The sequence below is a fragment of the Culex pipiens genome, chromosome 3, assembly GCF_016801865.2.
Source record: "Culex pipiens pallens isolate TS chromosome 3, TS_CPP_V2, whole genome shotgun sequence".
In the NCBI taxonomy this organism is placed as follows: domain Eukaryota; kingdom Metazoa; phylum Arthropoda; class Insecta; order Diptera; family Culicidae; genus Culex; species Culex pipiens.
The window spans coordinates 163,204,063-163,276,151 of record NC_068939.1 but is presented as its reverse complement, the minus strand read 5'-3'; the positions used below and the strand labels follow the sequence as shown (position 1 = coordinate 163,276,151).

General features: G+C 34.9%; 3 protein-coding genes across 4 annotated transcripts in view; 1 reads left to right on the top strand and 2 right to left on the bottom strand.

The window, feature by feature from the left end:
• Window positions 1–15,673: 15,673 nt before the first annotated feature.
• LOC120425919 (proton-coupled folate transporter) lies at window positions 15,674–22,331 on the top strand. Its single transcript, XM_039590539.2, has 5 exons — window positions 15,674–15,885; window positions 20,326–20,569; window positions 20,643–21,650; window positions 21,714–22,039; window positions 22,106–22,331. Exons 2-5 carry the CDS (start codon window positions 20,534–20,536, stop codon window positions 22,257–22,259), a joined length of 1,524 nt encoding a protein of 507 aa, XP_039446473.1. The 5' UTR covers window positions 15,674–15,885; window positions 20,326–20,533; the 3' UTR covers window positions 22,260–22,331.
• LOC120425918 (SET and MYND domain-containing protein 4) lies at window positions 22,308–54,367 on the bottom strand. The gene is made up of 4 exons (XM_039590538.2): window positions 53,689–54,367; window positions 27,109–27,475; window positions 26,124–27,042; window positions 22,308–22,563 (listed from the first exon to the last, which is right to left on the bottom strand). Exons 1-4 carry the CDS (start codon window positions 54,254–54,256, stop codon window positions 22,414–22,416), a joined length of 2,004 nt encoding a protein of 667 aa, XP_039446472.1. The 5' UTR covers window positions 54,257–54,367; the 3' UTR covers window positions 22,308–22,413.
• A 5,673-nt stretch (window positions 54,368–60,040) lies between these two features.
• LOC120425210 (adenylate cyclase type 6) overlaps window positions 60,041–72,089 on the bottom strand; it is a 283,171-nt gene continuing 271,122 nt past the window's right edge. For both annotated transcript variants that reach the window (XM_052711139.1, XM_052711138.1), the window contains 3 exons: window positions 64,926–65,166; window positions 64,511–64,862; window positions 60,041–61,568 (listed from right to left, as the gene is read on the bottom strand). In XM_052711139.1, coding sequence (XP_052567099.1) covers window positions 61,312–61,568; window positions 64,511–64,862; window positions 64,926–65,166 — 850 coding nt within the window. In that variant the 3' untranslated portion in view covers window positions 60,041–61,311. The remainder of the gene's footprint in view (window positions 61,569–64,510; window positions 64,863–64,925; window positions 65,167–72,089) is intronic.

Here is a 72,089-nt window from a genome sequence, read left to right as displayed (position 1 = left end):
AAACGTTTGTTATGATAGTGTGCGTGAGCGCCGTGTAAAAATTGACAGTTCGTCACTTTTTAGTTTGACTTTGATCAACCAACGAACGGGGTACAAACTAAAAAAGTGTTTGCTTGTATCTTCATGTGGAAGCTTTTCTTGGAATCTTTTTGGGATCTTGGGATTGTGGTACACAGAAAAAGATGATAGTAATATTCATCAGGCAATGGTGACAGATTTTGTGTCAAAAAAAAATGATTAATTTTACCTCAGAAAATGATGAATTTGAATATTCCCTTCTTTTTTTTGTGTATAAACTGACTATAATTTTTTACGTTTTATTTATTTTTTTAAAGAAAAACATTGACCCATAAAAACCACAAATTCGGAAAACTTTTTTCTTACGGATGTAAACAACTTTGGTTCTCTCCAGGAGCAAGGCTGTATAAGCTTTCTAGTCAGAAATTTACCAACGCATTCAAAGTATGTTTACATGACAGCTGGACGTTTGTTTGCATCAGGTTTCCTATCTCTTTCTAGCAATTTTTTTTTGTCAGGCGACTTCTAGCTGGTTTATTTGATTGACTGCCCGATATGTCAGCCAACATACTTCGCAGGGCTGTGACAGCTACAGCTCGATCATTGTTTGCATCAGGACACTGTGACGAGGAGTTCGTCATTTTTGAGTTAAAATATATTTTTTTCACTGGGACAAGAAAGCCTTATAAGGCTTTCTAGGCCCACTGTAAAAAATATGTCGAGATAGTAAAATGAGTATTATTTCGGCAACGTGTACTGATGCAAACAAGCTGATGGGAGCAGCTGAGCAACTCTCTACGAAATCGGCCGATTTCGACCATTTTTATTTTTTGTATTTTTTTATTTGACTCAAACTTTGTGGGGGCCTTCCCTATGACCAAATAAGCTATTTTGCGTCATTGGTTCACCCATACAAGTCTCCATACAATTTTGGCTGCTGTCCATACAAAAATGGTATGTAAATATTCAAACAGCTGTAACTTTTGAGTGAATTTTCTGATCAATTTGGTGTCTTCGGCAAAGTTGTAGGTATTGTTGAGGAATTTTGAGAAAAAAATAGGTACACGGAAAAACAAATTTGGAGATTTTTTTATCAACTTTTTTTTCACTAAAACTCAATTTCCCAAAATACGTATTTTTTGATTTTCGAGATTTTTTGATATGTTTTAGGGGACAAAAATCCGCAACTTTTGAGCCATAGAGAAACATGGTCAAAAAATCTGCCGCCGAGTTATGAATTTTTGAAAAAATAGTGATTTTTGGAAAAAACGAAGTTTTATGCAAAAACAAGTTTGACATTGAGCATGAGCATGAGCATGAGAGACCACCCATGGTTGTCCTTCTCCGTTGCTGAACAGGACCATAATATCCCATCAGCACAACCGGTCACACGCTTCAACGATCAAATGATGTTTCCCTTATCAACAGCATGCATGAATGCGCTGAAAAGATAAAACATCACGATCATCAAAACTAGAGCCGGTGCGAATAGGAAACAGTCGTTGGCCACCAACGGCGCCCGCCATGTCAGTTTGTAGATCTCGAGGGAATAGGACGGGAATGTTAGTTAGCACAGGCTGCTACCAAGGGTGGGTTCTATACGATATCCACACCCCCGCGTGTGCCGGAAAACTACTTCTACTTGGGATTTTGTTAGTGGGTAAGGGTAATGGCCAGGATTCAACATAGAGGATGATGATGCGACCCAATAATCAATAAATTTTGTTTAATGGTGTGATGTATTATGCATTCTCAAGGCAAACAGTCGGAGTATGCGGATGAGACTATTCCCGGTTATTTGGTGTTGAGTTTAGCATAAATGATTTAATCTTAGACAGCCGGCTGTGGAAAGATAAAACCAACTAAAATGCGAAAACGCGAAACCGCCCGGATCGAAATACACGCACAATCGGGGGGACAACAAAGACGGAAACGGCAACGAAAATCCTGCGCGAGGACCGCGACGCACACCGTTCAAAATCTCCAACGCAACTGTCAAACATCCCGAAACCGCCCGGATCGAAATACACACACAATCGTGGGGACAACAAAGACGGAAACGGCAACGAAAATCCTGCGCGAGGACCGCGACGCACACCGTTCAAATTCTCCAACGCAACTGTCAAACATCCCGAAACCGCCCGGATCGAAATACACACACAATCGGGGGGACAACAAAAACGGAAACGGCAACGAAAATCCTGCGCGAGGACCGCGACGCACACCGTTCAAATTCCCAACGCAACTCAACGCTGAAAAGATAAAACATCATGATTGCTAAAGCTAGATCAGTTGCGTATAGGTAACAGTCATTGGCCACCAACGGCGCCCGCCATGTCAGTTTGTAGATTTCGATTTTAAGGGACGGGAATGTTAGTTAGCGCAGGTTGCTACTAGGGCAGCTGATTTACTCTGTGCTTACACCCCACGAGCGCCAGGAACCTGAAAATTTGTTAGTAAGGTAGGGTATTTGGTCAGGATTCACCATAGAAGATGATGATGCGACCCAAAATCAAAGTGTTTGTTCAATGCGTTTATGTATTAATCTCAAGGCAAGCAATCGGATGCTGCGGATGAGACATTTCCCGTTTATCGGTTGTTAAATTTTAAATGATATGGTTTAATCTTAGACAGCCGGCTGTGGAAAGATAGAACCAAAATCATTTGTAATTAAAAATTGAAGGATTAAACAGTGTAATTTTAACTTCAGATGATTGCACGAGTTTTAAATGATTGATGTTTAGTGAGGTACTTATCAACTTTGCGAACGACGATTTGTTTATCGATGTTTATCGATATGAAATGGAATGATAGAGTTTTGTTGTTGTTGCACACCGCGACGGACGCGAAAAATCGACGGAAAGGCATCGCAAATCGGACTGGCTAGCTGTCATCGGGACAACCAGAGCCAGCCGCACCTTCAAACACACTCACGCACGCGGAAAAAAACGAAAAACACACTGCGACGGACGCGAAAAATCTTGCGACTCGGCGGAAAGGCATCGCAAATAGGTCTCAATCCTTTTTTTCACTTTGCAAACCATCACAACCATCTGCTCGCACTGATGGAACATAATTGAATGATTTTCCCCCGTCCGGCGCGTTGAAAAAGATTTCATAATAATAATTTAAACTCAGGATAACTACCCAAATTCTTTTTCTGAGGTGTTTCCCGTTTAGATGCATTTCACTTTTAGCTTTCTTAAATAATGCAAAACGCGGTTCAAAAACTAATAAACACAAAATTACCCGTTCGAATCAGAGAAATCTACAATAAGTATTACTATTTCCGAAGGCAACCAGCAGAACACGACACGATCTTATGATTATTATTTAAATTAAAATATTGAAATTAAACATGTGTAATGTGGTGCAATACTATGAATAGGAATTACAATCGCGTTGAATTTAAATTGTTTACCGCGCCTTAAATGCTAAGCTTAATATTACCGCCAACGCGCTTCTAATCAGCAAAGATTTAGGGAGATTTCTCCGAAAACGCGATTTCCTAAATTTGTTTGCATCGACGAAATCCACGACGACCGGAGAACGCACAAACGACTTTAATTTTTACACTCGACTGGCAACTCATGAGCCACCCTATTCAGCCATCAGGAGCTTTTTGGAAGCTCACCAACACCAGCCTACGTCGCGCTTAATCAGTCACTCCCACACACTCGCTCCACACATCCTCATAATATAACACACCTCGACATACTTCCGTAGCAAGGAACAAACTCACCAAATTGAAGATTTCCATCGCCGTCATCACGACCGCCGCTAGAGGTTGATGCAGAAGGCACTTGCAATCCTCCGGCAACTTTACCAGAAGACTTCTTACAATGAAAAACTGCTATATTCGCTAGATTTCTTTTCCACTTCTATTTTCCTCAGTAAAATCAGATCAAAAAAAAAAGGTAACTTTTTCACAAATTATGCGATTTGCTATCTCGCTCCCCCATCACAACAAAAACGGAAACGTCACTTGCGGCCAACCCTGCAGGAAAGCGAGCTTGCATTTAAAAGCTGGCACTTGCATGCAAGATTGATGCTTGCAACGCACCGACCGCGGCAACATAAAAAGAAAACACCGATTTTCTTGAAGCATATTTTGAAGAAAAATCGATTTAAAACTTGTTTTTTGAAAAACTTTCACTTTCTCAGGCAGCCCCGGCAGACTATCCTTGACTTAAACGCACAACCGTCCCCTGAAACTCCCGAAAACAAGACAAATTTATTCGAAACCCGGAGCACCACGAAACCACCAACCGCACGGGGGCAATGTTGCCAGACCAATCCGAAGTTTTATGCAAAAACAAGTTTGACATTACTTTTTAATGCAAAATTGAATTTGCAATCGAAAAGTACTTTACAGATTTTTTGATAAAGGGCTCCGTTTTCAAGATATAGCCACCGAAAGTTTGAATTTAGCAAAATATTTGCAGTTTTTCAATTTTTAAAAATAGTGACCATGAGTGACCATTTCTAAAAATATTTTTTTTTCAAAGTTCAGAAAATTTGCTATAAAATTGTCTAAGAGACATTGAAGATTGGACCTCGGGTTGCTGAGATAGAGCCGCTTTAAGAAAAAGAAACATGAAAATTGAAGTTTTCTAAATCTCACCAAAACAACCCAACTTTTTCTAATGACGATATCTCAGCAATTAATGGTCCGATTTTCAATGTTAATACATGAAACATTCGTGAAATTTTCCGATCTTTTCGAAAAAAATATTTTGAAAATTTTTAAATCAAGACTAACATTTTAAAAGGACCAAATATTGAATATTACGCCCATGGTCACTATTTTTAAAAATTGAAAAACTGCAAATATTTCGCTAAAATCAAACTTTCGGTGGCTATATCTAGAAAACAGAGCCCTTTATCAAAAAATATGGAAAGTACTTTTCGATTGCAAATTCAATTTTGCATTAAAAAATAATGTCAAACTTGTTTTTGCATGAAACTTCGATTTTTTCCAAAAATCACTATTTTTTCAAAAAATCATAACTCGGCGGCAGATTTTTTGACCATGTTTCTCTATGGCTCAAAAGTTGCGGATTTTTGTCCCCTAAAACATATAAAAAAATCTCGAAAATAAAAAAATACGTATTTTGGGAAATTGAGTTTTAGTGAAAAAAAAGTTGATAAAAAAATCTCCAAATTTTTTTTTCCGTGTACCTATTTTTTTCTCAAAAGTCCTCAACAATACCTACAACTTTGCCGAAGACACTAAATTGATCCGAAAATTCACTGAAAAGTTACAGCTGTTTGAATATTTACATACCATTTTTGTATGGACAGCTGCCAAAATTGTATGGAGACTTGTATGGGTGAACCAATGACACAAAATAGCATATTTGGTCATAGGGAAGGCCCCCACAAAGTTTGAGCCAAATCAAAAAATACAAATAAAATCCATTTCCGGTTTTGGTAGAGAATTTGCTCAGCTGTCAGTTTCGTGTTTGTTTGTTTTTGTGTTTAATTTTCGAAATCTTTTTCAATTTCCGGGTTTTTTTTCTTTCCTGTTCTCCGAATCGCAGGGTAACTAAAGAAAATAATTTCACTAGTTGCGTTTTTACTTTTCAACCTTGTACAACACAAGTTATCGCAATTTTGGACCGCATCACATTTCTTGGTTATGTTTTTTCTGATGCAAACAAACCAGCAGCAGCCATGTAAGCATACTTTGAATGTGTTGGTAAATTTCTGACTAGAAAGCCTTATAGCATAGGTACTCGCGATCTTGCTTTGCATAAGTATGAGTGCATGACTCCATACCACTAAAACCAAAACAATAACAAACGAACAATGGAACGTGTCAGGAAAACCAAAACATAAACAATGTCAGTGTCGGTGGAGTGAGAGAGTCAGAGATAACGATTTTGATAACCGCATTACTACATACTCAATCGCGATTACCCCTTAGGTATAAAGCCATGCTCCAGGAGTACATATTTTAACAAAATAATGACTTTACACACTGAAATCAAGCTTAGTGATGTTTAAAATAGTCTTGAAATGCAGTTTAAAGGTATTACTTTTATTAGTAAAATTGCAAGAAAATGTACAAATAATAGGTCTTAAAAATAGTAGGATTCGACAGAAAAGATTAATTTAGCATGCTATTGATAAATTATCACAAAAGTGTTCCGAATTTGTGGGTGTTTTGAATATGTGGGATGACTGTACTAGCAAAAAAATGCAGCGATAATAAGGTACGTCTTTGGCATGTTATAGATGTCATCAAATGTGTATCTTAGAAAATTTAATGCACATTTATAAAACATAGTAGAGCAGTTCTGTACAGAATCGGTCTTTTTTCTTTAATTTTAATTATTGTATTTTTTAATTCGGCTGAAACTTTTTTGGTGCCTTCGGTATACCCAAAGAAGCCATTTTGCATCATTAGTTTGTCCATATAATTTTCCATACAAATTTGGCAGCTGTCCATACAAAAATGATATGTGAAAATTCAAAAATCTCTATCTTTTGAAGGTTTTTGCCTTTCTTACTAAAGAAAGGTATAGGGTTTGCTTTTGGCTCCGACGCCAATTCAAGCTTCGTTCCCAAATCATTTCTCGAGAAATATTCATTCGAAAAATCTGCAAAAAATCATGGACGATCGATTTTCGACGCCCGATCGATTGACAATGACAGAATTGGTCTACCTCCAATATCCGAATTTTGGCGCTTGATTTGCTGTAGAGCACGCGTGACGTCCGTGTGTGGTAAAAAAGTGCTCAATTTTGTGGTAGGGGGTTTCTCAGAGCCCACATTATGGATTTGAGCTCTCTTGGGCGCATTTGAAAGGGGATGTGCTGAACCTGAACCAGTTCCATACCAAATTTGAATTTATCCATTTTTTTATGGGGACTCGGAGTGTGTTTTCACCAAATCAGGCGGTTTTCAAATGAAAATTCGGTCGAAAATTGAAGTATTGAAATCGTTTATTTGTCCAAAAAATTGCATTTTCCCAGCCCTACATCCTCCCAAATTTTCATCCATGTCGGTAATGTGGTTCTTGATTTACAGCTTGTGGACTAATTCACTGTGAGGGGGAAAAACCCCTAAAAAAGGTAAAAACCAATTTTCACCAAATGCCAAAACTATTCCTTTGGCATTTTATCTAATTTTTTTTCTCCACATCATAATCTAGACCATACTCGATGTTCTGAAACAAATTTGACCTCATTCGGATTTACCGTTCAGATTTTAGAAAATTTCCATTTTTGCCTTTCTTACTAAAGAAAGGTATAGGGTTTGCTTTTGGCTCCGACGCCAATTCAAGCTTCGTTCCCAAATCATTTCTCGAGAAATATTCATTCGAAAAATCTGCAAAAAATCATGGACGATCGATTTTCGTCGCCTCGTCGACAAGTTGTCAAGTTGAGCTTCACATGCAGACGCGAGCAATGCTGGCGCGTGATGCTGGCGCGTATAGAGTTTTGATACTAGATTACCCCCTTTTAGTGCAAGTTGCTTTATCGATTGCTCGTTCATCACACATCGCCTATCATTATTTTCTATGCTTAGCTTCAGTGAACGCAAACTTGACGCAAGCAGCTATCTGTTCTGAAGCCTCATGCTCATTCTTTTGCCTTTCTTTTTTGTTTTGCTCATTCTCTGATCGAACTCTGAGCGAACGAATTTCTGGGAAACGTCTGAGCTTCCCATGTGCCAGTGACAACGCACATCGCGGGTTTGGTTTTCTAGCTTCGGTACTAGCCTTTTTGTGTATTAGTATTTTTGTTCATCGTACCAGCGCACCAAGGTGGTTTATTCGGTACGTTTGCGTTTGTCGTAGTGAAGTCCCACCGAGCGCTCAGTCGTTGTATGCTTCCCAATCCCAAAAACGCCTAAATGCTTGCTTATTGAAAGCTCACAATTTTGCCTAACGCCTAAATGACAGTTTAGTGAATTACAGTAGGCGTTTCAAAGCTTTCAAGAACATTTATGCGGCTTTACCGTTACATCGTTGTTTACAACACGGCAAATTCTCGGGTGTTGAAACACTTTCTGCCAGTCATTTTGTAACCACTTTAACGCATTGGAGCAAGACGGAATTATTTTGTTTTCTCGTTAATTTTAAATATTTTGAAAAGTGCAACAAAACACTCAGAGAATACGAACAATTTAGCGATATGCAGAAAACATTACGAACATCGCAAATTGTGAGCTAATTCTCTGCCTCAAAAATAATTTGTTCTGATTTTAAAAATCGAAAATGCTTGTGTGCGAGCACAGCTTACAACCGGCTGTGAAGTTATGTGAAAAAATAAGGTTGAGTTTAGAATTGTATTATGAATGGACCATTCATTCTTTATTTTGCTATTTCTTTGAAAAAAAAAATCAACTGCCGTTAACTTCCTTTTGTAAGAAAGGCTCTATCTCACCCAAGGTGGGATTAAATCGGGTTTTTTTTATTGATTTGGTGTTTTCGGCAAAGGGAGGGTTGTAGGTATGGATATAGACTACACTGAAAAAAAATGATACACGGTAAAAGAAATTTTGGTGATTTTTAATTTCACTTTTTGTCACTAAAACTTGATTTGCCTAAAAACACTGTTTTTAAGTATTTTATTTTCTGATATGTTTTAGAGGACATCAAATGCCAACTTTTCAGAAAATTCCAGAATAGGCAAAAAATCTTTGAAACTTGGTCAATGTTTTGAATCAATACAGATTTTTTCAAAAAATCGAAATATTGGTCGCAAACAATTTTCAACTTTATTTTTTGCCCTTGTGTGCCCACTTTTGAAAAAAAAAAATATTTTTGAATAGCTGAGAAAATTCTCTATATTTTGCTTTTTTGATTTTTGTTGAAACGACCCTAAGTTGCTTAGATATTGCCATGCAAAGGTTTTAAAACAGGAAAATTGATGTTTTCTAAGTCTCACCCAAACAACCTAAAATTATCTTATGTCGATATCTCATATCATTATAAAGCAAACAATAACTACAACTTTAACGAAGACACCAAATCAATTAGAAAATCCATTCTTAAAATTTGATCGGTAAACCATCTGTTAAGGTTGATCGCAGTAAGCCGGGCGTGCGGGCAGACGTGTTTTTTCTGCTGTCGTTTTTTTCTCTACGATCAGTTTTTAGAAAAAAAAAGTTTTCAGAAGTAATCAACGTGGATTTTTGGATTAAGCCAGTGCTTTCGGCAGTTGCGACGGTGGTTCCTGTGGATTTATAAGAAGCTCGATTTTGGATCCTGGAAGAAGCACTGGCACGATGAACGCCATGAAGGCCAAGATGGGTTATGTACCGGATTTGTCCGCACTACTAACCGGTGCTCGAGATTGCTTCAAGGGTGCGCGTTGCAAGCTGCTGCTCGTGGCCAAAGATCCAGACGGTGGACCCACGACCAGACGCTGAACAACCCGAGCAGGGGTAAATAACACGGGAATACCAAATTTTGGTATTACTTGGGCAAATAACAGGGACCAAAATGTGCCCTTGGTTGCCCAGTAATAGATGGTAAAATACCATGAAATCATACCAAAATCTTGTATGTGTAAGGGCACAACAATACCAAACCATGTTATTCCAAGGGTAAAATAATACCTCAAAATAAAACCATTTCAATACCAAGTTGAGGTCTTCTGGATTTTTGAACATTGCTTGAATACCAAAACTTGGTATTGCCATGGTTTTATTTTTAGGTATTCCCGCGCCCTTGGAAAATCATATTTTGGTATTTCTGTGGTCTTTCACATACATGATTTTGGTATGATTTCATGGTATTTTACCATCTATTACTGGACAACCAAGAGCACATTATGGTCGCTGGTATTTGAACAAGTACTACCAAAATTTGGTATTTTCATACCATTTTTAGTGCAGCAGTTGCAGTTAGTGAAAAAACGGAAATTATTCATATGCAACAGCCAAATCTACTCACCTGATGATTCCATGTTGTTATTAGTGATATTCTTCACCACACCGAATGCATTTGTCATTGATGAACGGCCTGTGCTTGAAGTCCTTGAAGCTTCTGAAAAATAACAAGATTGAAAAATAAGTATTTTTAGAATGAAACTGAATTGAAATTCACCAAAATTCATTAATCTGTCGATTGACTCGTTTTTCAAAGTATTTGGTTATCCCGACTTAGAGATATTTCAACGTTTTTGAAAAAAATATTAGTGGGTATATCACACTAATTTTTAAAATCATCTTTAACATTTTTGGGTTTCAAGTCATTTTAGCGCAAAATTAATTAACTCGTAAATTTTTTTTAACGAATTTCCCATAGTTTCAGAGAAAATTGATGAAACCTTTCAATATTCAAATAATACCAAAATGTGCCATCCTGACTTAGAAAATTTTCCACAATTTCAAGTCATTTCTGTAGGGGTATATCAAAAATGTTTAAAATCAAGTTTGAAATTTCCGGTTTCGAATGAAAGCATTCGCTTTGAGACATCATTTTAGCGCAAAATTAATTATTTTGTCAAAATTGGTCAAAATTTTCCCATAGTTGCAGAGGAATTTGATAAAATACTGAAATACCAAAAGAATACCAAAATGTGGTGTTCGATCATTGACAAATTCTGCAATTTTGCAATATCAAAACAATACCTTAAATTGGTATGATACCACATTTTGCTCTTGCATAATCCTTAAGACAAATTTTAAAGGGTCCAGGAATACCAAAATTTGGTATTGATACCAGAGAAAGGTATTATTACGCATTTCCCTTGTTATTTACCCATGTTCGGGAAGGAACAAGCCCAAGGTTGGTTTCGACGACCATCGTCATCGTGGAAGAGTTTTTCGCCCATCTGGATGTGACGGAGAATATAAAAATACGGAAACGGTTGCCAGCTGCCTGGAGTTGAAGAATCTTGAGTTGGTGAGATCTATCCATTTTATCTACACCCAAACGAAAAATATATCTCAAAATCTGCAACAGTGGATTTGCTGCAGAAAATGTTATATTTTATTACATTTTTTGCAGCATCACTTTTGCCCGCGTGTAAACACGTCAGCGATCTGCAGTTCTCACCAACACATAGAATGCTGGCGCGTCCCCGAGCAACACTCTAGAGAAAACATTATGTTCGTGCTCTGACCATTCCCATTCGTCAAGCGTCCATGGCGCGGTGGTAGCGTGTCGGATCAGCAACCAAGAAGTTGATGGTTCAATCCTCGTTCTGATAAGATTTTTTTTCTGCAATACAATTAATCAGCCGTCGGTAATGTCGATAATTGTCGGTTACGGGCAAAAATGTCATACTCCTATATCGCAAAAAATGCATGAGGACAGATTTCATGCAGATTCTGATATACTTTCATGCCGCCATGTATCACAATCATGCGACCGCCGGTTGGGTGTATCATTATTTGATAGATGATTTTTTCCCTTATTTTATATAATATCCTATTGATCAAATGATATATCCATATTATCCCTTTCCCACCTTCCCTTTCTCCTATCCTCATTTCCTCCCCCCTCCCCGTCTCTAAATATTATTATCTGCCAACTTTACACTAACACACCACACCACAACTGATTCGGAGCGTTTGGTACGGTATGTCCACGCATCCTTCCTCCCCTGTTGATTCTGTGAAATGTGCTCCGTTCACAGAATCTGTCTCTGCGGATAATGCAACGCAGTAGGCCTGGCCGCTTTAATTTTTGCAATTCATCTTCGGGGTTACTCAAGTGTACTGCAATAATTAATATTGACAAGAAAGGACTTGAGGCGTAATCTTACCACAAGTTCTTCCAGGATGCTTTCTTCGGACTGGCTGCGCTTGTGTTCGATTAGATTAGATTAGATTAGATTAGATCGGTAAACCATCTGTTAAAATTAATAAAAATTTACCGAAATCCGGTTGTATGATGAACGATAATGAACTTTATTACCAAATTTTGGTATTTTTTACCGAATTTGGTAATATTCAGTTTACCGAACTGTTCAGCAGTTGAAAATTCGGGCAACTTTACCGAATTCCGTAAAAAATCAAAGTGTGCATGTTTATCCTTTTTTTACAGTTGAGGAACAAGAAATGGCAGAGATTCAAAACTATTTCACAGAAAAAAAACAATTCCTGAAATCGTGAATTGTGTAAATGATTTTTAGAACCATGAAGGAATTTATTCATGAGTATGATGCATTTCCATTATATAAGTAAATATATCACTTTTTGGTTCTCAAAGTCATGAACACAATTGAAGATTTCGGGACGTGATTTTTTTCCGTGATGTTTAACTTTTTTCAATGTCATTGCAAATTGTATGTAGACTTGCATAGACGAACATATGACGTTAAAAAAAACAAAAAAAATAACAAATAATCATAGTCTAAGATGAAGATCATGACATTAGATTTCGATGTTGTACCCAATTATTTCTAAATATTTGAAACTAAAAAAAAAGTAGCATCACGCAAATAAAGCGTGGCGTGGTTGCCTCTCATTAGATAGTTACACTTTCTACAGCATCCCCACTGATTAAGCTCAGTTCCAGTTTTGATTAACGCGCGCCAAGTGTAAAACTGCAGCGTGCAGTAAAACAGGATCATTGCGATTATTTTGCACCTATTTTTTTCCACTCCAAACTCTCCACCAGCCGTGAAACTGATATCGTACAAAACTAGATTTGGACCCGACTTGGCGTGGCACAACTAGCTTTCGGACTCTGGGTTTCTGGAGCAGCAAATCGGTCACCGCGCAGCGGTTTGCGAAAATTGTAACCGCGAGTTGGTATTGGATTGCGTGGGTGGATGGTGGTGTTCACCCGGTTTCGAAATCGGCGACCACGGGGGCAAAATCGTTCATAATTGTGGCGTTACTTTCGATGCGCGCTTCTGATGGCATGTTGTGGCTTCATTTAGAAACGTTGCTAACTGAAGATCTCCTATAATTTTTCGTCGACTCAAATAACCTTAAAAGTGGAATGAAATATTAAAAATAATTTGAACATTTTCCTCGCGAAATACGGAAAATAAAAAAAAAGTTTAAAAATTGAACATAAACTTTGAAAAATATTTACAACGGCCTTAGTAGACAAACATACCAACTTTTGAGCTGTAGGGTATGTTGGTCGTTTTGTTTTTCTTTTTTTTTTGCAAGGAAGGCTTGTAGAAATGTTATCGAAAGTAGTGCGTCCATCCCGGGAATTCCCGGGACAAAATTCCCGGGATTTTTCCAAAATCGGGAATTCCTGAATCCCGGGATTTTTCTTAATTTGTCCCGGGAATTCCCGAAAATGAAAAAAAAACAAATTTTATTTTGCAAATTTAGATTTGGTTGTGGATATAGATGACAAGTTGAATATTTGGTAAACGATAAGAATTTTAAAACATCCAAATTTATATTCGGTACTTATGGAGCTTTTTTTTTAAAAAAAAGGTCTTATGAACAAAATTTAATTTTTTTTTAGTATTTTTTAATATTTTTGACTCAAGGTGGTTTTAAAAACACCCAAAAAGCAAACATTAAAAATTTTGTTAATAGGACTTTTAAAAGAACTCTAGATATCAATCAATTTATTTTATTTTTTTAAAAGACTGCGCATGTTTTTTTTCCGAGAACATTAAGAATAAAATCGGCAAGTCTGATATTTGATACCATGAAAGAAGGGCTCCTTCCTGACATTTTGTGGGGTCCGGCAAAATATTTCGTCATATTTCGCTCTAGACAAACTTTTTTCTGAGGATTTTTTACAATTTCATAGGATTTTTCTTCAGAAAATTCGATGGAAATTGATGGGTTAATATGTTCATATTCATCAAATTTCTTATGAATGTGCCTCAAGAGACTCTAAATTACATATTTGACCTCAAATAAAAAGTTTCCAACCCAAAATTTACCAGATTTCTAGCTTTCTTCGAAAATTTGCTGATGAAATTTATGGAAATTATTTTATAAGAATTATAAAAAAAAACTCAGTAGGCGATGTTTGAATGGGAATTTAAATCTGAAATTTTTGAGAAAGTCGCTTTTAATTTAACGAAATTGAGTACATCTCTGATATAAATATAAATATGTTTTAAATAATACATAAAATTCAAAAAATTATTTAAAATTTAACATTGACATTTTATTTTTTTCGCTTCTTGTTTTTTACATATTTTAAAGAAATTTATCAAGCTTTTCTAGTCATTTAAAAATATATACAATACATATATTTTTGAAAAACTTATTTAATTTTAATCTCATTGGATACATAATTGTAGTTCAGAACAAAAAAGTTCAATTTTAAATTTATTTTAAGCTGTCGTTCTAGTTTAGATTGAAATGTAGATTATCAACAAATAATATTGTTGAGCTTATTCTATTAGCTCCCGGGATTCCAAAAATATTTTTCCCGTTTCCCGGGAAATTCATAACCCGGGAAAATTGGACGCCCTAATTGAACGTTTTTGTCCCTCAGTTTTAGTCCAGGTCAACAGGGCAAAAAGAAATTTGTAAGTTTAAAGTATTACAAAATGCTTACAATTAGATTTCATCAAAAAATGTGAAAGCATCAATAAATTTATGAAATTTTTTTTTCTGATGATGATGGGGCATAACTAAACGTAATTCAAAAAGTTAAAAATTGCTTTTAACAAATTTTCAATATAAATTTAGTTGTTTACCAATATCTGTGTTATTGCTCTTTATTTATTTTTTTGGTTAATTTTTGAAGAAGTGGGGAGGGGGGCGGGGGGTGTAACAAAAGCTTGAAATAAAATTGGTTATTGATTATATTTTTTTAAGGTTTTGAAAATTTCACCGAATTAAATTTAAAAAGAAAACATTTTTTAATTTATAAACAAATTTGGAATTCAAAAATTTCAAAATTAACTTTTTCGAGTTTAAGACATTTTAAGGTTGTTTGTATCCCTGTCAATCTTCTATATATATTTTTTTTAGGTTTGAGAAAATTTTCCGCAATTTTCAATTTTGGACATAGTTGATCCGACCTTTGTTTGCTGAGATATTACCTTACAATGAAAAATTACGAAAAATGAATTTTACCAAGTGCTCGACCTCGACCCATTTGACCCTCAATTGTCAAACGATAAAGTATTGGAAATTTAGACTAATGTGAATTTTAAATTAGGCCGTTGCAAATATTGTTCAAAGCTTACGTTAAATTAAATAAGTTTGACAAATATTTTGATCATTAAAAATTCAATTGTAAAACTCCACCAATGCGGCAAAACATTGGCAGCATCACGTGAAATATTTCATTCAAGTTTTATAGCGACTTCTTAAGCTTTTTTATTTGTCTGCAAGTTCAAATATACAGTTTGAACTCGTTTGAGAGAGAGATTCTCAGCGCATGACTTGAAAGAGCATAAGCAAATTTAGCGCGGCATTTAGAATTAACTGAGAGAGAGAGAGAGAGTTACAAGCAGCACTGAGCACGTGTTTATTGTAAGGATATACGCTATACATGCATATCGTTGCTGTGGTTATTGTAATCCCAAATAACGGTTCTTGTGTCTTACTCAATTTTTGTAATGGTTTTATTCAAGATTATTCTGAGTTTGAAAATACAAAAAAATAACTGACTCCTTTTTGCTTCCGAAGCCATAATAAAAGGGTTAAAAAAACTGATTTAGCATCACAAGCTCAGAGAAAGAGAGAATCGCACAAAAAGCGAGAGAGTCTCCAAGTCATATAAATAACAACCAACTGTCAAACCATTGCATCAGTCTTGAGAGAACGGCGGCATGTTTCATAACCACATTTTTTCACTGCTCCTCCATTCAGTTGCCACTTTGTTTCAATGGTGTAAACAAAACTGAAACTGCTGTCCACTCAAACGAGTTGTTTGTGCGATTAATTAGTTTTGATTTGCGGCAACCGGTCAAGTGGGCAGGCCGCGCGTGTTTCCAGCGTTCTTCTCCGGCAAACAAGGTAGGCTGCGAAGATGTGGTTGTGGCATCGAAGGCATCGTAGCTTCACGTGGTGCGAGTGCAAGTGTGTTTGTGTGAGAGAAATGTTTTGTTTTGTTTGCGTTTTAAGCTGTGTTTGCAGAAATGTCGTACCGAGTGAACGACGATGTTTGCAAACAAAATGTAAGCCGTGTTTTGCGCGCTGAATGGCGATGCAAATTGTCTGTTATCAGCAGAAATGGAAACTTTTATACAAATCAATTTAAATAAACATCCCGTCTGACTGTCGAAATAATACATAGAAAGTGATTCAATATGCACTAAGAAAATGTTTTACAATCGATCGTTGAATAAATAAATAAATATGAAGGTTTTTTGATATGAGCAATTCTCTACGGAATCGATTCTATTATTTTCAATTTTAATTTTTGAATTTTTTAAACCGGCTGAAACTTTTTTGGTGTTTTTGGTATGCCCGAAGAAGCCATTTTGCATCATTTGTTTGTCCATATAATTTTCCATATTTTTTATTTTCTATTTTGAAGGAATTATTTGATTGATTTAGTATCTTCGCCAAAGTGGTAGGTATGGCACTGAAAAAATGATAAATGGTTGATCTGCAAAAAAACACTATTTTTAATTTTATTTTTATTCTTATACAGTCATTCCCCGGTTTTGTACGCCTCGGTTTTGCACTGCCCCGGTTATGATTCGATCAGTTGCCTCGGTTAAGCACAGCCCAGTGTTTAACTGAAGCACAGCGCTTGTGGGATTTTGGCTATATGGGAGACATTGACTATAATCCTATGAAAAATTAACCAAACTTCAAAAATATAGTGTTTTAGAATCAGGATGAAGTCAGCTATCCATTGCAATTATAATTACATGACAATTTTTCCTCAAAAATACGTATTTTTCCTGTATTTTGATTTTTTTTAATTATGGTTGAGGTGTTAATGAAAAATCACATACAATTACCTAAAAGGGCCCAAAAATGTACAAAATGATCTAGTGGTTGTAAAAGAAGTAACAAGTTTTAGCTGAAATATTTCAGGAATAAATTTAATTATTTTGTTGATTTCTGAAATATTTCAGCTAAAACTTGTTACTTCTTTTACAACCACTAGATCATTTTGTACATTTTTGGGCCCTTTAAGACAATTGTAGAGCTTGTCAAAATGAATATTTTTACTCTTGAAAAAATAATTTTGGTCAATTCTATCAAATGTTATGGGCAAAAAACGATTAAAAAATGCTCATTTTCAAATTGAGATTAAATGAGTTTAACAAAAAAGACCTCCGAGATATTTTCAGCAAATGTACTCTCGAATGTGTACTTTCAGATGCTTCTTAGAGCGACGTCAAACTCCACCACCTTTTCAAGTTATTCACATTTCAAATTGCGTATTTTTTGTCGTATTTTGGCTATAGCTTTCGTTTAGATGGTCCGATTTTTGCTCTCTTGGAAGATAAATGTATGTTTTGATAAGTTCTACAAATGTCTTGAGGACACCATCTCGCTACGACATAAGCCTGAGTTGATAAATAAAAAAAAACAATTTTTTTCATTAACACCTCAACCATAATTACAAAAATGGCTCTAGAAACTTCCCGTTTGAAGATAGAGCTTTGTGCTCTTCAGCAAAGTTGCTCAGAATGGTGTTTCCTACAACTTAACTGAAGACACCGAAGCGCTATCTCGTCATCCCGCCAAAATAAAAATTCTGAACCACCCTAAAATTTTGACCACCCTAATGCCCACCATGCCAAAAGATGCCCATATTGACCCTGATCATTTGTCCCGAAGACACTAAAGCTCTAAATCTTAACGTGTAGCCGCTATCAATTTTGTCACGCTAGATATCGGTTTCGGACCACTGTGCAATATGGGTATCAAATGATTGGATTTTTCAAAAATTCCGTAAGCTAAAACTCACATTTTTGAAAATACTTCAAATTTTCACCAATCTACGTATTTTCGAAAAAATACTAATATTTTCAGTCTTTTACAATATGGGTATCAAATGATCGGATTTTTTTTAAACATTTCAAAATCAATAATATTTTTGTAAAACACTCAAAATATTCACAAAAATACGTTTTTTTCGAAAAAATATTTTAAATATTTTCTGCTTTTACAATATCGGTTTAAAAAAATCACAAATTTCCCATGCATTTTGATAGCAATAAAACATTTTGTGAAATACTCAAATTTATTACAAAACTACGTATTTTCAAAAAAAAATACTTAAAATTATAAGAAAATCCAATATGTGTATCGAATGATCGGGATTTTTTCATATATTTAAAAAGTAATCAAACATGTTTTTTTAATGCGTGAAATCATCACAAATTTTTACAACTTTCAAAAAATACTTAAAATTACAGTTATTTTTAAATCCGATTATTTGAAATGTATGAAAAAATTTCGATCATTTTATGCCCGTTTAAAAAAAACACTAAATTTTAGTATTGTTTCAAAAAGACGTAGTTTTATGAAAATTTTGAAAGTTTCATAGAAAAATATTATTTCACAATTGCCGATCTTTTGATGCCTGCAAGATACTGAAATTTTGATTTTCGTGTAAATGTTGAGTATTTCACCAAAAATATTATTGCTTTCCAATTGTATGAAAAATTTCCCATCAATTGATACCCATATTGTAAAATACTGAAAATTTTAGTATTTTTTTTTCAAACTACGTAGTTCGGTGAAAATTTAGAAAATTTTCAAAAATGTGTGTTATATCTTTCGAAATGCATGAAAAATCCCGATAATTTGATAACCATATAGAAAAACCAATAGTTTTGAGTATTTTTTTTTGGAAATAATGCATGTTCAAAATACAGAAAAAATACGTATTAGAAGAAAATTTTCATTTAATTTTAATTGCAATGGATAGCTGACATCATCCCGATCCCAAAAGACTATAAGTTTTTGAAGTTTGGATGATTTATTATAGCCAATGTCTCCCATATAGCCAATATTCCATAAGCGCTGTGCACAGAATAAAAAGTTGAAGTTTGGAATTTTGAAAATTTGGGAGGTTGAATATTCCTCTTTTTTGCGTAATATTACGTAAAAAATGTGTAAAAATGTGAACCTGTTGAATTTTCATGAAAAAGTGATGAAAATTCTACATTTTCTGGGGTAAAATTAATCATTTTTTTATACAAAATCTGTCACCATTTCCTGATGAATATTACTATCATTTTTTTCTGTGTGCCACGGTTATGCACGCCTCGGTTTTGCATCCCCCTGTTTCGCGGTGCTAAACCGAGGCATGACTGTAGTTCAAGGGGACAAAAATGCCAACTTTTCAGAAATTTCCAGAACGGGCAAAAAATCTTAGAACGAGTTATGAATTGTTGAGTCAGTACTGATTTAAGAAAAAATCGAAATATTGGTCGCAAACATTTTTCAACTTTATTTTTCGATGTAAAATTAAATTTGCAATCAAAGAGTACTTTAGTGAAATTTTGACAAAGTGCACCGTTTTCAAGTTATGGCCATTTTTAGGTAACTTTTTTTGAAAATAGTCGCAGTTATTCATTTTTTAAATTAGTGCCCATGTTGCAATCTTATCAAACTTCATAAAATTAAATGATATGAGATTTTATGTTTGGCCCATGTTGGCCTCTTCAGAATCCTAACAATGTCCATGAAATTGAAAAATGATACAATTTGAATTCAATTCGTCGCTAAAGAATCGGTTTCCGGTGGCTATTATTGGAAACTTCCAGAATTAAGAGTAACAATGCTCATCGGGAACCCAACCAAAGTGTAAAATTTCATGTCATAGACCCAATTTTTTATGAAAATAAATGAACTTGTATCGTTTGGATTACTCGATGTTAAATTTGGCCACTGTAGTAGAGTTTTTAAAACAAATCAAACATCTAGGGACCTTTGAGAGACACAAAAACAAAAACTTTCAAAAAAAATTGAGTGGCTTTAAATTGTTATCATTTAAATAGCTACTCAAACCAAACCGTTCATCACAGCTTTTTGTCGCCTGGAATTATCTCTCAGTCAGATTGCTTTACAAGTAATATAATCAACCATCACCTTGCCACGCTATGACTGTCCACTTCAGCGTTATCAAATCATCTCGAGATGACGTCCAATTTAATTCCAACGTCTGATTACTACTTTGTATGAATGAGACTCACTTGCGTGGGAACCACAGACAACGGGATTCAGCATTAGCATAACCGTCACGCGAGGTTCGTTCGACCGAATTCCGGGCTGCATTCTCAACTCAATGGACTTTCGTGCGAGGGGAATTTTACCGGTGACGGTTGGTGACGCGATTTATTCTAATTCGTTAAATTAGCATCTAAATGACGCCATTATGGCACGTGCTATAAACAGCAAACGTCACCGTGCCATAATGGCGACAGCCGCGTGCGCTATCTGTGCGCGTTAAAAAAAGACCTTAAATCTTAATTGTTATTGCAGCTGATATAGAAATTACCGGCGGACCTCCTCCGAACACTCCTCTGAATGCATCGTCCGGCAGTAGTACCAGCGTACCACCGTAGACAACAGCATCCACGAAGGCTGCCCGTCCTATCGGGTCGCATCAGTATCATCAGTTGATAAGCGTAGTCTCGCTGGGGCAGTACGGCTCGCGTGAAGCTCGAGCGTAGAGTATGAGTGTGTGCTGATGGGTGACGACGACGTTCAGCATCCCGTGGACGAGGTAATGGGTCGTGATCAAGTCGTTTTGTGGAGTTGATTGGGGCTAATTTCTTGTTTTTTTTATTTGTTTGTAGCCGGTGGTGGCTCGCCGGGAACGATGGTACCAGAAGATCACGGTGGAGCCGTCCATGTTCCTGTACATGATGGCGTTCATGCTGACGTCGGTGGTCGAGCAGGTGTTCTTCCTGTACAAAGCTTGTATGGTGAATCATGGTTACTCGCACGATGTTTGTATCAATATTGAGCAGTACCAGGACATCAAGAAGGAGGTCCAGATCACGACGTCGACGTTCCACATGTGGAACAACGTTGCGATGTACGTGGTGCCGATCGTGCTTGCGCTGTTCCTGGGTGCGTGGTCCGATCGTCGTGGACGGAAGCTCCCGTTGATCCTTGGTTTGATCGGAAAGTTCATCTACTCGGTTATGATCGTGGTCAACACCCGGATGACCAACTGGCCCGTCGAGTACATCATCTACACGGCCACGATCCCGAGCGTGCTGACCGGAGCGGACATTGCCATCTTTGCGTCCTGTTTCGCGTACATCTCGGACATTACCTCCGTCCAAGATCGTACGATCCGCATCACGATCTTGGACGCGACTTATCTCAGCACGATGCCCATCGGCGTAGCCATCGGAACGCTAATCTACAACCGAACAGCAAAATCCTTCACCATTATGTTCGCCATCAACGCGTCACTCCTGCTCGCCTCGATCGTCTACTCCGCGTTCCGGCTCAAGTCCCGAACCACCAACCGGCAGGTTTCGATCCGGGAATTGCGCTGGTACCGGATGCCGGCGGACTTCTTCGACCGCAACCACGTCGTGCACTCGCTGCAAACCTTCTTCAAGAAGCGCACCATGAACCGGCGAGTCTACCTGTACATCCTGATGATCGCCATGTCCTTCTACACCTTCCAGCGGGACGAAAAACCCAAAATGTACCTCTACACGCAGCTCAAGTTCAACTGGGATGCCGACAAGTACAGCTACTTCAAGACGTACCAATCGGCGGCGTACGTCATCATGATGTTCCTCGGAGTTCCGCTGTTTACCAAGGTGCTCGGCATGCGGGACACGGTGAGCCATTCGTTACTTCCTCAAAAAAACCCGTTACACTTCAACCCACCCTCAAACTTCCAGTTCATCATCATGATCGGCGCCACCGCGCACGCCTCGGCCCGCTTCGTCTACATCTTCGCCCAGGTCGACTGGCTGCTGTACGTGGGGGCGACCATCTCCAGCCTGGGCCCGGTCGTCGCGCCCGTGCTACGCTCGATGATCTCCAAGATGGTGCCGGGCAGCGAGCGCGGAATCATCTTCTCCTTTCTGTCCGTGTTTGACAACGCCGTCCCACTGTTCAGCGGCGTTCTGTACACCCAGGTCTACAACGCGTCCATCAACAGCTACCCGCAGGCCTTCTTCTGGCTGACCATGGCCACCCAGGCCATGGTGTTTGCGCTAACGCTGTAAGTGTCTTGGCTAAACTTGATTGAAACATTTCTGAAACATTTCAACCTCATTTTTTTTGCCAGGGGCGTCCACATTTCACTCCGGGGGAGAACCTTCGAGCAGTGCACCACCGAAAATGGGAACGGCCTGATCGAGGACGAAAAATTGCCAGCAGCCGGCGACGATCGTCAGGTTGTTGCACCGGAACAGGATGAAGCAAGCACCAAATCGGACTGAAAGAACACACAAATTTTACTCAAACGTCAGATTTCAACCCCGAAAAGACTTAGCATTAGTATTAGAGTTCACCGTACGAGAAAAAAAAACTTTATTAAAAAAAATCCTCAAATCGATAAAATCTTCCCATAAATGAACAAAAAAGAAAATCCGCTCAGACACGGTTGATGCTGCCCTTGTCGGCGAAGCAAACGCGCAGCGACTCCTCGGCCACGTGCGTCGACTTGTGGGGCGGGACGGCCAGCTTGTGGAACAGGGCGATGCCCTGGGACAGCAGCTCGATGGCCTCGTCGATGCGTTGGTCCTGGAGGGAATGATGATAAGATTTGTTAGAAGTTGTTTTGAAAATTAATTTGGGTGTAAATTTTGCATAATGATTTGATACAATTAATGGTTATTTCGAAATTCATTGGATATTAAATGTTCGATGATCGAATAGAACACATCAGGATAGAATTCGAGAAGTGTTTTGATTTACTTCCCCATACACGGGAAGACATTTGATCAGAGTGTGATTCTGAGTCGATAAGTATTCATTTATTTCATTTGGGTCTAGGAGGTCAAATAAAAATGTTCATTTTTTGAGTGATTTCAATTTATAGCAGGGGTGCTCAAAGTTTTTGAAGGCCGGGCCAAATTTGAAGCTCAAATGAGCTTGCGGACCAAATTTACAAAAAAAGGTTGCTAAAAAAAATTAATTACGTAATTGTAAATGATCGGACATTTATGTTATTTAAAAAAATTCTTTTCAAAATAATAGAAACCACCAAAATAAAGAGTTTCTATTGGTATTGTTGTTTCTGGTATTTGAAAAAAAAAAGTTCTTAGCTGAATGTACTTGTGCTTTCAAAAAAAAAAAGTAATGTTTTGTTTTTTATATTTCGAAAATTGTGGTGACATTACATGTTGAACAATTCTTCTATAAGTTAAGTGTGGCTAATGAAAAATCGTTGAGATCCAGAATTTCAACATTTCAATGACAAAAAAATTGGAAAATGAAGAATAGAGCGGATTAGCTTATTTGAATTTCGCTGCCTAGTTGGAATGTCCACTAATTCGAATGCTCGCTTGAATTAAAAAGCATTCAAACGTCAAAAGTGATCTGTCAAACTAATGTTTACATTTTGACACGAATTCACTCTGTACTACGTTTTGTTAAGAAACTCGTGCCGAACATTTTGACACAAAAACCTCAAGATTATTTGATTTTTTTACAAAAAAGGTTTAAACAAAAAAAAATACATAACCGTGCAAAAAGTTCGTACACCTTTCGAAATTTCAATGAAATGAACGAAATGAGATCCAAACTCAAAATAGTTATCCTTCATCGATTTGGAAAGTATTTGGTTTGTGTATAAAATTGAATAAAAAATTGGTGGGATTTGCTTGTTCAATACAAGAGTTTTTTTAAGTTTCCATAAGTTATTGTTTTTCATATGTTTAAAAGTTGCTAATCGATAAAATTATCGTTTGACGATAACGATCTATATATTGTTATCTTTTTCGTTAAATCGATGATTCTAACGGCAATAATCTTATCGAAGAAATAATTTTTCGAAAGTCTAGTAAGTTTCAAAGTATTAATATGTTCTCAAAATACCGTATTTTTCAAAAGTACTCAAATTTTCATAATTTTCAATATGGGTATCAAACGATTTGGAATTTTGTACGCTATTTCAATTTATTAGATTATTATTTTGAAATACTAAAATTTTCACAAAATACCGTATTTTTTGGAAAATACTCAGGTTTATAATTTTGCAATATGGGTAACAAACTAATTGAAAATTTAGATGCTCTTTTTATTTTGTTAGAGTTTTTTTTGAAAAAAAAAAACTAAAATTTTCACAAAAAAACGTATTTGTTCAAAAATACTCAAATTTTCAAAATATGCGATATAAGTAATTTGCAAAAAAATAATTGTTTTCAAATGTATACAAATGTAAATATGCAATATAGATTATTTGCAAAAAAATAGGTTTTTTTTTTCAAAAAAAAACTTTAATATAGTGAAAAGCATAAAAATTTCGATTCGTTTAGTTTTGAAAAAAAAAAAATATTTTCGAAAAAATACAGTAAGGCCGTTGCAAATATTTTTTAAGTTTATGTCCCTTGCCTCTTACCAAAGTCGAGAAGGGGAGGCAAAAAAATAAAAAAAAGTAAAAAAAAATAATTTACGAGTCATGATTTCAACATTTGAATTCACAAAGTGTTTTAAAATGCATTATACACCTGTCCAGTTGTTTTGCAATCATTTGTTTCCAAAATATTTAAGTATTAAGGAAAATTTTATTTTTTCGCAAAAAAAAATTGCGGTGTTGTATATTGGAATCTCATAAAAATTCAAAACATTTTTAAACAAGCCCAAACAGTTGATTATACTTCTATTTCCATGGAAATTTTGAAGTTCTTTGAAATTTTTTTTTGCCCCCTGATTTTTCAGACCAATATTAAAGGGGGGGCGACATAAACTTTGAAAAATATTTGCAACGGTCTAATTTCTAAAAAAAAATCAAATGCAACTCATAGTGACCACTCAAATCCAATTTTCAAATTTCCGACTTTTCCATACCTCAAATAATAGGCATTTCTTATCTAAAGCTTGGTTTTGATCCTAAAACTATTAATTAAAAGTCAAATAACCATTGAACAATATTTCTAAATACAAAAAAAAACAATTGTTGATTATTTTAGTAAAAATAACATAAAAATGAAAAAAATAAAAATGGAAGCGTTCCTTATTTTGATTCGGATAGAAAACAATCAGTCTTTAAGAAATAAAAAAGCTTAATAACAAGAAAATTTCGATGTTGATTTGAAAAAATTGACAAAGATTCAGACTATCGAGGAGCGCTTCAATTTTGATATATATTTTTATAAATATAGATTTTCAAGTTGTCAGTGTTTGAAATTTAATGTTTAATTTTTTTTAATAAAATATCCACCACCTTAAGATTTATGCGAAATAATTGAAGAGACAATTCGTTCATACATAATTTAATAATTAAAACCAAAAATTCAAGAATTTTTATTAATATTTAAGTTTTCCGATAACTGACAATCAAGCTTCATACCCATACTCACATAAAAGCTTCAGGGAATTGAACATATATGAACAAATTAATTGAAACGGCTTAACGAATTTAGTTTAACTTTCAGAAATATTAAATAAAAAAAAACTATTACTAAACTCAAATTGAAATTGTTTAAGATATTCAAGCAATGTAACAAAATAAAAAAGAATCATAAATGTACGCTGGCCATAATCGTCGAAATTTATAATGGTTTCGCATAAGCTTTATTGCATATTTTTAAAATTTAAGTATTTTAAAAAAATACGGTAATTTGTGAAAATTTTAGTGTTTTCAAAAAAAAATAATACTCAAATAAAGTGAAAATGCCTGCAAAATTTTGCTTCGTTTGATACACATATTGCAAATTATGAAAATTTTAGTACGTTCGAAAAAATACGGTATTTTGCGAACAATGTTGAGTACATATTTTACTTTGAACTAATTGATTTTAGAAAGATTTAAAACATGAGTTATCGTCCATTATCGCCGATAGAATTATCGAAATAACGATAACGATATCTTAATTATTATAACAAGATTATTATTAATGATTTTTTATTATTATGAAAAGAATTATCGTTATCGAGACTCAATAAATTTATCGCTATCAACCTTGGTATTATAGGACCTTTAAAAATCTCCACAAGCAGATCTGAAATTAGCAAAAAGGGTCCCCGTGGTTTAAGGATGCCCTCAATTTAAATACAGTAATTGAATCCAATAAACCAATAAAAATATCAAAACCATATCTCTGCCTGTGAAAATAATCATTTTGATCCCCCTCACTCACCGCCATCGCTCCCGCTCCCTTCGTGTACAGATCCTCGCACTGGTCCAGCATCATCAGCGAGTTCTCCAAATTCGCGTACCGTTTGCACTTCCAGCACTTGATCTTCGGGTCCTTCTTCTGGGGGAAGTTCAACGTGTTGTCACAGTCCGGGTAGGGGCACCGCATCCGTGGCTTATCGGTCAACTTGTCCATCAGCGGCCAGTTCTCCTGACACGCCCGGCACTCACACCCGAACCAGTACCGGGAGCGGAGCGTGCGCTGTCTCACCGCTGCCGGATGCCGGATAAAGTGCATTCCGTAGTTCTCCGGAATGGTCGCGCCAGCCGGGAACGGTCGGCTCGTGTACAGACACATGGTGGTGCCGAGGAAGGTTCGCGATACGCCCGGGTAGCACTCGTGGTTGAACATCGCGCTGGTGCGGTACACGCCCACTCCCACGTACTGGACCTTGGCCGAATCGATGCGATGTTCGCCGGAAATCTTCGTCTCGTAAATCTCATGCGCGTTGAACTGCAGCGACTGTAGCAGCGCTAGGATGACTCCGCCGACCTGTGCCTCCAGCGGAGTCGGTTCCGCCGCTTCCGTTTTACGACGTCCGAAGAACTCGGCCTTTTGCAGACATCGCAGCAAAAACGCTGCCATCAGCGTCCGCTGGAAGTAATCCGACGGCTCTCGGCGATCCTCGTGGGCGCACAGAGTCCGCTTGAGTTCCGTGCCCAGCTCGATGGCTTTTTCCGGGGTTCCAGCTTGGGTAACCAGCCGCAGAGCCAGGTGACACAGCACGGACATTCCCGAACCGATCAGCAGATCCAGATAGTGACACTCAAAGCGATGATAGCCGGAACAGGCCCGGTCGCGACATTCCGGAGAGCAGAAAGCCACTCCGGCGCACTCCGGACAGGCCACTGGAGCCACCAACCTAGAAACAAAAAAGACCGCATGATCAATGTGAGAGGCGAAGCCAACCCAAAATTAGTCATCTCACTTGGCAAAGCACGCGTTACAGTGCGAACCGAAGAACTTGGTGTACAAACACGCGCCAACGGCCGGTTCGACCACGATCGGCTCGGCCGGCTTCAGGTCCTGGGCGGCCACGATGTAACGACCCTTGGTGGTGTCCTCGCGCGTTCCGCTGAGGGCCAGCTTGTCCGAAGCGTTCGGCAGATCGGCATTCGCTCCCGACAGTTCCGGCAGCTTGCGGTCCGCGTCCGCAGTGCCAGTGGCCGCTTCCGATTTGAGCACGCGCAGATCTTCGAGGTCCTCGCGGAGGCGGCCCAGCGCGTAGTCGTTGAAGCCGGATAGCTGGTGGAACAGCTTGGCGGATACTTCGGCGCGCTTGGGGTCGTTCATTACTGGTGAAATTAATGGGAAAAATATGTGTTGAAAATCTAAATTTTCTTTTTTCATTGAGAACAATTTAAACCAAATTTAAAGCAGTTTTCTATGTACAAACAACCCCTGCAAATAGGTATGCCCTGTTTGTGGACTCGCTCTTAAAATGCTAAAAAAAACAGGAAGGTGCTGTGTCCTATCCCTCGCCTAGACCAGACCAAAATCCATGATAAAACTGACAGACCAAATCTGTCAGACCAAGACTGTCAGACCAAAGAGCAAAAAGTAAACAATCTTGGTCTTCGACATAGGTGCACACAAATCAAGAAAAGAAAATTTGAAAAAGAATTTTATTTTTCCAATTCAATGACTGGGTTTGGACTTCAAAATTGAATGTACGTCAGAAAATGATTAAACAGTGCGGCGTCCTGTACACCGACAATTAAATAAGCAGTTAAAAGCCTAATTCTTCCATTTTAATTTTAGATCGCGTTTTCGGTTTACACCTGAAAAATCTTGAAATTATTTATACGGATTTGTGATTCCTCTCTTTCCATCGAAAAACGAAACTATTGGCAATACGCCCCCCGGGGCATGGCCTTCCTCTAACGTGGGATTTCTGCTCCAGCGCCTCTGACGAGACAGGAGAAACCGGGACCGACGTTTTACTTCACCATCCGATAGAAGCTCAGTGGATAAGGCGGGAATCGAACCCGCGTCTCATAGCATCATCGGGATCGGCAGCCGAAGCCGCTACCCCTGCGCCACGAGACCCACCATCATTCCCTTGAAAAAAAAGCTAAACCCGACAAACTTCGTCATGTTTTTTTTTTCGTTTCTTGACGTTTTTAGCTTGTATGCTTATTCAGCCTCCTGTGATCAAAATTTGATTTTACGCAACTTTTCCCATGCAATCGGGAGATTTTTGTTCCTGATCACGAGTCCGTTTTTCGATACCTCGTGACGGAGGGGCGGTACGACCCCTTCCATTTTTGAGCATGTGAAAGAGGTGTTTTTAAATAATTTGCAGCCCAACATTGTGGTGAGATAGACACTTTTATAAAAAAATCAAAATTCATTCGATTTCATGGCGGACTCAGAATATTGAAAAAACGTATTTTTCATCGAAAAAAAAAAACACTAAAAAAGTTTCAAAATTACAAAAATTTTAATATATAAACACAAGGGTCCTGATTGCTCAAAATCAACCACTCCATTCGCGAGCACAAATAGCGGGCGACGCGATACTGCCCTGATGAATTCCTACCGTTTGTCACTCTCACACCATTCGCTCCCGAACACTCTCTTTTCTACTCTCCTTCTCTCTCTGATCGGCTCAGTCTCCGAACGGCTCAGGCAGGCCGAACGTCGCCGATCACTCTGAGCAGAAAACATTTTTTCTCTGATGCGCTGCGTTATACTCATTGATTTGAGTTGCCTGAAATCAATGTTATCAATTAAATTGTGCATTTATTTTGATTTCATAACATTAAAGACACCATTCAAATAAACATCCACCAAGAAAAAATCAAATTGATGGCAAACTGAGGGCGGGAAAACAAAAAGACTGCCGCGCTGGCGTTTTGTGAGAATGGCTCTTCGCTGAGCATGGTAGTGTGTGAGTGTCGTCGAGCGACGGAGTAGGCTAAACATTTCGACGCCAACATTTCAAAAAGCATCATGTACAAACCATGCGTTTTGAGAAAAACGCATTTGAATGTTGAGCATCCATTTTCAATTCCCATTTTAATATAAAAGCAAACTAAGATGTTCTAATAATAACAAACGAGAAAAACGTTGCTTTTACTGATACTTGATCATCCAAATTCAATAAAACATTATTTCCGTCGTTTTATTTAAGAAAAATAAACATAACTTCTTTTGAAATCACCAACGTCTACACAGAAAAAAAAATCGTGGTAATATTACATCTGGGAAGGAGTACATCTTTTATGTTAGAAAAAAGGTGTAATTTTACTTCTGGAAATGTGTAATTTTACCACTTTTCTGGTGTAATGTTACTTTTTCAGTATAAAATGAGGTAAAATTACATCATAAAAGAGGTAATATTCAACCTTCCAAAATTACAGCTTCCAAATTTACATTATTTTTTTCTGTGTATATCACCCTGCTGTCATTGAGGGGGACGCTTTGTTATGATTCGTTTTTCTTCGCCGAATGTACATGGCGCTTTGTTCATGATGCTTTTTTTTCGTCACGCGGTTCATGTAGTCTTTTGTTTGACAGGTTGACAGGGCTATATAAACAGGGACTGCTGATGGCAGAGTTTTTGTTTATGTTACTTTATTTTAAATCATGATTAAACAGACTTTACTGAAGTAACTTTTGCTCATTTTTGGTGGAGAGGTAGCTTATTAGGAGTACTTTCAGAATATGCAATAACCCAGAAAGTGTCAAAATGTACATGATGCCTTTTGAAATGTTACCGTCGATTTCACGATGTATTTGTTCGCTGAGTGAACAGTTCGGGCCACTCGCTGGCTGCTTGCGAGTATCATTCGCTCATGAATGCTAGCGGGTTAGAATAGGCGACGAATGGATAGGCGATGAGTGAGTGGTTTCTGTTCATTGAACCGAAAATCAGGACCCTTGTATAAACATATGGGAAGGTGGGGCAAGACGACCATATGGGGCAAGAGGAACAATCGCTCGTACGGCAGTAATTTTTACAATTTTGATTATTTCCAGTATGAGGAATTGTTGCTAGCAATGCAATTAGCTGATTCTACTACCACATAACCGCCAAAACGACGTAAACGCCACTGGGCATAAGATTGAATGAAGTTTTTTTCAAAACCTTCGTTTTCTTATAATATTTGGAAAGAACAAAATAAGGCTTAGGGTTCGTTTTTAAGGCTTATTTTATCAAAATGCTATTTTTCCTAGATCAGACCTACCAATGACTATTTTAAAGTTTGATTTAACTTTTGGTTATTTTTGTTGAGAGCTTTTAAAAAAACATGTTCAGGTGGGCAAGTGTACCATACGAATTTTTAGTATGGAAAAAAATACGAATTGCTGCAACAACATATTTTTTTGTGAAATAAATACATAAAAGTACATAAAAACTGATAAAAAATTGTTTAAAAAAATGTCCTTACAAAATATAGTGATTTCATGAAAATATTTCAATATTTTAATATTTTAATATTTTCAAATTTTAATATTTTAATATTTTAATATTTTAATATTTTAATATTTTAATATTTTAATATTTCAATATTTTAATATTTTAATATTTTAATATTTTAATATTTTAATATTTTAATATTTTAATATTTTAATATTTTAATATTTTAATATTTTAATATTTTAATATTTTAATATTTAAATATTTTAATATTTTAATATTTTAATATTTTAATATTTTAATATTTTAATATTTTAATATTTTAATATTTTAATATTTTAATATTTTAATATTTTAATATTTTAATATTTTAATATTTTAATATTTTAATATTTTAATATTTTAATATTTTAATATTTTAATATTTTAATATTTTAATATTTTAATATTTTAATATTTTAATATTTTAATATTTTAATATTTTAATATTTTAATATTTTAATATTTTAATATTTTAATATTTTAATATTTTAATATTTTAATATTTTAATATTTTAATATTTTAATATTTTAATATTTTAATATTTTAATATTTTAATATTTTAATATTTTAATATTTTAATATTTTAATATTTTAATATTTTAATATTTTAATATTTTAATATTTTAATATTTTAATATTTTAATATTTTAATATTTTAATATTTTAATATTTTAATATTTTAATATTTTAATATTTTAATATTTTAATATTTTAATATTTTAATATTTTAATATTTTAATATTTTAATATTTTAAAATTTTAATATTTTAATATTTTAATATTTTAATATTTTAATATTTTAATATTTTAATATTTTAATATTTTAATATTTTAATATTTTAATATTTTAATATTTTAATATTTTAATATTTTAATATTTTAATATTTTAATATTTTAATATTTTAATATTTTAATATTTTAATATTTTAATATTTTAATATTTTAATATTTTAATATTTTAATATTTTAATATTTTAATATTTTAATATTTTAATATTTTAATATTTTAATATTTTAATATTTTAATATTTTAATATTTTAATATTTTAATATTTTAATATTTTAATATTTTAATATTTTAATATTTTAATATTTTAATATTTTAATATTTTAATATTTTAATATTTTAATATTTTAATATTTAAATATTTAAATATTTTAATATTTTAATATTTAAATATTTAAATATTTAAATATTTTAATATTTTAATATTTTAATATTTTAATATTTTAATATTTTAATATTTTAATATTTTAATATTTTAATATTTTAATATTTTAATATTTTAATATTTTAATATTTTAATATTTCAATATTTTAATATTTTAATATTTTAATATTTTAATATTTTAATATTTTAATATTTTAATATTTTAATATTTTAATATTTTAATATTTTAATATTTTAATATTTTAATATTTTAATATTTTAATAATTTAATATTTTAATATTTTAATATTTTAATATTTTAATATTTTAATATTTTAATATTTTAATATTTTAATATTTTAATATTTTAATATTTTAATATTTTAATATTTTAATATTTTAATATTTTAATATTTTAATATTTTAATTTTTTAATATTTTAATATTTTAATATTTTAATATTTTAATATTTTAATATTTTAATATTTTAATATTTTAATATTTTAATATTTTAATATTTTAATATTTTAATATTTTAATATTTTAATATTTTAATATTTTAATATTTTAATATTTTAATATTTTAATATTTTAATATTTTAATATTTTAATATTTTAATATTTTAATATTTTAATATTTTAATATTTTAATATTTTAATATTTTAATATTTTAATATTTAAATATTTTAATATTTTAATATTTTAATATTTTAATATTTTAATATTTTAATATTTTAATATTTTAATATTTTCATATTTTAATATTTTAATATTTTAATATTTTAATATTTTAATATTTTAATATTTAAATATTTTAATATTTTAATATTTTAATATTTTAATATTTTAATATTTTAATATTTTAATATTTTAATATTTTAATATTTTAATATTTTAATATTTTAATATTTTCATATTTTAATATTTTAATATTTTAATATTTTAATATTTTCATATTTTAATATTTTAATATTTTAATATTTTAATATTTTAATATTTTAATATTTTAATATTTTAATATTTTAATATTTTAATTTTTTAATTTTTTAATATTTTAATATTTTAATATTTTAATATTTTAATATTTTAATATTTTAATATTTTAATATTTTAATATTTTAATATTTTCATATTTTAATATTTTAATATTTTAATATTCTAATATTTTAATATTTTAATATTTTAATATTTTAATATTTTAATATTTTAATATTTTAATATTTTAATATTTTAATATTTTAATATTTTAATATTTTAATATTTTAATATTTTAATATTTTAATATTTTAATATTTGAATATTTGAATATTTGAATATTTGAATATTTTAATACTTTAATATTTTAATATTTTAATATTTCATATTTTAATATTTTAATATTTTAATATTTTTATATTTTAATATTTCAATATTTTAATATTGTAATATTTGAATATTTTAATATTTTATTATTTTAATATTTTAATATTTTAATATTTTAATATTTTAATATTTTAATATTTTAATATTTTAATATTTTAATATTTTAATATTTTAATATTTTAATATTTTAATATTTTAATATTTTAATATTTTAATATTTTAATATTTTAATATTTCAATATTTTAATATTTCAATATTTTAATATTTTAATATTTTAATATTTTTATATTTTTAAATTTTTATATTTTTATATTTTTATATTTTTATATTTTTATATTTTTATATTTTTATATTTTTATATTTTTATATTTTTATATTTTTATATTTTTATATTTTTATATTTTTATATTTTTATATTTTTATATTTTTATATTTTTATATTTTTATATTTTTATATTTTTATACACCCAAACAGCCCACCATTTTCTAATGTCGATATCTCAGCAACTAATGATCCTATTTTCAATGTTAAAACATGAAACATGCGTGAAATTTTCCAAACTTTTCGTAAAAAAATATTTTGAAAAAAAATCAAGACTAGCATTTTAAATGGGCGTAAAATTCAATGTTTGACCCTTTTAAAATGTTAGTCATGATTAAAAAAAATCATTTTTTTCAAAAAGATCGCAAAATTTCACGAATTTTTCATGTTTTTACATTGAAAATCAGACCATAAGTTCCTGATATATCAATATTAAAATATGGTGAGTTGTTTGGGTAAATTTAAATTTACATTAAAAAATTACGTCAAATTTGCTTTTGCGTGAAATTTTGTAATTTTCCAAAAATCACTATTTTTCAAAAATTCATTACTCGGCGGCAGATTTTCATGTTTCTCTGTGGTTAAAAAGTTGCGGGTTTTTGACCCCTAAAACATATCTAAATATCTTTAAAATCAAAAAATACGTATTTTGGGAAATTTAGTTTTTGTGAAAAAAATGTTTATTTAAAAAATGATTTTTTTCGTGTACCTACTTTTTTCTGAATAGTCCTCAACAATTCCTACAACTTTGCCGAAGACACCAAATCGATCAGAAATTTCACTCAAAAGTTACAGCTGTTTGAATATGTACGCACAGGAAAAAAATATGGTAATATTCATCAGGAAATGGTGACAGATTTTATGTCAAAAAATAATATTAATTTTACCCAAGAAAATGAAAAATTTTCATCAGTTTTTGATGAATATTCATCAGGTTTACATTTTTACACATTTTTATGTAATATTACTCATAAAAGAGGTAATATTCAAACTACCAAATTTTCAAAATTCCAAAATTCATCTTTTTTTTTCTGAGTAGAAAGCTAGGCGTAATCTACACCGCAAAAAAAGTTGAATTTTGGAGTGCTGAAAATTTGGTGGGTTAATATTACCTCTTTTTTGAGTAATAATATCTTAAAAAATGAGTAAAATTGTGAACCTGATTAATATTCACCAGAAACTGATGAAAATTTGATTTTTTAATTTGATTTTTTTTCGTACCGCCCCTCCGTCACGAGATATCAAAAAACGGACCTCGGATTCGTGATTAAGGACATAAGTTAACCCTTAGGACAAAGTTTTACGCAAATCGGAGAGGGGTCGGGGCCACTTTTCCCGATTTCGTGTGAGTTGTGATAATTTGATCGTTACGCCATTTGAACGCTGGAATGAAAACAGACAAAGAAATCAGACTTCTGGTTCTGAATGTGAGGGTTTATCCACCAAATCCCATAAGACAGATTCCCAAGCAGGGGTAAATAACACGGGAATACCAAATTTTGGTATTACTTGTGATGGTAAAATACCATAAAATCATACTAAAGTCTTGTATGTAACACGCATTCCAAGATGACATGAAAACGCTACATCCTGCTCGTTTCAAGAAAGCTCTACAGTTCCTTGAGGAACAGTTTTAGATTGTTAACACTTTAAATCTTTTTTTCGTTTCTATTTTCGTTTTGAAATTGTATAAATCAGTTGTATTTTTTTTTGCACACTCTATTTGTTACTGTAAATCTTACTGTAAGGTAAAACTAATCTGCCACTAAGAGCCAAAAGCTTACTGGCAAATAAAACGATTAAACTTATAAAAAACACACACAATGTTGGATTCGTTAGAGATTCTAATCTAATCTAATCTAATCAGACCCTAGCGCAGCCAATCTTTCGAAGGGATCCTGGAGAGTGCCTTAGGTTAGATGACGCCTAGCACTCTTCTTGTCATTTATTAACATTTGTAGTGCGCCATTGCATTGAAATGCGTTGAAACATCACAAGCGTTAAAGCGGCCAGGCCTACTGCGTAAAGCCGTATCGCAGAGATGACTCGTAATTGGGTTGAGTTTGAGCACAGAGTGTTCGAACAACAACACAATTCTGAATCGACAGGGGGGAAGAAGCGTGGGGACACACCACCATACGCTCCGAGATTTGGTTGTATTCGTTGGGAGCACCATGCTAAGAAGGTTTGGTACTCCGGGACCCTCTGGGATGGGACATTGTATTTCCACGAATGCCCTGGACTAGAGAACTCTTAAAGAGAAGTGCCGTAGCTCACTGAGAGGCTTTCATTACTTGTCAAATTTTGAGTTCCCGAGCAATCCGCTCACGCAGGCTCAGGCAAGTGCATGACTTTGTTAAACAAAATCGTATAATGCCAATTGCACGGCAAAATGTCACCAACTGTTTTTCACCGTATGAGATGATTTACGATTCAAAACAAACAAACATACCAACTTCAATAAATGTGGCTAGGGTTTTACGGAATCGACGTCAAAACATTCTGATGATAATAGGGTATCATTAGAAGGTTTTGACGTCGATTCCGTCAAAACCTTCTAATGTCGAACCTTGATGTTCCGTCAATGGTTCCACAATCTTGTATCGCTCATTTTGCGACAAGACTCCGCCTCACGCGTCTGCTAAGTATGAAGGTTTTGCACGGGCTGCTTGTAAAACTAGTGGCCACAAGTAGTTGAGAAGCAAGATAACAACCGGTACGATTGTCGTCCTTTCGTTCCCATCAGCCAGGGAAAACTTCCAAAATCTGGGCATGGTGTAAGGCCCAAGATCGCAGCTGTTTGGAACAAATCTCGAATTAGTTAACAAAAGGTCCTAACAGCCTCCTCCAGCACTAATTTACCTTTTACTTTATAGCAAATCTAATTTTCATTATTTTTTAGTTGAGGGCACTTAGTAAACACTTAATGAACAATCGCTGCACGGACTTACAGACATACACACGCACAGACATTTGTTCAGAATTTGATTCTGAGTCGATAGGTATACATGAAGGTGGGTCTACGAGTTCAAATAAAGAAGTTCATTTTTCGAGTGATTTTATAGCCTTTCCTCAATGAGGTGAGGAAGGCAAAAAGCTTTGATTAAAAAGCCGCTTAGGATCAATTGCAATCTAACCCGAGAAATGCTACGTAGGCCAAGTAACATCCGATTAATGTGCTTTCCTTTTACGCCGAACACACCACTATGACCTAAAATGCTTCTCGATCCATGCAGATGCCCAAATGACTGAATAACTGAAAATTAACTGTTCAAATGTGTGCTTATTTTAATCCTACGATTTCAATACTTCTTGCTTTTTAAGAAGAGAAAATATGCGATGCTCCCGAGTCCTTGCGTTCCTTTGAGTGATCTGAGTGCCTTGACGCTTCTCTTTAAGAGTTCTCTACCCTGGACACTATTTGCCGTGGTTAAAGCGCCACAACTCGCTCTCTGTAACAGTATTCCTAATTCCAGTCCACGCTCACCAAGTCGTCATGGCCTAGTGGTTAGCATTTTTTGCTTACCAATCCAAAGGACGGGGGATCGAACCCCGCCTCGAGCGACTTTGATTTTTCGTTCATATTTATCATTTCAAATTCATGTGTTCTTAACTTTCTCGTTGGGAGCAGATGGGCATCGAACCCAGAACCATTCGCTTAAAAAGCGAACACCGTAACCAGTCAGCCACGGCCGCTCCCAATGTTGGATTCGTTAGAGATTAGGCATAAAATTTTTTATTCATTTAAATAAGATTATTATTACATCAGCTTAATTTATTTTATTTTTGATGTATTTTTTTTTTGATAATCTGATATTACTTCGTTTTTCAAGAAGTAGTTGTAATTCTATTATTTATCGTTGAATTATTCTGTTTTACATCTGTATCTAGTGTTTGCTTGGGTGAACATAAAGATTCCCTGACAGTATTTGTTACAGTAACATAATTTGTCATTTCAGTAATTTCGTTACTCCCTAGCATAAAAAAGTTACCAAAAATTATACCTGCAATCACCAAGGTCATAAATCCACCAAGCAGAATCATTACAATAGTAAAAGTCATAGGGATAACAAATCTTGCCACGACAAATCTGTTATAAACTGTGCAGTTTTCCATTTTCTCATAACGCCCCTTCATATGATCATAAACAATCACTTTTCCAACATTTCTCCAACCGTTTCCACGGTCAACAACACCCTGAATTGCTGTGCTATGTTTTTCTTGTCTATACCAAAAATTATCAATTCCCCACGTAGTTTTTCGAACACCGGTTTCATTATATTCTGCATCAATCGATTCCATCTCTTCTTCGGGACAGCATTCTCTAACCTTAAAAGTTATAATCCCATGCTTGCAGTGCATTTCCAAATACTGACATTCTTCAAACCCAACCTGTACTTTCGAGTTTCTAAGGTTAAACGGATTGTGGCCACTGTCATCCGAGATCAAGTGGAAAATACTTCCACGAACGATCGTTCCTGGGCGGCAAGTGGAAAGTCTGCGATACGATGGATCCAGATCGTCTTTAAAAGACTCGTTCGTAAAAAGTGTCAATACAGGCGAGCAGAGTATTGACCAAACGAGTACGACTAGAAGAGTCATGGTGGTTTTTCGATTCCAATGACAGACTGGGACCGGATATTCAATGGATGGCTCATTTGAAGGGCAATCGTCGTTTTGTTAAAAGGTTTTAATGTCATTATATTAGAATATTAGTATAGATTGATGCATAGCCTTTTGACGTAAGTTAACATCCATAAACCACGTGGAAACTGTTTTTGGAAATGTCAACCCAAAATCGCTTTAGCCACGGGTCGATAGCTTGAAGCTCAGTAGGGTTTTTATCCGGTTTCTAAATCGGAATAACTTTATGGCCTATCTACAATCACTTGGCTTAGAAAATTTCACTTAGCTTAGGAATTTGAATCAATGGAAATGAATCTGAGTTTCTACAATGGAAAAGTAATCAAATTAGAAACTGACGTTTGGTTTGGAAAATTTCAAAATCTACGGTAAGTTGACGTTTCCATATCAAAGGTAAACAAACAACTGCATAGCAACGTATATCAGCCCAGCAAGTTTTCTAAGTTGATTGTGGATGACGAACGTAAGTTGCAGACTTTCCTAAGTAACTACTTTACTTAGATGTTCTAAGCTAAGTGATTGTAGATAGGCCATTAGCATTTTTTCAACTACTGCAGCTGCCGCTCGAAGCTAGTCCGTCCTAAATGCAATTTCGTCAATTTTTAGGTAGTGATGCAGTTCAGTTCAAAATCATATAAACTATCAGAAAAACAAATAAAATTTCGTACATTATATGATAATTTTACATAAAAACCCAAAATATGACCAAAAACTTTTGATCTCTAAGTCCAAATTGATTTGTCAAATAATAAAAATATTTGTTTTCTAGAGCTCTAAACATGCTCCCAACAACTCTTTTCTCTAAAACTTAACCCTGAATTGCCACGTTCAAAAAACCGATTTCTGAAGGTTTGCTCAGATGCTTTCTTTAAATTTGGTTGTAGAAGGCGTAGATTACGAGATAGATTTTGATGTCTTCGACAAAGTTGCTTGAATTGGCAATTCCAACAACTTTTTAGAAGACGAAAAAATCCCAAAAATATTCCTGAAAGGTTAGATTTTCAAATTCACCATAATCGTGAACCACTCTAATTTCAACCAAACCAAAAGTTGTCCCTTTTTATTTGCAACAACTCTTCTGAAGACACCAAAGCTCCAAAACATTGCCATTTTTCGGAAAATCCATTTTTCGGAAAATCCATTTTCCACCTAATTTTAGCGATCTGGACCACTGTGCACTGTTCTAGAAAACCGGAGGATATCCACTTTTTCGTGCAATTCTAACACGTAGCCTTATGGGTGGGACAAATTTGAAATGCGTTTTTCTCGGCTTGCTAAATCACTCGATCATAAAATCACTCGAAAAATGAACTTTTCAGTTAGACCTCCTCGACCTACCTTCATTAGTAAATATTGATTGAGAATCACCAGCTGAGCAAATGTCTGTGTGTTTGGCTATAGAGCAATTCCAGCTCAAATCAGGAATTTTTCTGATACTTTTGTACCCGACCCTCTCCGATTTCTATGAACATTGCACAATACATTGCTAATAACTGAAAATAGAATATTTTTTTCAGTGTGGTAGAAACCAGGATAATAAATTTGCTTACGTAAATACAAAAACGATATAAATCAAAAAGCTGTCAAAGGCAAACTTATGGGAAATTGGACGAGTTTTCCGGTAAAAATATTTACCAGACTGAAAAACCAAGTCTGTCATATGGGTCATTCCACCTGAAGTGTGCAAGAAAAAATGCAAATTTGAAAATTACCATCTCCGATTCTGCTCAAATTTGGCAGAGCTGTTGAGACTATCAAGACATGCAAAAATCCCGAATTTCATCCAAATCGGACCACCCCTCCATTTTTGTACCTTCCCAAAAAATCGACTTTTTGGCTATCTTTGAGCGAAACCCCTATCTTCAAACGACGATAACTCAGGAACCACAAATCTTAAAGGGGCGATCTTAGACTCAATTTTGAAGAAAATTGGACGTAGAATCCATTTCCGTGAACAACATTTAGATTAAAATATTTTTTCTACCTGTATTGCGCAATTGTAAACTTTATATGACCGTATCTCAAAACAGCCCTATTTATTTTTTTAAATTTGATCTCACCATCGTATTCCCGTCCAATTTTACATAAGAATCACTTATCGACAGAAAGGAATATGTTTCGTTTCAGAGATATCGAATTTTAAACTTATTAGTTTTTGAGATTACCTACATTAGCTTCATTCGCCGCATCTGCTAGAAGCACTCAGGAGCGCTGTTAAATAACTGTTACCTGGTTATTTATTGAAATAAGATTTCATCCCAAATAATCATTAGCAAATTAGGCATAAATGTAATGTGCACCACTGTAGGTAACTGCTGCATAATCTAAAATTAAAAAAAATAGTATACGGTGAATTTGTGTGCAAGCCCACAGGACAAAGCAAGAACGACACGCAATACAGGGCAGAATGGAATTCCCGCAGAGCTAGCAGGAAATTGTAATTGATTTTGTAAGTCACAAGAAAAAGTGCACGATACATTATCGTGTTAAAAATTATGAATTAACATGAATAAAACTCTCGTGAAGCATGATTAAGGAGGAGGATTTCTGGAAAGCATAAAACTGAAAAATGTAAGAAAATCACAAAGATTAATCTGATTTATTATCTAGTTGTGTTATTATTCAGTTGTGTTGATTTTGACACCGTCCGAACAATAATCTTTTTTTTGTTTGTCAATCATTTCGAAATCTTGGAAGACGATACAGGTGCTGTCCACATGTATCAGAAGTTTATGGTTTTGTTTTTGAAATTAAATGTACCAGAATGGAAAAAAAACATCAATTATTCAGATGAAACACAATATAAAAATCGGTTAAATATGATCAATCTTTCAAACCATAAGGCAGTGGGAAAAAATGAGGAATTAGGAAAAATAAGAAAATTATCGAAAAATGATTTTTTTTCGAAAATTGTATTGTAAAAACTCTGTAGCATTTGCAAATAAATATTAAAAGTTCAAAATTTACTTTATATGGTTCAATGACACTGAGATCAGGAAAAATAGCGCATTAAAATTACCCAATAAATATTCCTTAAACAAAAAATAGATTGTTCAAGGTATTGATTATCTCAAAATCGTATAAAATTATAAAAATAATTCATCTTACAGAACACCAGGTAGTAATTATTGATCAGCACGACTGAGTGCTTCTAGCAGATGCGGCGAGTGTAGCTAATTTAGGTAATCTCAAATACTTAAAACATTTGAAATTCGATATCTCTGGAACGAAAAATATGCCTTTCTGTCGATAAGTGATTCTTATGTAAAATTGGACGGGGATCAAATTTAAAAAATAAATAGGGTTGTTTTGAGATACGGCTATTTAAAGTTTTCAATTGCGCAATACGGGTAGAAAACATATTTTAATCTAAATTTTTATCAAGGAAATGGATTCTACGTCCAATTTCCTTCAAAATTGAGTCTAAGATCGACCCTCTAAGATTTGTGGTTCCTGAGTTATCGTCGTTTGAAGATAGGGGTTTCGCTCAAAAATCGCCAAAAAGTCGATTTTTTGAGAGGGTACAAAAATGGAGGGGGTGGTCCGATTTGGATGAAATTCGGGATTTTTGCATGTTTTGCTAGTCTCAACAGCTCTGCCAAATTTGAGCAGAATCGGAAATGGTAATTTTCAAATGCTGTTCCGCTTCAGATGGAATGACCCATATAGAAATTGCCAAAAACCACAAAAAAAAATATTTTTTCAACATTTTTATTTTTAAAACCCTTGTATCTTCCCAAGAATTGGACATAGGACAATGGTCAATATGGAGACTTTTTTGTAAAATTGTCTGGGGAATCGATTCCCACTACCGGTTTTGAAAATTTTGACGTTTAGACCACTTTTCAAAATAACAGTTTTAGTAAATGATTTTTGTATATTTTTAGGAGAGACATATCATCCTGCATTTTTCGTCAGTCTTTTGGTAACATGTTAGGCTATTTCCTCAAAAATTTTGAACGAAAAAACATCTTGACATCACCTTTAAATTTAAGTTTTTGACTTAAAAATCAAAAAATCTCATATAAGTGGCGTGTATTTTTTGTTTCAGTGTATTTTTTCAGAAAGCTCGTCCAATTTCCTAAAAGTTTGTCTTTGACCACTTTTTGATACGACGCAACTGCTTCGAGATACAGTAATTTTTAAATTGCAAAATACAAAAATATTTAAATACCTTACACCCTTCTCAAATGTTGTTTTCGAGAACTATTGGCTCCATATACACAAAAATTGCTTATATAGGTCTAGCATGTCTATATGTCTCTTATGTCTATAAATTTTCATTGGAATCGGAGAGGGTCGGGTACAAAAGTACCAGAAAAATTCCTGATTTGAGCTGGAATTGCTCTATATGTAGACATGTGTACCGAATCAATGTCACTGCAATATTTCGTCACTGGCTGAACCGATTTTGACCGTATTAACCTCATTCGATTCTTCTTAGGGTCCCATAAGTCCCTATTGAAATTTTTAAGATTTAGACAAGCACATCAAAAGTTATGCTTAAAAAAGTGCTGCATATAAATTTCACAATTTGCTTAAAAAGGTGTTTTTTGCATGGAAACCTGCCATGTCATATATTTTTGGAAAGGTTATGAAATGACCTTTCTTGTGGTTTATGAATTTTCAAGATCTGACTTACCTATCCAAAATTACAAGCAGTTTAAAAAACGGTCTGAATTTACATAAACACAAATGGTCGGGTTTGATCGTTACGAAAAAGCCGTGTAGAGGGTTGCCATTTTTCTCAAATGCGGTGTCTGTATAATTTTGACAAAAAGTCTGTATGTAGTCTGTTTTTTTAACTCATCCTTTTTTTTTCTTAGGTGCTGCGATCACGTTAGGCGAGATCCATAAACCATGTTTACACTTTAGGGGGGTTGAAATCACTCTATAAACGAGAGGAAGACACCAACCACCTAAAGGTGGAATAAGTAACATTTTTACATATAGGACGGACTCAATTAGAGCGGCAGCCTGCCCCTGATCGCATAAATGTCCCATATGCATTTTCATCCGTTTCATGCGTTTTCTCACATTTTTTGCAAAAAATGATGAAACTGTGGGTTGTTGTCATAATGAGAGGGAGGTGAAATTTCGATGAAAATCGAGATTCTTGCTTGTTTTCTTCTATATTTCTCCTTCGAAACCGACTGCTTTATCGACTTTATTTTGCTGGGCGAGATAGGACGCTGTCTATTTTTAGACGATGACTCAGCACTTTTCCACTCTTGCACTTAAAAAAGGTGCAGGTGGTTATGTTACACATGACCAGTACAAAGAACTTAGCAGAAAATCTTTTAAAATTAAGCCATTTTGTTGAATTATGCGTCAGATAAAATCAAAACATTATTGGATTTAGTTTTTCGCTCAATTTCTCTTTAAGCTCCGTATAAAAAAACCATGATATCTCTATGGTTTGATGTTTGTCCCCCAATCGGAACAATCGTGAGGTAGCGGCCTCTCCAGATTGTTGCCACCTTTTTCGAAATGGCCAGTATTGTAAACCATGAGTTGTGATACCCATAGTGCCAAAACTCGTTGGTTCAATAGATATCTCCCCGGAAAAACTATCCTTTAGGGCACCGGCCACTGCAGCTTTTGGCAAACTTTTTCTAAATTGCCATTTTCATTACCAATATCAAAACCATGAAATTGCAGCCAAAATGACGTTGAAGGAGAAAAACAAGGCCTACTTGGATGGACGCTCGAGAAGATGGCAACAAGAATCAAATTCTGCTGCAATTGGGTCCTAAAATGAAGCTTAGATTGCTGATATTATTGTTTACAGCGATAAAGCTTATTTTTCTAAGTACAATGACCCTTTGTACGACCACAAAGAGTTTAAAATGGATTTTTAAATCAATTTTGAAAAATTAACCCCGCGGTCCTTCTTGACAGAAAAGCTCCTGCTTGACAGCTCGTTCCAAGGGGACCATAGTTGATCCATCGAAAAAATGTTGTCTTGTCGAAAAAAAGTTTTGCATTAAAATGAAAAAAAGTGATCAGAAATGGTTTTTAATCGTGTTTTTTACCGTTGTACATAAAAATTGACATAGGGCTTTAGTACCCAATTGAACAAAATGGCGCTTTTGAGGGCCAACGAAAACTTCACGAAAGAGTTATTATTTCAAATGATTCATGCACTCCTTTTGGTGCATTTTTAAAGCTTTTGACGCTTGGCGTTTAAATTAATTTAAATATTTCCCCCAAAATTTTCATTTTCAAAAAATTGAACAAATATTAACAATTTTCGCTTGCAAGTGTCAAACGTCAAACGATCTCAGTTGGCCTTGAACAATTGCTCAAAATCGTATGGTTTGGTAAATGCCCTCCCGGGAGAACCGCCCTGAGGGCACCGGCCACTCCAGGTTGTGGCCAACATTATCAAAATGGCCATTATTATTTCCAGTATTAAAACCCATGAATTTTGATACCCATATTGTTCAAAATCGTATGGTTCTGTAAATGTCCTGCCGGGAGAACCTTCCTGAGGGCACAGGCCACTCCAGGTTGTGGCCAATACTGTCAAAATGGTCTATTTCATTACCAGTATTGAAAAACATGAATTTTGATACCCATATTGCCAAAAATCGTATGGTTCGGTAAATATCCTCCCGAGAGAACCTCCCTGGGGGCACCGGCCACTCCAGGTTGTTGCCAATACTGTCAAAATTGCCATTTTAATTACCAGTACCAAAAACCAAGATGTTTGATACCCATATTGCCCAAAATCGTATGGTTCGGTAAATGTCCTCCCGGGAGAACCTCCCTGGGGGCACCGGCCACTCCAGGTTGTGGCCAATACTGTCAAAATGGCCATTTGCATTACCAGTATTGAAAATCATGAATTTTGATACCCATATTGCCCAAAATCGTTTAGTTCGTTGAATGTCCACCCGTGACAACCTCCCTGGGGGCACCGGCTACTCCAGGTTGTGGCCAATACTGGCAAAATGGCCATTTTCATCACCAGTATCAAAATCCAAGAAATTTGATACCCATATTGTCCAATCTCATATGGCCTTCCATCGGAACACCCCTGAGGGTTCTGGCCACTCCGGGTCTTGTGGCCAGAATATTCCGGCTGGCCTGCCTCCGCTTGGGCTGCTCCTTGCTCCAGGCCAGCTGCTTTTCGGCCAACTGCTTCTGGGCCTCCAGGCCATCTGCTTCCAGGTCCAGGTTGTTGTTTACTCCTCGGCGTCCAACGATAGAATGATTTCCCTGGGCTGATCCAGCTGGGTTTTTATTGGCCTCATCATTCGCTTTTTGTTGCAACTGTGTGGTAAATTCCACGCTACAGTGCCTTGTTGCGTTGCAGACCCCTTCCCCAGTACCATGCATGCAACATTTTCGTAACGCGCGACATTTTTCGTTTTTCTGGATTGACACCTCACCAGAATCGAGCCCTTAGGACAAAGTTCTTTGTCAAAAACCAGATGGCAGCACGATGTAACGCCACGTCCCTATGATCATTTTTCAGGTAGGCATTCAACAATGACCACAAAAGCAATATAAGAGACGAAGGTTTTAGAAAACACAATGTTGTATTCGTCAGAGATTAGGCATTACCTTTTTTATTCATTTGAATAAGATTATTATAACATCAGCTCTATTTTTATTTATTTTTCGATATTTTTTTCGCTTGAAAATCTGATATTATTCCGTATTTCTAGGAGTCGTTTTTGTACATTCATCGATAACTTATTCTGATTTTTATCTGTTTCTACGTTCGGTTCGGGTGGACAAGAAGGTTTAATAACAGTACTTGTTACAGTGACATAATTTGTTATTGAGATATCATTAATTTCGTTACCCTCTAGCATAAAAAAATTACGGAAAATCATACCTGCAATCAGCAATGTCATAAATCCACCTAGCAGAATCATTACAATAGTAAAAGTCATAGGGATAACAAATCTTGCCACGACAAATCTGTTATAAACTGTACAGTTTTCCATTTGCTCATAACGCCCCTCAATATCATTTTTAACAACCACATTTCCAAGATGTCTCCAACCATGTCCTCGCTCGACAGCACCCCATATCGACAAAACAAAATCATCCTGCCTGTACAAGAAATTATCCATTCTCCACGTAGTTTTCCAATCATAACTTGCATTATATTCTGCATCAATCGATTTACTCATATGTTCTTCGGGACAGCATTCCCTAACCTCGAAAGTTATAACCTTTAGCTTGCAGTGCATTTCCAAATATCGACATATATCGAATAAATTTGGGTCCAGCATTTTCGAGTTTCTCAGGTTAAACGGATTATGGCCACTGTCGTCCGGTTTCATGAGCATTATGTTGCCACGAACGAGCGTTCCTGGGCGGCATGTGGAAAGTCTACGATATTGCAGATGCAGGTGATCTGGAAAAGACTTGTTCGTAAATATTGTCGCTATAGGCGAGCAGAGTATTGACCAAACGAGAGCGACTAGAAGAGTCATGGTGGTTTTCGATGCTAATGACAGACTGGGATCGGATATTCAATGGATGGTTCATTAGAAGCGCAATCGACGTTTGGAATGATGGTTTAATGTCGATCAAATCAAATTACCTTGGTAACATTAGCTAAAAAGAAAGTCATTTCATTCGCGTTTTGAATGCGATTAATGAATGTTTCTGGGAAATGGGAAAATATTACAAAAGCATAACAACAATGTTAGACTATTTAAAAAAAAAACTGTTTCAGTATTGATTTCTAGAACGCAACAATTTTCAAAGAAGAACTCATCAAATTACTCCGGTTGATGTGTTCCATTAGGAAATCGTCGCCGTCATGCTAACTTGTCGTACGTGCATTTTGTGCCAAATTGTGCTAAGAATGCCATTTTATGCAGCTCACAATGTCTCACCGTTTGACTTTCATAGATCCCCAAAAATCTATTTCAATCCTATGATATTAGTTAAAAGATTTTTGTCACTTTTCATATGGAAAAAATTTCAATCTAGTCTTGCTATCTTGACACATCCAGAACATTGCTGTAACTGCGACAATTGGCTTTCAGGGATTTCAGGTCTAAACACGCTTAACATACGTATACATTCCATGCCTATCGTAAACCTTTTCAATTATAGCTCGGGACTCTACACGGAGAAAAAGAGTTCCCAAAATCGTGAACAAGCGTTCATGAAATTGTGAACCATGATACGATTTTGAAAAACGTACAGCCATCCCACATATTCGGAACACCCACAAATTTGGAACACTTTGATGATAATTTGTCAATAGCATGCCAAAAGTAGCTTTTCTGACGACCTTACTATTTTTAGAACCTTCATTTGGACATTATCTTGCTATTTCACTAGTAAAAGTAGTACTTTTTGAACAAAAAACTTCATTCCAAGACTATTTTGTGCAGAGCAGCAAAACACTGCCTCCAAAAGGCCTGTTTCATAATTGTGGGATGTTATTGTGCCTCCCACAATTGTGGAACACCTGAATTTAACTGATATTTTCACAAAAAAAGTTATCAAACCATGAATATAACATTACTAAGCTTGAGTTTCATTGGTTTCAGTGTGTGAAGTCATTATTTGGTAATAAATATGTACTCCTGGAGAGATCCAAAGTTTGTTTACATTCGTAAGAAAAAAGTGTTCCGAATTTGTGGATTTCAAGGGTCAAAGTAATTCTTCAAAAACTTAATATAAAAGTTAAAATTTGCAGATGTTTGATACAGCATTCGAAAGATCGCAAGAAAAGCTTTCAAATAAAGATAAAAGCGAATCATTAAGTTCAATTATCGATTTGCTATGATTTTTTGAACATTGGCCGATCTGGAAACCGTTCCGAATATGTGGGATGACTGTACCATGGCATTTGAACACTTTGTTGAGATCGCAGCAATCCTTGGTCGCGAACGGTTGACTCGAACTTGCGCTCCGCGATTTTTAGTCTTTCTTCGTTTCGATTTTCCCGTCGTGGCGCTTCCCTCGGTCCAATCGGTATACGGTTCACGATTTTCTTCCGTCGGGACAGTTCCGTGGATAGTTCCGCAGGCTTCACTGAACACCAAGATCGGGTGCGCCGTGGTGCGGTTTTCGTGGCACTCTAGAACCCAAACCGAGCTGTTTATTGTCACACCATAGCAACTGTACCGAAAGCACCTTGGTACACCACCGGTGCACCCAACTGTATACCAAGATGCAACTCAACAGAATGGTTGATCCAAGTAAACCGGAGGCGACACTGTTTTGATTGAGGTTTGTTATCCATCATTCACATCTTCGGGGTGGCCTGGCGGTTGTGATCTCCGTCTTTTAATCACGAGGTTCCTGGTTCAATCCTGACATAAATATTTTTTTGAGGTTTTTTTTTTCAATTTTTATTATTAAAATTAGTGATTACATACATTAAAAAAAACTTCTTGGAACCTGCGACGCTGTAGTCAAAGGGTTAGAAAATTGAATGGATTTTCATAGTGGAATAGAGAAAACGTTCTGTATTATGCAGGCAGAAAATGCCTATTTCAGGATAATATGCACTAGAAGTTAGAGTTTATATTTCATGCCACTACGAAATTCTATTCCTAAAGAATTATTCTGAATAAATAAAAACATTCAAAAAATAAAATAATAACTGTCGAGATTCGAACCAAGAACCTTTAAAATACTAATGCAGTGCCTTTGACAACCACACTATTAAGAAGTGTTGATTTCAGCTGGCTTGCTAGGCATCAACTTCTCCCGTGTGGTAGGCGCAGAAACCAAGTCAGTTTTGTGTACCCGATCCACACCGCCGTCACACCAAACTTTGGTTTCGGTGCACCGATCAAGCTACCGAGCTGTGTCGGGTTTTTTTTCGTGACGAGAAATGGTGCGCATACACTCCCTGTTCAACTTTCGTTGGGTTTGGTCGTCTTTCGAGCTAGCTTAGCGCGTTTTTGACGGTGTTTTGTTAACTTTCGCCGACGGCCATGGCGGCGGCCGCGACGGTGGAGAGTGAGTGGACGGAGCACAGGGCTGAGAATGGAAGGACGTTCTACTCGAACGCGGCCTTGAGGAAAAGTGTGTGGGAGAAACCGGACGGGTTTCAACCCAAGCCGCAGGCGGCGACGGGCATGGAGGTGGAAGACTCCGAAGGAGGAGGAGAGGACGGGGGCGAATTTCGTCCCGTGGTCAAGGTTCGCCGCAGGAAGGCTAAGGAGGAGATCAACGTCGGCGATGGCGGCAACGACGGCGATGTGGAGAAACTGCTCAGCAACAACAAGTTCAGCCCGCTAGCGGAGGAGAGCAACAACAACAACAATGCGAACCCAGCAGCAGAAAAAACCATCCCCGTGGTACCAGCAACCGGCAAGTCGGCCGGGGAGAAGAAGCAGCCGCCGCTAGTGGTGAAAGAAACGAGCTTCGCCCGCCTTGCGAAGGTGATGTCGTCATGTGATGTCCAGCCGGAACACAAACTGACGCGGTATGGCACCAAAATTACGTGCTTCTCGAGCGACGACTTCGACACGGTGCAAGCCCACCTGAAGAAGAACAAGGTGCAGTTCTACACGCATGGAAAGCGCAGTGCGAGACCGCACCGGGTAGTAATGCGAGGTCTCCCGAACACGGAACCGGATTACGTCAAGGAGCTGCTCAAGACGGAACATCAGCTGGACGTCTTGGCAGTACACGCCATCAGGCGGAAGCAGCAGCTTCCCGCCATCGATGAGACGCCTTTCATCGTGCTCTTCCCCAAGGGGCACACCAGTTTGAAGGAGTTGAGTAGTAAGGTAAAGAAAGTGGGACCAGTCGTCGTCCGGTGGGTGGCCTACCGGAACAAAGAACCGCACGTGACCCAGTGCAAGAACTGCTTGCAGTTCGGTCACGGAACCAGTAACTGCCATCTCAAGCCAAGGTGCAGCAGCTGTGGGGGTGCCCACAGCACGGAAAAGTGCACAGCAGAAGAAACGGAAGCCAAGAAGTGTGTCAACTGCTCTGGATCCCACGAGGGTCTGGACCGCAGCTGTCCCAAACGTGCGCAGTTCATCCAGTCGAGGCAGCAGGCGTCCAAGCCGAAGCCGCCAGCATGGAAGGAGGACAAACAGACTCCGGCAGGAGCCGCGTTCACCGCGTTCACCGCGGCGGATTTTCCTCCGCTACCTGGAGCGGTGCCGTCCGTCGGGACGGAAGATAAACATCCTCGTCCCGCAGGAAGAAGTCGAGAAAATACTGGCGCCGGCGCCGGTGCAACCCCGAAGGAGCAACAAGGTGAACGGAAGCTGTACAGCGAGTCGGAGCTGTGGACCATTTACCGAGAATACAGAGCTCGCTTGAGCCAGTGCAAGACACCCGAGGAACAGATTGACGTGATCGCACACCTGCTGACACATGGCACGAGAAAATAATCATCTTATTTAATTACGGTTTTTTATTTCATTATTTATTATTTTTGTACTATTGATCCTCGGTCCTAAGCTGGTCACAGCACCCAAAAGGACCTAATAAAAATAAGTTATGAAGAAAAAAAAAAGGGTCGCATAGAAAAACCGGTATCATAGCAAACCGTTGTCGCACCCGTCAAAAGGAAAGTCTGGTTCTTCCAGTAGTGTGGTGGTTTTTTGTGATACCAGAATTCTGACAGATTGTTGCAGGTTTTCGTGTGGTTTGGGCGTTCTGAAGATCTTACACATTGATGTGAAATCTTGGTCACTAAGCGCAAATAGGAGGTTCACAGGGCTTCACGAAAAAAATGGTTTGATTTTCCGAGTTCATTGTAATGTTGTGAACATTGTTTTTAAATTTCAAGATGATGAGGCATGAAGCTAAGAAAAATTGTAAGAGGAAGAAGTGGGCGGGGGCAATCGGATGTTGAGGATGGTAGTCTGAAAGCAGTGTTTGCTGAGATTGGCGGCTCGATTGCTGAGCGGCCTAAAATGCTGGCGGCTCGATAAAAATCGCCGGAGTCGTAACGTATTTTTTTTTTTGAAAATAAGAAAATTGGAATGTGCTGAAAATAGTGGAAAAGAGAAAAATGGTTTGTTGCTTGGTTGTTTTGCTAAATTTGATAAAATAATTTTGCAAATGAAGTTTGGTTATGTTTCAATGAGAAGAGCTGAGGGTCATTTTAGAGTACTGATTAGTTCCGGCCGAATGGTGCGGCACAAAATCCCAGGCCGGTGGCGTGAAACGGCTGGGATATGTCGTGAAGTTGAGGAATCACTGGGTGAAGTAAAAGGAAGTGCATGAAGATTTTTGTGGGGCTCAAGAAAGTGGCGGTAACGCGCCAAGAAGAGGAACAGGAGGAAAGAGAAGAGCTGTTTTCTGGTGACAAATTCTGCGATGTTTTTTTTTGTGTACAAGAGTTAGTTAAGAAGAATCTTCATTGTTTCACTTTGAAGTGGACTGTCGTGGTGTTTCCTCCATAGATGTGAAATCTGTTTTTTAATATGTTTTCCATCAACCGACAAAGAGGAAGGGGAGGAGGAGCTGGTTATGTTGGGGAACTACATCTTTAGAGGAAGTCAGCTGAAATTTGGTGAGATCCATAAAAAAAACTAAATTAAAAAATCTGCAGACTAAATACGCGCTGGGTCTTTGTCTATTTGACAGAGATCCGGAAGTTCTAAATAACGTTTGAATCCGATTGATGCAAACGTTCTTCAGGGCGGGGCTTGTCGATTCAAGCTGAGGTACCTCGCGCAGAAATGGGTCACCAAAGCTCGGCAGAGCTAACACCTTCCAAATGCCTATGCGAGTTATTTGCATGTATAGAATGTAGAACTAAAAATGTGTGGAAACAACTCAATTTGTAAGAAGCGACCGCGTGGTCCCGTTTGGTTGGTTGCACACACACACACACACATGGCATTTGAACACTTTGTTCGTGGAAACTTAATTTGCAAATAACACTATTTTTTCATTTTCTGATATTTTTAGGGGACATAAAATGCCAACTTTACAGAAATTTCCAGAATGGGCAAAAAATCTTTGACCGAGTTACGATTTTTTGAATCAAAACAATCTATTTAAAAAAATCGAAAAATTGGTCGCAAAATTATTCAAATTCATTTTTTGAAGTAAAATCAAATTTGCAATCAAAAAGTACTTAAGTGAAATTTTGATAAAGTGCACCGTTTTCAAGTTATAGCCATTTATAGGTGACTTTTTGGAAAATAGTCACAGTTTCTCATTTTTTTTAACACTGGAACGCCCAACGCATGTCCAACTTACACGGACGCCCAAGCCTCCCAAAAAATGTGGAACGGCAACTTCAACTCGCTGGTTCTAGGGCATAACTCAACCAATCGGGACGATTCTTGTTTTTTTGCAGAACTTGATTTGAACAAATTTGTAATTTCTGCGACCGAAAACATCGTTCCACCTTTTTCAAAACGACTGCCTCCGCGGAATTTTTGGCGAATTATTTTTTACACGCGAAAAAAAAAGTTGGAACGATGTTTTTGATCGCATAAATTATAGGTTTGATCAAATTAAGTTCTGCAAAGTTCTAGAATTATCTAGACATCCTAACAAATCACTGGAAAGAAGAATCATCTTGATTTGTTGAGTTATGCCCAAGAACCTTTGAGTTGAAGTTACCGTTCCAACTTTTTTTGAGCCTTGGGCGTTGGAATGTTAATTAGTGTTTTTTTTTCCCAAAATTTGTGGATTTAATTCTCATTCAAATGATGAACTCCGCCTACTATGATATTTTTGAAGATAAAAACATTTTGCTGAAACATTAAACATATATAAAAATTTGATAAAATTTTATTCTATCGTTTTGAGGTTTCCAGCTTGGATGTTGGATTTATTTCAAAGAAAGCTAGAAATCTGGTAAATTTGGGTTGGAAACGTTTGAATTGGGGTCAAATATGTAATTTAGAGTCGCTTGAGGCACATTCATAAGACATTTGATGGATATGAACATGAACCCATCGATTTCCATCGACTTTTCTGAAGCAAAATCCTATAAAATCGAAATAAAATCTTCAAAAAAAATGTTGCTCTAGACCCCTCCACGAAATATTTCACCGGACCCCGCAAAATATCGGGAAAGAGCCCTTCTTTCATGGTGCTAAATTTCAGACTTGCCAAATTTTTTATCTTAATGTTCTCGGAAAAATACACCGTGGAAGGTAAACAAAATCTAACTTTTTTCAGAAATTTGTTTCATTAAATTGTTTTCTAAATCAAATTTACAACATAAACAACTAAAACTTACGTAAAATTTCTCAAGGACTCCGAATATGTCAAAATTGAGATCAAAAATAGCGTCGTGTTGGCCTACAGGGCAAAAGTTCACGGTGTAAACAGTTTGATATAGGAAAATCGTAAAACTATGAGAAAACTGCGATTGGCCAAAAAGTTAAAACGAGTGTTTCACCAGGAATGTAAGGAACTTTTTCTGTAACGGCAAAAACTCAATATCTACAAAAAAAGAGATTATAGCTTTTTATTTAAAATACAAGCTAAACCCGACAAACTTCATTTTGTCTCTTTTTTTGACGTTCTTAGCTTGTTTGCTTTTTCAGCCTACTGTGATCAAAATGTGATATAACGTAACTATCACATACATTCTGTCGATGCTCCGGAGTCAGATCCAGAGTCGATAAAAATGGTCGTTGTCACAGAAGAAATATCTTCTAAAACCCCTTAAAAAATCTCGCCATACTTACACGCATAGCACTTCGCAACCCGTCCGTAATACTCCCCACTTTCCTTCACCGGGAACCCGGCCTTGGCGGCCATCTGCAGATCCACCAGCGCCTTCTTCCCGTCCAGCGCCTTCAGCAGCACCTCGGCCCTCGTCCACAGCGCACAGGCCAGCGTCATGCCCTGGTCGATGTGGTCGTCCACGCCCCGCTCCGGCGCCCTCATCACGGCCTGACTGGCCAGAATCAGCGCCTGCTGGGTTTTTCCCTCGGCCAGCAGCTTCCGGGCCTGTTCGCGTCTCTGCCAGCTAAACTTGGCGTCCTTGCCGCGGAACACTGGCCGCACGTGCTCCAACGTCCCGAGCACCTCGAAGCAAACCGTCGGATCGTCGTAGATCAGCCGCAGCCGGGCCGCCTCGTCCCCGGGGGGAACCTGCTTCGCGAACACATCCCGCAGCCAGTTGGCGCTTTTGCCGGTGAAGTTCTGCGCCACGGTTTGGTAAAACTCGTCGAAGAAGCCCTCGCTGGCCGATTGGAGCGTTTTGGAGCTGCACAACGACGTAAAAAGCGGATCGTTGTCCATGGTGGCCATTTTTTGTTTTAGATTGTTTCTGAAGGAAATTCACCAAATTTTCACGACACGAGCACCGAAGTTACCGAATCGTACGTACTAGTGGAGCGCTAAAATTAGACTAGAATGGTTCAAGAGATTTGGGAGAGGCCGGTTTGTTTACTACGTGGTTTACTACTAGTCTGTGGACCACGAGACTTTGAGTCATCATCGCCGGTTGGAGACAGAGGGCATGCGTGAGGTTCTCTCAAGCACGACCATGCGCGTGCGCATCCCATCAACTCTGATATCGCTGTGATCAGTTATTGCCTATGTTCGCATAAATGTCCAATATGCATTTGTATCACTTTCTATAGAAATCTGGAGGAAATCCAGTTTTTTCGCAAAAACTTAACAAGTAACTTAATGTGTGGGACAAACTTGCCTTGCGTTTTTTTAATGGGACATTTATGCAAACATGGACAATCCCAGCAAATCCGCATTTTTTTTTTTAATTTTAATTTTACAATAATATAACACCGCCATAATATCAATCGCTCTCCTTATTGAACTTTTGTTCTTTAAAAGGGAACACGATTGGCATTTTAGTTTCATTTAAATGTACATTAAAATTAATTCAACAAATTACAAAAAAATACATAAGCAAAACATGAAAACTAGCCGACAATTACAAAATTGATGACAAATGTTCTTTCAGATGATATTTTTTTTGTATTTGCTTTTGAACGAGGTCAACTCTGCTAGGTTCAACTATCAACATAACATTACCATTCTGCCTTTAGATTTCATCAATGTATTGAGCCCTTTGGAAAAAAGGCTTGCCATTATCCATCCAACGATGGATTCGAACATAATCTTAAAGTGAGCAATTCTCTACCAAAAACCGGAAATGGATTTTATTTGTATTTTTTTTATTTGGCTCAAATCTTCCCATTGACCAAAGTGGCCACTTCGTGTCATTGATTCTTATATACAAGGCCCCACATTTGGCAGCTGTACGTGCAAAAATGGTACGTAAACATTAAAAAAAACCTTTTCTTATGAAGGAATTTTTTTAACAGTTAGGTGTCCTGGGCAAAGTTACTCTAAAAAAATCAACCTAATTCCAATATCAGTATTTTTGATTTTTTTTTACATGTTTTAGGAGACAAAACCCTAAACTAAAAAAAGGTAAAATTTAACTCGAAATTTTTTTTTTGACTTGGTTTAACTTCAGTTTTGCCTTCCTCATCCCATTGAGGAAAGGCTATAAAATCACTCGAAAAGTAAACTTCCTAATTTGACCTACTAGACTCACCTTCACGTATACATATCGACTCAGAATCAAATTCTGATCAAATGTATGTGAGCAATTTTCTGAGATTTCGGTCATTCGTTTTTTTCTGTATTTTTTAATCCGGCTGAAACTTTTTTGGTGCCTTCGGTATGCCCAAAGAAGCCATTTTGCATCATTAGTTTGTCCATATAATTTTCCATACAAATTTGGCAGCTGTCCATACAAAAATGATATGTGAAACTTCAAAAATCTGTATCTTTTGAAGGAATTTTTTGATCGATTTGGTGTATTTGGCAAAGTTGTAAGTATGGATATGGACTACACTCGGGCCAAACATTCAATATTACGCCCATTTGAAATGTTAGTCTTGATTTAAATTTTTTGAAAATATTTTTTTCGAAAAGACCGGAAAATTTCACGAATGTTTCATGTTTTAACATTGTAAATCGGACCTATAGTTGCTGAGATATCGACATTAGAAAATGGTGGGTTGTTTGGGTGAGACTTAGAAAACATCAATTTTCCTGTTTTTTTACCTTTGCATGGCAATATCTCAGCAACTAAGGGTCGTATCAACAAAGTCCGAAAAAGCAAAATATAGAGAATTTTCTCAGCTTTTCAAAAATATTTTTTTCAATAGTGGGCAAACATGGGCACTATTTTTAAAAAATGAAAAACTGCGACTATTTTCAAAAAAGTTACCTAAAAATGGTTATAACTTGGAAACGGTGCACTTTATCAAAAATTTACAAAAATACTTTTTGATTGCAAATTCGATTTTACATCGAAAAATGAAGTTGAAAAATTTTTGCGACCAATATTTCGATTTTTTGAAAAAAATCAGTATTGATTCAAAAATTCATACTAGGTCAAAGATTTTTTGTACAACCCTGAAATTTCTGAAAAGTTGGCATTTGATGTCCTCTAAAACACCAAACCAATCCTCTTTTTGCAAATCAAGTTTTAGTGACAAAAAGTTAAATAAAAAATCACCATTTTTTTTTACCGTGTATCATTTTTTTCAGTGAAGTCTATATCCATACCTTTGCCTCCATAACTTTGCCGAAAACACCAAATCGATCAAAAATTTCCTTCAAAAGATACAGATTTTTGAATTTTCATGCATCATTTTTGTATGGACAGCTGCCAAATTTGTATGAAAAATTATATGGACAAATTAATGATGCAAAATGGCTTCTTTGGGCATACCGAAAGCACCAAAAAAGTTTCAGTCGAATTAAAAAATACAAAAATTCAAATTCTAAGAAAAAAGTCCGATTTCGTAGAGAATTGCTCTGCTTCCTTTTGCTCATATTTATGTACCCTTACAATTCACCAAATTCAATCCAGTTCTTTCTGGAAAAAGTATATACAATACACACGGTCATCTTATACCCCGATAGCGAATGTCTTGGAGGTTTTAAGTAAATCAATTTTCAGGACAAAAGTTGCGAGGTACATAAAAAGAAATAAAATCACTATTTATGGAATTTTTGCCGATTTTAGCGTGACCTACTTTATGGATAACGCCTTACTTGAAACTCAACATACACAATTTGTTTATTACTTAGTACAAAAAAATATTATCATCGCATATTATCGTAGAATAACTCTCAAGATTTCAGGGTAGGGTAGATAAAAAAATGTATAGAAAAATAATAGGATTTTGATTTATAATTCAAAATTATCAAATTCAAAATTTTATTCAACCGGTAAGAATTTTCTCATACTGTTTGTCCCACGCCAATATAATGGAAGGTGATTACCATTGCAACTTAATGTACCGTAAAACGGGGTGACTTTGATAGCCGGGGTGACTTTGATAGGTTTGCGATTTTTCCGCAAAATGAAGAGTACAATTAAAATACGTAAGGAATGGATTAGAAACATACTGACCGTGGTAGAGAATTGTTCAAAGTACCTCAAGAAGAACTTTTCATAAAATTTTGACAAGTTTAAAAAGTTAGTTAACTATAGTTAAAAAAAATGTTGATGAATGTCATTATTTTAAACTTCTTAAAGTGTCATGATTTTCTCAATGAACATGATTTTTTATCGGAAAACGGAATGCATTTTCGGATTCTTTGGACAATTTTCCACTAAGGGAAGGTTAAAAAAGTTTGTAAATAATAAATAATATGTGTTTTTGAAACACAATTAAAAAAAATCTCCCAATTTATAGGCAATTTCAGTTGAACAAATTTCATGTAAAATGTGAAAACTTGTGATTCGTGCTTCGAATTCAGTATAAAATGCAATATAAATCGATAATTTTATAAACAAAACTAGTTTTAACAAATTTCTGGCAAAATTCCGACTTTTTAACAATTTTACCTAAAATTAATATGTATTTTGCTTAAAAGCTTATACACTTAGTTAACTAAATCTAAACATTGTTTTTTTTCTTAAAAACTATATCAGCTACTTTAGTGATGGTAAATTTAACGTACAAATAAAGTTTTAACATCTTAAATATGATTTTAACAAGAAAATCTATGACACCCCGGAATTAAAATACAGAATTTTTAACGTAATTATTTTTCTATACATTATTTAAAAAACTTTTTTCCGAAATAGTGCATGGACCTTGTGTGGTCTACCCCAGTACATGTTTTAAAAATAATAATCTTGAGAAAAACCTTACCTGTTGGAAAATATTCTAAAAACAAATTGAAATCCTATCAAAGTCACCCCGGTTTACGGTATCTAAAAATTTCTTCTTGGAAATGTAGCTTAGAGATCCTTTTGAAATAGCCGTGACCTAGAAAATATTTTGCCGGTGGATTTTTGTTTTTTATTCAATTTTAAGGTTTTTTCATATATTTTGATGGAGGCGCGACCATTTTTTGTTAAAAAATTAATGGAAGTTTAGAAAATAGTTTCGCTTAAATTGTTATTTAAAAAAAACTAGGTGACTTTGATAGTCACTGGGCTTCTTATGAATGTCAGCCTAAAAGAGAGCAAATTAAATTTATATGTTAAATCGATTATTTCTTTGGATGATCATTCAAAAAATCATAATTTAATATGTAAGCTTTTATTTTTAATGCATTTAATGAAAATTTGAGGATAAGTAAATAAATCCAAATTGACTTACCGGTTCTTCTGAAAATGCCTTCAAAACTGGAGATATTGTTTGTTTTCTGTTTCAATAACCTATAAAACTTATAAAACTGGAAACTTTTTTTTCCGTTTTTCTCATTTAGAGAGTTTTTAAATATTCCTATTTATCAATGTTGTCGAAATGATAGTTAACTAACTTTTGAAACATTTAAGAATATGTGGAGTCGGAGTCGGAGCCAACCATTTTTTGAAAGCTGGTGTCGGAGTCGGAGTCGGCTAGAATTGATAGGTAGGAGTCGGAGTCGGAGTTAGCTTATCTCAGAAAGCCGGAGTCGGAGTCGCTTGAAATATGACCCGACTCCGCAGCCCTGATTTTAAGAAATGAATAACTGTGACTTTTTTGAAAAAAGTTACTTAAAAATGGATATAACTTGCAAACGGTGCACTTTATCAAAATTTAACTAACTTACTTTTTGATTGTAAACTCAATTTCACATCGAAAAATGAAGTTGAAAAATTTTTGCGACCAATATTTCGATATTTTGAAAAAATCTGTCATTTTTTGCCCATTATTCAAATATTTTAGACGTGACACATTATTTTTTTTATTAAGGAAAATTTTACAATTAAAAATATAAGAAGTGCATTATAACAATACAAACATTTTGTTGTTGTTGAATTTTAGATAACTCCAACTCCGACTCCGGGTTATCAGAACTTTTCGGCTCTGACTCCGACTCCGACTCCAGTTGTTCGAGTTTTGACGACTTCGACTCCGACTCCAGGTCCCCTTAACGACCATACTTTTTTCCTCATCAATACAACTTTGCCGAAGACTCCATATCTAATCTAATCTAATCTAATCTAACACCAACGCAGCCAGTCCGATGAAAGCATGCTGGAAAGTCTTGTGATTAGATTACGCCCCAAGCACTTTTCTTGTCATTATTAATAATTGCAGTACATCCGAGAACACCCGAAAATGCATTGCAAAAATTAAAGCGGCTAGCCCTACTACGTTGTGTTTACCGCAGAGAGGATTCTGAGAACGGATCACATTTCACAGAATCTACAGGGGAGGAAGGATGCGTGGACATACCGTACCAAACGCTCTTTGCCGAAGACTCCAAATCGATCAGAAAATTCGTCCCAAAGTTACAGCTTTCAGAACATTTACGTACCATTTTTGTATGGACAGCTGCCAAAATTATATGGAGTCTTATATGGGTGAAACAATGACGCAGCATGGCTTCTTTGGTCATAGAGAATGACCCCACCCCAAGTTAAGCAACATCTTAGAAACAGTAGAATAAATACGCAAGGGATTGTGATATCAATAAATCGGTCCCAATTTTTTGTACTGTTTGTGTCTTCATTGTAGTTTTATTTAAATAGCTTTCGTTTTTTTTTGCTGTCCTGTCTCATTCCTCCACGAAGAATGTATCATCCATCAACGGTGTTAAATATATATAGCATTATAATTACTTGTAGCAATTTGATTCTCTTTGGCTCTGATGCCTTTCTTTGTTATTTTTTCTCTTTTTTAAATTCCATCTAAACACAATTCCCAACAGTTATTAAACTTTCCTCTTTCGTTTTTCTCTCTCTCTCTCTCATCAATCTTTATCATTTTTGGTCTCCCAGCCTGCTGTGAATCGTTATTTCTCATTTTGCAAGGGTTATGCTTTTGATTAGTTTCAAATCCTTTGGATTCGTTTTCAAAGTGTTTGATAAAGTTTCCCATCCAGCACGTTGCTTGAGCATTTAGAGTTAAAGATAACTTTCGTTCCACACCGGCAAATCGAGACTGCCAACATGATTCGCCTCTTCATTTAGTGGGGCCATCTCTCGGGGATAAAAACAAACAGCTCGAAACGTCAAGGGCAGATGAACTGGGGTGAAACTTTTTCGTTTATCTCGTTTTGATTATAATCTTGCAGAGCTGGCTGCTTTTTTTATGGTTTGTTCTTTTTTTTGTGGAAAATTTGCCGAATGCTTTATCATAATTGACAGCCTCATGGTTTTTTGACGTTTTTGTTTGTTTGTTTGTTGTTTTGATGGCCTTCATGTTTAGGTTAGGTCATAGCCTGCTAAGACTAAATTTTGATTTGTGATATTTTCTGAGTGATTTTTTGGTGATCTTTTTATATTAAACACAAAGGTTGCTACGATGCGTTTGGATGGGGTTAAAGCTAGCAGATTTCTATAAAAGACTAAATCAGTCATTTTGTTGGGATTGGACCTTGGGTCTTAAACATTAAGGTTAGTGCTTTATTGATGCTAGGTTCATTCGAGACAGTGCCTTAGATGTAATTTGTTGAAATAATGTTAAGTATCAAAAAATATTTGAAATAAATTCATACACACGAAAAGCAAATACAAAGTCATCGTTGGAAATCCTGCTCATCAATTGCAACTTTTAAATTTTCGAAGCATATTGTCACGTGCTAGAACGAATTCATTAAAGTCATTGACTTTTTTTTTGTTTTAATTAGCTCACTAACATTTTATCATTTTACCAATATTTACGGACTATTTTGTCACTCACTGTTTCGAATGCTACAATTGTACACATTTCTACTACATTAGCTACCATATAAAAATCAACACACTCGTGATATGTCTGAGAATACTTTCGATTTCGTAGGAATTGTTCGTGGTTAAAAAAAGTAAGTCGCAGGCTAACTAAATTCAAAGTTAAGTTAAAAAAATCAAAACAAAAATACTCACGACCTCCTTAGTTCTGCTCCTTGGCGATGCCCGGCATCAGGTACGTGACCATGGTGCCCTTCCCCTTCACGTTGATCGTCCCCCGGCAGGTCAGGTTGTAGGCGCGATCCTTGACGATCTCGTACACGTCCTCCGTCACCTGGACGTGGTCCATCACGCCGGTCGAGTCCATCCGGGAGGCCACGTTGACGGCGTTGCCCCAGATGTCGTACTGGGGCTTGCGCGTGCCGATCACCCCTGCGACCACCGGGCCGATGTTGATGCCTGTGGAGAGGATTTTTGTCATTTTATGTTATTTTATGTCATTTTATGTAATTTTATGTCAATTTATTTCATTTTATGACATTTTATGTAATTGTAGTCATTTTTGTAATTTTTGTAATTTTTGTAATTTTTGTAATTTTTGTGATTTTTGTAATTTTTGTAATTTTTGTAATTTTTGTAATTTTTGTAATTTTTGTAATTTTTGTAATTTTTGTAATTTTTGTAATTTTTGTAATTTTTGTAATTTTTTTAATTTTTGTAATTTTTGTAATTTTTTGAATTTTTGTAATTTTTGTAATTTTTGTAATTTTTGTAATTTTTGTAATTTTTGTAATTTTTGTAATTTTTGTAATTTTTGTAATTTTTGTAATTTTTGTAATTTTTGTAATTTTTGTAATTTTTGTAATTTTTGTAATTTTTGTAATTTTTGTATTTTTTGTAATTTTTGTAATTTTTGTAATTTTTGTAATTTTTGTAATTTTTGTATTTTTTGTAATTTTTGAAATATTTGTAATTTTTGTAATTTTTGTAATTTTTGTAATTTTTGTAATTTTTGTAATTTTTGTAATTTTTGTAATTTTTGTAATTTTTGTAATTTTTGTAATTTTTGTAATTTTTGTAATTTTTGTAATTTTTGTAATTTTTGTAATTTTTGTAATTTTTGTAATTTTTGTAATTTTTGTAATTTTTGTAGTTTTTGTAATTTTTGTAATTTTTGTAATTTTTGTAATTTTTGTAATTTTTTTTTTTGTAATTTTTGTAAATTAGGCTGGTACAAATATTTTCAAAAGTTTTTGTCACCCCCCCCTTCAAAATTGGCCCGAAAAATCAGGGGGCAAAAAAATTATTTTTACAATAAACTTCAAAATTTCAATGAAAATTCAAGTGTAACCAGCTGACATCAAATTAAAATCCATTCTTCTGCGTTTAAAATCATTTTTAGCATGTTTGGGTTTATTAAAAAATCTTAAGAATTTTTGAAAATGTTCGATGCAAAATCTTTTTTTTCGTTACAATTTTTGTTTTTGTCAGATCTTAGATTTTTTTGGAAACTAATGATTTTAAAACAACTGAACTAGTGTAAAATGCATTTTAAAACACTTTTTTCATTTAAATGTGAAGACTATGGCTTGTTATTTAAATTTTTATATTTTTTTGCCCCCCCCTTGACCTCGGCCAGGGCCGAGGGACAAAAACTTTTTTAAATATTTGCATCGGCCTTATGTAAATTTTTGCCCAATTTTGTCTCATTTTTGTCTCGTTTTTGTCTTTTTTTTGTCTCATTTTTGTCTCATTTTTGTCTCATTTTTGTCTAATTTTTGTCTAATTTTTGTTTTGTCTCATTTTTGTCACATTGTTGTCTCATTTTTGTCTTAGTATTGTCTCGTATTTGTCTCGTTTTTGTATCATTTTTATCTCATTTTTGTCTTTTTTTGTCTCGTTTTTCTCTTATTTTTGTCCCATTTTATCTTATTTTTGTCTCATTTTTGTTTTATTTTTTCTCATTTTTTCTCATTTTTTTCTCATTTTTGTCTCATTTTTATCTAATTTCTGTCTCATTTTTGTCTTATTTTGTCTCATTTTTGTTTCATTTTTGTCTTATTATTTGTCTCGTTTTGTCTTATTTTTCTCTTATTTTTGACCCATTTTTGTCTCATTTTTTGCCTTTCTTACTAAAGAAATGTACAGGGTTTGCTTTTGGCTCCGACTCCAAATCATGCTTCGTTCTCAAATCGTTTCTCGAGAAATATTCATTCGAAAAATCCGCAAAAAATTTGGGACGATCGATTTTCGACGCCCGATCGTTTTTCTCATTTTTGTCGTTTTTTTCTCATTTTTTCTCATTTTTGTCTCATTTTTATGTAATTTTTTCTCATTTTTGTCTTTTTTTGTCTCATTTTTGTCACATTGTTTTCTCAGTTTTGTCTTATGTTGTCTCATTTTTGTACTCAATGCTGTCTCATTTTTGTCACATTGTTGTCTCAGTTTTGTCTTATTGTAGTCTCGTTTTTGTCTCATTTTTGTCTTATTTTTGTCTTATTTTTTGTCTCATTTTTGTCTCATTTTTGTCTCATTTTTGTCTCATTTTGTCTTATTTTTGATTTATTTTTTGTCCTGTTTTTGTCTTATTTCTGTCTTATTTTTGTCCCATCTTTGTCTCATTTTTTTCTCATTTTTGTCTAATTTTTTCTCATTTTTTCTAATTTTTGTCTTATTTTTGTCTCATTTTTGTCTCATTTTTGTTTCATTTTTGTCTCATTTTTGTCTAATTTTTTCTCGCTTTTGTCACATTGTTGTCTCATTTTTGTCTTATTGTTGTCTCATTTTTGTCTCATTTTTGTTTCATTTTTGTCTCATTTTTGTCTTATTTTTGTCTTATTTTTTGTCTCGTTTTTGTCCCATTTTTGTCTCATTTTGTCTAATTTTTGTCTTATTTTTTCTCATTTTTGTCTCATTTTTATCTCATTTCTGTTTCATTTTTTTGTCTTATTTCGTCTCATTTTTGTCTTGTTTTACCTCATTTTTGTCTCAATGTTGTCTCATTTTTGTCTCATTTCTGTCTCATTTTTGTCTCATTTCTGTCTCATTTTTGTCACGTTGTTGTCCCAGTTTTGTCTTATTGTTGTCACGTTTTTGTCTCATTTTTGTCTCATTTTTGTCTTATTTTTTGTCTCGTTTTTGTCTCATTTTTGTTTCATTTTTGTCTCATTTTTTCTTATTTTTTCTCATTTTTTCTCATTTTTATATAATTTTTATATCATTTTTATCTCATTTTTATCTCATTTTTGTCTTATTTGGTCTTATTTTTGTCTCAATATTGTCTCATTTTTGTCTCAGTTTTGTCTTATTGTTGTCTCATTTTTGTCTCATTTTTGTATCATTTTTATCTCATTTTTGTCTCATTTTTGTCATTTTCGTCATTTTTGTCATTGTTTACTCACCGATCCGCATCCGGAAGTTGTTGAACGAGTGCTCGTTCACGTCCGTAATCTTCTGGAACAGCTCCAGCGCGTAATCGAGCATCGCCACCACGTGGCCAAACTCGGCCGTATCGCAGCTATCCAACGTTAAGCCCGACGCAGCCATGTACGTCGAGCCGGTAGTCTTGATCTTCTCCACGTGCCGGAACCGGTCCAGCGCGAGCAGATCGTCAAAGTCGACGATGATTTCGTTGAGCAACCGCAGACACTCGACGCCCTCGTTGTTGCCCTCCAGTTCGATGTAAAACTCGGAAAAGTTCGGAATCGACGCAAACATCACGCACACCTTGTCGCACTGCTCGTGGTAGATTTCCTGAAATTCGAAGATTGATTATCAACACTAGCTTGGCCTGGAAAAGAGATCCTCTAATCAAACCTCGATGTTCTTCTCGCGGCGCAAAAAGTGGTCCGCCACGTGCACCGGCAGGATGTTCGCCAGCAGCTTCCGGTTGTAGGCCTGCAGGTGTTCCATGTCCTCCTTCTCCTCGGTCGCCTGCAGCTTCCAGATAAAGTCCAGCCGGCGGGTGATTTCCGTCTGCTGGCTGTGCATGATCTGGCCGACGACGAACACCACCAGGAAGGCCACGTCGATCAGGAAGCGTTCCGTGGTGAGGAACCTGAGTAATTGTTAAGGGTGAAATAGGAGCAGGTACTCAGAATCCTTAATTGATAAATGGTAACAGTGAATTACATTAAATTACAATGATTAAGTTACATTAGCAGAGCAACACAATTTAATGTAATCGGTCATTATCGCTTTCAATTACGCCTGCGATGATTAAGGTGTAAATTTCAAACGAAAATTAATCAAATCAGCTATAATTCTGCAGGGCAAAAATAAATTACCAAAATTAAGGAAAACATCCAACACCCTGCCGGCAACAGGGACATTTTGCTCAGCTAATTGACTGTGTGGTGTCGGAATAAATGGGTATTCCTGCACGCTCTAAGGGTCTCCCTTTCCACAAAATCTAACGTTTCCCACCTAGGGGAAAGTGGGGCAAGTGTAACAAGCTAAGGAAATGCTCTTTATAACCCATCAAAAACGTCAAAAAATCTGTCGGATTTTTCATAATCAGTATTTTTATGTATTTTTTCACAATAAAATATGTTGTTGCAGCAATTCGTATTTTTTCCATACTAAAAATCCATATGGTACACTTGCCCCACCTGAACAAGATTTTTTTAAAACTCTCAACAAAAATAACTAAAAGTTAAATCATAGACTAATAATAATTAATAAATAAATAATTAGTCTATGGTTAAATCATTCTTTATAAAAGGTGCAAGTCATTGGTAGGGACACTACTGATCTAGGAAAAATAGCATTTTGATAAAATGAGCCTTAAAACGAACCCTGAGCCTTATTTTGTACTTTCCAAATATTATAAGAAAACAAAGGTTTAGAGAAAAACTTAATTAAATCTTACGCCCCGTGGCGTGTACGTCGTTTTGGCGGATATGTGGTAGTAGAATCAGTTAATTGCATTGCTAGCAACAATTCCTCATACTTCGCTTCGCTTCGCTTCGCTAGGAGACGATGATTTTAGCGGATTGCAGACTGGATTTTCGCCATGTGATGTGATGATTGTCTAAGCCCAAGTTGCCTAGGAATCGATAATTGGGAATAGAACCAATTCCACCTGAACCAGATTCTCACCACCATGGCAGCCGTCCATTGCCGGCCGCTCCCATCTCCACCGCGCACCAGGGACAAGGAAAGGGAATTGGAAGACGGGAAGTGTTGATGCTCCACTTTTTTAAGAGTATTAAGGGAAAATCTCCACGGTATCCTCAAGTAAGTTTCGCTTGGAATTGGACGGTTTTTGGGAAGGTGAATGGTCTGAGGAGCCACCCTAGGCGAGTGGTAACGACCTTTGGCATTGTTGTTCGAATTCTTCGTGTGTTCTCATTTCCAATGGGAATGCTTTCAATTCTTCTCATCTCTTATTGGATGAATTCTGTCAGTCGCCTTGGCTATTTATAGCGAGGTAATTTTAGATTCAATTTCAACTGCGCTTGCAATCTTGCATGCAATCTTGTTTGAGTTCTGATGTTCAACTTGCATTCAATTTGACTCTTTGTCCGATTCTTGGATTCAACTATACCAGTCTAATTCCTCCTCAAGCTACCAATGCTCCACGGTTAAGTGGAAAGCATTTTGCTTGCCAATCCTAAGGACAGGGGATCGAACCCCGCCGTGAGCTTGAAGTTTTTTCATTAATTCTAAATTCAATGAGTCCAATTCAGTGAGTTTCTCGTTGGGAGCAGATGGGTATCGAACCCAGAACCATTCGCTTATAATCGTAACCATTCAGCCACGACCGCTCCTCCTAGCAACAATTCCTCATACTGGAAATAATCAAAATTGTAAAAATTACGGCCTTTCGAGCGATTGTTACTCTTGCCCCATATGGTCGTCTTGCCCCACCTTCCCCTAATTGTGTCATTTTCCCACTGCGAGTGAACGAACGAAAAACAGCAAAATCGTGGTGGTGGGGCGCAAAATGGCGCGAAAAACTGTAATTAAGGCTGTTTGGCTTTCTTTTGACACGCAAATGTACCCGAAGGCCCCTTAAGTTTAGGGGGAGGAGCAGCAGCCCTGTGACGGTGTTGTGTCTCTTTTTCACGCCATTTTGGCCTCCTCGTAATCTTCAATTTCACAATTCACTGGTGCTAATCAGCGTGTTTTGACCGAAAAAGACCGTTGAATATCCATTTGTTAGGACAGCTTAAAGTTTCAGCAAAATAGATGTGAATAAAAACTAAATACCCATTTTTTAAAACAAAAACCAGGTATTAAAAAAATTGCAGTGACATTTTTGGCAAATTTTCAAGTGATTTTATATGGCATTCCTCGGAGAGGAAGCCAAAATAACTTCTGCATAGTAACAGTCAAGCTGAAATGAGCAATTTTTCTGGTACTTTTGTACCCAACCCTCTCCGATTTCAATGAAACTTTTTAGACATATTATCCTAGGCATATATAAGCCATTTCTGTGTAAATGGAACCAATTGTACAAATAAATTGCATTTGAGAATGGTGTAAATTAATTAAATAATTTTGTTCCTTTGAAATTTAAAAATTACTGTATCTCGAAGCCGTTGCATTCTACGAGGGTTTCCAGAAGCGTTTATTACTTGCCAGTCTGCCAATTAATTACTCAAATTACTGGTCCAAAATGATGAATTACATAAATTTCTTAATTACTTTTCACTATGATAAAAAATATATTGAATTTAATAACAAATAAATTTAAGTATTTATTTCTACGATTCTGAACTAAATTATTTATAAATAGGTCATTCAATAGCTCATTAAAAAAAAACTTTATAAAATAAAATAAAAGCACTCAGGAAAGACACTTTTTTTTTGTTCAAAGTCTTAAATTATGCTTTTTTTTGTACTGATCTGAATTTTGTGAATTTCGCGTATGATTTTTATTAAAAATAGCAGAAAATTTCACAAGAGTCTGATTCAAAATTCCATTATGTTTCACGTTTCAATCAGTCCGTTGCAAAAGAAGATTGTTAAAGTTGACTTACGTTTTTTGAAGTCGTGTTTATCATAAAAGCAAAAATTGAAAGCGTAGCTTTAAAATAAATTGCAGGCTTTATTTTTTTTCGCCCAAAAATAACTTGTAACTGTAATGTTTTATTCTCATTGTATAAAAATATTACTAATTTTTTTTAAATGGAAATTATGGCAAGTCGAATGCCATTAAAATATTGAAGTTGTTTGAAAAAGGTTCCCTGATTTTTCAAGCCAAACATAAACATTGAAAAATATTTGAAGTGGCGCTTCATAAAAACTGTGCAAAAATTAATGTTAAGATTTCAAATGTTTTCCAAGCATTGCAATGCTTTGACATTATTTTGTTTGTTTTTCGCAGCTGTCCATACAAAAATGATGTATGAAAATTCAAAAATCTGTATCTTTTGAAGGAATTTTTTGATCGATTTGGTGTCTTCGGCAAAGTTGTAGGTATGGATACGGACTACACTGGAAAAAAATGATACACGGTAAAAAAAAATTTGGTGATTTTTTTATTTAACTTTTTATCACTAAAAAAAAAAAAAAAACGCTATTTTTAATTTTTTTTATTTTTTGATATGTTTTAGAGGACATAAAATGCCAACTTTTCAGAAATTTCCAGGTTGTGCAAAAAATCATTGACCGAGTTATGATTTTTTTAATCAATACTTATTTTTTCAAAAAATCGAAATATTGGTCGTAAAATTTTTTCAACTTAATTTTTCGATGTAAAATCAAATTTGCAATCAAAAGATACTTTAGTAAAATTTTGATAAAGTGCACCGTTTTCAAGTTAAATCCATATTTAGGTGACTTTTTTGAAAATAGTCGCAGTTTTTATTTTTTTTAAATTAGTGCACATGTTTGCACACTTTTGAAAAAAATATTTTTGAAAAGCTGAGAAAATTCTCTATATTTTGCTTCTTCGGACTTTGTTGATACGACATTTAGTTGCTGAGATATTGCAATGCAAAGTTTTAAAAACAGGAAAATTGATGTTTTGTAAGTCTCACCCAAACAGCCCACAAATTTTTAATGTTGATATCTCAGCAACTAATGGTCCGATTTTCAATGTTAATATATGAAAAATTTGTGAAATTTTCCGATCTTTTCGAAAACATTATTTTCAAAATTTTCAAATCAAGACTAACATTTCAAAAGGGCCAAACATTCAATATTACGACCTTTTGAAATGTTAGTCTTGATTTGAAAATTTTTAAAATAATGTTTTCGAAAAGATCGGAAATTTCACAAATGTTTCATATATTATTATCGAAAATCGGACCATTAGTTGCTGAGATATCGACATTAAAAAATAGTGGGTTGTTTGGGTGAGACTTGGAAAACATCAATTTTCCTGTTTTTAAACCTTTGCATTGCAATATCTCAGCAACTAAAAGTCGTATCAACAAAGTCCGAAGAAGCAAAATATAGAGAATTTTCTCAGCTTTTCAAAAATATTTTTTTCAAAAGTGTGCAAACATGTGCACTAACTTTAAAAAATGAAAAACTGCGACTATTTTCAAAAAAGTCACCTAAATATGGATTTAACTTGAAAACGGTGCACTTTATCAAAATTTTACTAAAGTACTTTTTGATTGCAAATTTGATTTTACATCGAAAAATGAAGTTGCAAAAATTTGACGACCAATATTTCGATTTTTTGAAAAAATAAGTATTGATTAAAAAATTCATAACTCGGTCAATGATTTTTTGCACAACCTGGAAATTTCTGAAAAGTTGGCATTTTATGTCCTCTAAAACATATCAAAAAATAAAAAAAATTAAAAATAGGGTTTTTTTGCAAATCAAATTTTAGTGATAAAAAGTTAAATAAAAAAAATCATCATTTTTTTTTTACCGTGTATCATTTTTTTCCAGTGTAGTCCGTATCCATACCTACAACTTTGCCGAAGACACCAAATCGATCAAAAAATTCCTTCAAAAGATACAGATTTTTGAATTTTCATACATCATTTTTGTATGGACAGCTGCGAAATTTGTATGGAAAATTATATGGACAAACTAATGATGCAAAATGGTTTCTTTGGGCATACCGAAGGCACCGAAAAAGTTTCAGTCGGATTAAAAAATACAAAAATTAAAATTGAAGAAAAAAGACCGATTTCGTAGAGAATTGCTCATTGGATTTAATTTTATGCATCTGAAAATAAGTCGATTCTAATTTCACTGAGTTTGATTTTTAACATTGAAACATTTGTCTCAGAAATATTTGGAATTTTTTCAGTTAAATATCTCAGCTCTTGAAAAAGAGATATTACGAAACTACAAATTTCTTCAGATTATGAAAAAATATGTAAAAGAAACTTATTTTCATTTTGATTGATTTTTAAATGGTTATCACTTGATAGGTTTGCTTTTATCAATGATAATAAACTACATTTTGGTTTTAAATATTTGATCTACATTAACTTCGAATAATTTAAACTGCCCGAAAGAAAGAAAAGCATGATAAATTAATCGATTCTAATGTGATTCTTGCAAAAAAAAGTCATACGATTATACAATTATTTTATAAAAATGAATAGATTTTGGATTTACAAAACATTTTTCACTGGCGTTGCATTTTGTTGTTAATCAGCTTCGCTAAACAGCATGTTAAAATTATATTTAAGGAAAGTTTTAGGAGAGAACTATGGTGAATAAGGCCTTCTACATACAAAACCAGTATTTTTTCAATCTTTGTATTATTTTTAGTACTTGTGTGACACTCTAATTAAAAAAAGTGACGAATGACATCTCTAAGTTAAAGTCACGTTCATAAAATAAACAACAATTCATTTGAAATAAAAAAAATACTGTTTTATTAGATTATATAAATTCGTTGCAGAAGTACAATTTAAAAAAAACTTAAATTATTTAAAAAATACCAATTAATAACTTTAAATTACCCTAATTCCCATGATTACTAAGTACTTAATAAATTACCAAATCTTCAGCCTAAAATCAAAGTAATTATTAATTACTTGCCAGTCTGAGGTCTTGCTAGAAACCCTTGGCATTCTATAAAAAAGTGATCAAAGACAAACTTGTAGGAAATTGGACGAGCTTTCTAAAAACAAACACTGGCGTAAAAATTCACGCCCCTTCTATGAGATTGGGATTTAATTTTTTTTTGTTTGATAGTTAAATTTAATGGTGATGTATCGATTTTTTATCGTTCAAAATTTTTGAGGAAATAGCCTAAAATGTTATAAAAAGACTCATGAAAAATGCAGGACACAAAAATCATTTACTAAAACTGTTTTTTTAAGTGGCCTAAACGTCAAAATTTTCAAAAATCGAATCGATTCCCCAGACAATTTTCCATAAAAGTCTTCATATTGACCACTGTCTTAAGTCTAATCCTTGTGAAGATAAAGCGGTTTTAAAAATAAAAATGTTGAAAATATAAGTTTTTTTGTGGTTTTTGGCAATTTTCATACGACAGACTTGATTTTTCAGTCCCGAAAACATTTTTATCGGAAAGCTCGTCCAATTTTCTAAAAGTTTGTCTCTGACAGCATTTCAGTTGGATGTATGGGCTAACAAATACAAGCTTAATTACATTGCTCATTACTGTAAATAGTGTATTTTTTTCAGTGTGGTAGAAACCTGGTTTATTTACGCTTATTAACTTAATTTAAGTATTTTAAGTGTTGCGGCTATTTTTCATGGTCTAAAAATTAAAAATTTAGTTTAAAAACCTAAAAAAGAACGTCTTGAACTTATGTTTGATAAACAGTGAATTTTAAATAAAAATGCGATATTTTGGAAAAACATAGTGTTTTTTTTGTGAAAATTTCAGTATATTGCAAAAAAAAAACTCTAGTAAGGTGAAAAAGAATAAAAAAATCCGTTTTGTTTGATATTCATAAAAACAAAATCAGTTTTTTTCAAAAAACATGGTATTTTATGACAATTTGATTAATTTACAAAAAATGTAGCTAAGTGAAAATGCATATTGTTTTGCGAATAATGAAAATTGTAGTATTTTAGAATAAG

Excerpts from the sequence above, each read along its gene's own strand:
- LOC120425919 (XM_039590539.2), top strand. The coding sequence starts at position 20,534 with ATGGGTGACGACGACGTTCAGCATCCCGTGGACGAG. Across the intron at positions 20,570-20,642 it reads TTCAGCATCCCGTGGACGAG|CCGGTGGTGGCTCGCCGGGA; the intron begins GTAATGGGTCGT and ends ATTTGTTTGTAG. Across the intron at positions 22,040-22,105 it reads ATGGTGTTTGCGCTAACGCT|GGGCGTCCACATTTCACTCC; the intron begins GTAAGTGTCTTG and ends TTTTTTTGCCAG.
- LOC120425918 (XM_039590538.2), bottom strand. The coding sequence starts at position 54,256 with ATGGCCACCATGGACAACGATCCGCTTTTTACGTCGTTGTGCAGCTCC. Across the intron at positions 27,476-53,688 it reads GGTTGCGAAGTGCTATGCGT|TAATGAACGACCCCAAGCGC; the intron begins GTAAGTATGGCG and ends TAATTTCACCAG. Across the intron at positions 22,564-26,123 it reads AGGGAGCGGGAGCGATGGCG|GACCAACGCATCGACGAGGC; the intron begins GTGAGTGAGGGG and ends CATTCCCTCCAG.